This window comes from Anomaloglossus baeobatrachus, chromosome 3, assembly GCF_048569485.1.
Source record: "Anomaloglossus baeobatrachus isolate aAnoBae1 chromosome 3, aAnoBae1.hap1, whole genome shotgun sequence".
Lineage (NCBI taxonomy): Eukaryota > Metazoa > Chordata > Amphibia > Anura > Aromobatidae > Anomaloglossus > Anomaloglossus baeobatrachus.
In genome coordinates this window covers 432,887,663-432,959,751 of record NC_134355.1, presented here as the reverse complement: position 1 = coordinate 432,959,751, position 72,089 = coordinate 432,887,663, and the positions used below count along the sequence as shown (strand labels likewise).

General features: G+C 45.0%; 2 long non-coding RNA genes across 3 annotated transcripts; one reads left to right on the top strand and one right to left on the bottom strand.

Annotated features, from left to right (window-relative positions):
• The first annotated feature begins 17,493 nt into the window (after positions 1-17,493).
• On the top strand, positions 17,494-41,689 carry LOC142296600 (uncharacterized). 2 transcript variants are annotated; one of them, XR_012751656.1, is made up of 3 exons: positions 17,494-17,829; positions 17,980-19,305; positions 41,409-41,689. It is a non-coding gene; the product is annotated as an uncharacterized LOC142296600 (long non-coding RNA). The 2 variants fall into 2 exon arrangements; XR_012751657.1 differs by lacking the exon at positions 17,980-19,305.
• Positions 17,668-46,577, bottom strand: LOC142296601 (uncharacterized). Its single transcript, XR_012751658.1, has 3 exons — positions 46,315-46,577; positions 20,105-20,153; positions 17,668-19,395 (listed from the first exon to the last, which is right to left on the bottom strand). It is a non-coding gene; the product is annotated as an uncharacterized LOC142296601 (long non-coding RNA).
• Between the last annotated feature and the right edge of the window lie 25,512 nt (positions 46,578-72,089).

Genomic DNA, 72,089 nt, shown 5'->3' with positions numbered 1-72,089 from the left:
ACCAGGTGTGACAGCTGTCCCCACAGTCCTAGAAGATGAAGAGCGCGCGGATGCACTAGAAGGGGCAGGCGGTGGATGGTTCGCTCCGCTAGGCCGCATTGCAGCACGGTGAGCTTCCCACCGGGACATATGATATTTATTCATGTGACGATACATGGAAGAAGTTGTCAAACTGCTGAGGTTTTGCCCTCTACTAACAGAATCATGACAAATTTTACAGATCACATAATTTGGGCGATCTTTTGCTATGTCAAAAAAGGACCAGGCTAGGCAAGGCTTAGAGGGCATGCGACCTGCTGATCCACCCCGACTAGTGCTCAGAGGCACAGTGGTGGCTGAGGATGCAGTTGTAGACGTGCTACCAGTACTCCTACTCTGTCCAGGAAGGCGCAAGGTAACGTCGTCGTCAGTTGCATCCTCCTCCACCGTCTCTGTTGACCTCCTCGAGGGACTGACTGTGGGTTGACAGTAGGTGGGATCTAGAACTTCCTCATCAATTGTTGATTTGCACTCCCCTCACCGTCAGACCGAGCCTCTTCTTGCCCTGACCGAATATTTAAGTTGTCATCACAATCTGGTATCTGCGTCTCATCGTCATCAGTATGTTCCTCATTGTCTATAACAACAGGTGTTACAGTTTGTGAAAAAGGGTCAACATTATGCTCAGAAACTTGGTCCTCACGGCCTGAATCAGAGTCACAAAGGTTCTGGGCATCACTGCAGACCATTTCCTGGTCTGTACTCACTGTAGCTTGGGAGCAGACCTCTGATTCCCAGGCTATAGTGTGACTGAACAGCTCTGCAGACTCAGCCATCTCTGTTCCACCATACTGTGCAGGGCGGATGGAGACTTCAGAGCTGGAAGAAAGCAAGTTTGATTGGGATGACAACTCAGAGGACTGGTGTTTTTTGGATGCGGTAGTTGAGGTGGCGGAGAGGGCACTTGTTGGACCACTTGAGATCCATTCAAGCATTTTCCTTTTTTGGCCATCTACCTTTGTTCCAGTTGTTCGTGTCCGTAAAAAAGGGAGCACATCGGATTGTCCACGGTAAGTAGTAGACATCTTACTTTTGCTGGAAGATGGTCTATCTTCAGCAGATGTTAATGGAGCTTTGCCACCTTCCCCACGGACAAACCCTTTTTTTCCTTTTCCAACACGCCTCTTCCCCTTTCCACCAGCATCTGTCATTTTGCCACTCATTTTGATTGCGACAAGATTGTGCACTTAAAATGTGGTAGTAAAAATTGAGAGGTGGTGTAGATTTCAGCGGTGGTCTAGCTTTATTAACAGCAGAATAAACAACAATAATTATCCCTGACAATGCAACTACTGCCCTTAAACTGGCAGCAGTGTTTGCTAGTATAATGGCTTAGTAAAAATAAGTTTGAGTGTGCAATGCAGGCAGACGTGCTGCAAATATCTTTGCACTAGTGGGACAATACAGAAGTCCAACAGCCACTTTTATGATGCCACTAAGTTCACTCAGTGTTTGCTAGTATAATGGCTTAGTAAGGGCAGGAGGGTACAGTGGCAGGGTTGTGGGTCTCTGGGTAGAGGAAAGGAAGCCTGCCTTTCTATCCCTCCTAATGGGGAAATGCAGCGAGGAAATCCCTGACCTTAGCTACACAGACGCTGTCATCTTGTGTAGCTGTTAAACTCTGTTTTCACGGACCTGTCACCTATGGCTCTGACCCTGCCGGTATTAGCCCTTAAAAGGACTGATAGAAAGTGCTATCCCTATTCTGTACAGTGCTGTGTATAGAGCGTACATAGCAGTATCGGAGATAGGCTCTGCGCCAGCGGTGACTGACACCAAGGACGCAGAAGAGATAATGGCGTCCGGACGGGCAGATACTCGTTTTTATAATGCAGGGACATGTGACATGGACATCCTATCACACATGCCGTTGCTTCTCTGGCTAAAAGTACACTTAGCTGTGTGTGTGTCTGGGATTGGCTGACATGCTGGAATTAGCTGGGTTTTTTGCTGCTAGAACCGTTCTCCAACGTATCTAGAACTATCGAGCTTTAGCAAAAAGCTCGAGTTCTAGTTCTATCTAGAACAGCCCCCAAAATCACTCGAGACACGAACTGGAGAACCTCGAACCGCGAACCGCGCTCAACTCTAATAGAGATGGATAGATAGATATAGAGATAGAGAGATAGAGGGATGAATGAATGAATGAATGAATGAATGGGGGGCTGGATAGATAGATAGATGAGAAAGACATATATAATGTCCCACCCCCATGCATATTCTAAGCTGGCACCCTTTTGTGACTTTCATGTGGCACTAAAGTGCTTAGTCTTGTATTTAGCCAAAAAATAAATAAATAATAAAAAAGACATGCGGTCCCCCTATCTTTTGTAGCCAGCTAGGGTAAAGCAAACGGCTGCAGCCTGCAAACCACAGCTGGCAGCTTCACCTTGGCTGGTAATCCAAAACAGAGGTCACCCCACGCTGTTATTTTAAATAAATAATTTAAAACAAAAAACACGGGGTCCCCCGAAATTGGATCACCAGACAAGGTAAAGCGGACAGCTGTGGTCTGGTATTCTCAGACTAGGGAGGTTCACCGTTATTGGACTCTCCCCAGCCTAAAAATAGCAGGCTGCAGCCGCCCCAGAAGTAGCGCATTCATTAGATGTGCCAGTCCTGGTGCTTTTCCTAGCTCATCCCGTTGCCCTGGTGTGGTGGCAAACGGGGTAATATATGGGGTTAATACCAGATGTGTAATATCACCTGGCATCAAGCCCTGGGGTTAGTAATGTCAGGTGTGTATCAGATACCCGAAATCACCAACCCAGGCAGTAATAAAAAAAAAAAAAACAACAAACACATTTTTATTTGGAAAAACACTCCCCAACACATTCCCTCTTTCACCAATTTATTAGAAAGAAAAAGAAATCCAGGTCTGGTGTAATACAAAGGGGTCCCACGACGATCCATACCATAGTCAATGTCCCAGTCAATGAAGAACAGAATGTTCCCTATTTGCTGGGAGAGCCGTGCAGTGACCTGAGCTAACATCAATAGGTCAGCCCAGGTCACTGCAGGGCGTGACGAGTGCTGCTATCAGGAGGTTAGCGAGGTATATTACCTGCGATGATCGCTGAACTCCTGACAGCAGCGCTGTCACAGAGTTCAATGACCGCCGCCTTCACAAACAAAGTATCGCGAGCGGCCCGTGACGTCACCACTAGTCACAGTCTCGGGTCGACAGCGAGAGGTGATGTGACAAGCGGCGGGCATAGAAGGCAGTGACGACCGCTGACGTCAGGAGGGCAGGACTTCATCACCATAGGTAATGAACTTACTAACCTCCTGATGGTAGCGCTTGTCATCCCCGCGGCTGCTGACACTGCAGTGCGGGCCGCTGCTGACACTGCTGAGCGGGCAGCCGCGGGGCTGGGGCTGCAGCGGGACACTGACTGCACGGGCACCCGACGGAAGTCACACGGAAGTGCTTCCATGTTGCTTACGGGAATTTTGCGGACCCATTGACTTGTATTGAGTCACGGTTCGTTATTACGGAACAGAATAGGACATGTTCCATAATAACGGAGCGGACATACGGCATCCGATGTGTTTTATTTTTTTGTAGGATCGGATGCACATGGAAGTGCTACCGTGTGCCATCTGATCCTACACAAAAGACATTGAAAAGATGGTCCTGTCTGTGGGGCCGCAAAAAAACAGGAACTGACCAGGACAAACGGAACGGTCATGTGAATGAGCCCACCTGCAGCCATTGCAGCGTGTGCGGGCTGTGAGATCAGGAGTCAGCTGACTCCAGCGCCGGCCGATAAATTCTGTGTCCCGCTGCAGAAGGATCCGGTAAAATAACGGTTGTATGCGCTGCACATTTAATCCACAGGATCCGGTCATATGCGGTTTGCGGATGATACGGACGACACACAGACTAGGCAAGAGGGAAAAAAGCAATCTCCTCACCCCGTCACTTTGTTTTCCCCAATTATTTTTTTCACATGTTGCGCCGGCTAATAATCATAATTTCTGTACACACACACACTCACATTATACATACACACACTCACACACACACATTATATACTGTAACGTTGCGCCCTGCAACGTGGGGGTTTCACTCGCTTGCAGCGGTGTGAGGTAGCTTCAGCAACACACGTACACAGTCTCTTCATAGAAATTCCGGCAGTTTATTAAAAACACTCAGCATAAACTGCCCTCAAACATAAACAATAAGTCCATAATGGAAGTTTAGCAACTTCCCCACTCTCTGGCTCCTGCCAGCATACAACTCTAGCCAAGGTTCCTTCCAGCACCCAGGGCCCTCTGCAGACCCCTGTCTGTCTCTCCTCCTGGAGAGATTCGGCCCTACAGCCCTGGCCTGGCCGCACTCACCTCAGACTCAATATCAGAGCCTTGTGATCAGCCTCCATGCAGGCTGATACACCCAAAGCTCCCGGCTCTGCTCTCACTTGTTTCCAGTCCACACACTGGACATCTAGAGCCAGTCTCTCTCTAGACTGCCCTAGACACACTTCTCCCAGGTTCAGAGACAGGATTGCTTTAACCCCTGGAGCCACACCCACAGGTGGTAAGGAGTGTGTAATCAGCATCACACACCCTTCCATGGCTCTACATGTAATGCAATCCTGTGGAACCACAGGTCCCAGCCAGCTTCACATTGCAGAGCACCCACGCTTCTGCAAAACATGCCGGCCCTTTGTAATACAGCCGGTTGATACCTCACAATACACACACACACACACACTCACACACACTTTCTTCCCCTGGTTGTGCAGAGCTGGCAGCTTCGGATGTCTCTGTGTGATTTCTCTCAGTGCATCCACACAGGGAAGAGGCAGGGAGGAGGCTTTGGGTGAAGAGAGTGGGGGTGTTACACACAGTGGGTGTGTTAGATAAGCTAGACACCGCCCTAGAGCCACAAAGAATTCTGGGACTTGTAGGAACTAAACCCAGGAAGTCAGAAGAGGGATTAACCCCATCAGAGCTGGAGCCAGCAATGAAGATGTGCTGCTAGAGCACAATAAAAGGTAATTTTGCTGAAAAAACATAATAGATGTGTTGAAGGGCACATATTAGCAAGATTTATCATACAAAAAAAAATAAATCAGTTTTGGTAACTAGACAACTTCTTTAAATGTGACAGGGGCTTTAGGGCAAAGTGGTGGAGGTGACAAATACAATTAGGACAGTTCCTGAGCTGAAGCAGGCTCCCTGCTGAGTGAATTGTCCTGCTTTACAAGTTTATGACTGAGCCTCAAAGAAGTAGGTCCAGGCTCTGTGCAGCCGTTGAAAGAGTTACAATATTGGGTAGTGTGTCGCTCCCACAAACAAGATAGGCATATTTTCAGATTCCTGAGAGCCAGATGTGCGTGACAGATATTTCCATACTTTGTAGCACCACCTTTTGCTGCGATTACAGCTGCAAGTCGCTTGGGGTATGTCTCTATTGTCAGATTTTGTGTTATACCATGCCTGATGAAGAGACCTGAGTAGTCTCGAAAGCTTGCTATTATTACCAGCTTTTCAGTTAGCCATTAAAAGGTATCAACCACTGAGGACTTCAGTTCTTTTAAACAATTTTTTATCTTTATATTTGAAGCCTGAAAAGTGGGAAAAGGTTGAAAAATTCAAGGGGGCCGAATACTTTCGCAAGGCACTGTATAATGCAGCCCCATAGACCTCCATATATAATGCAGCCCATGAGACCTCCATGTATAATGCAGCCTCATAGACCTCTGTCGTGATCCGGTAAATATGGAAGATTACAAAAAACTCCCATTGGTGAAAAACACCAAGAAAACAGGAGTAGCTGGAACCTGGGCTGACCGCAATCCCCTAACTATCAGACCACTCTAAAAGTAGATGTGGAGCGTTCCTAAAAACCTAGACGCCTCGTCACAGCCTGAGAAACTAGCTACGCCTCTGTTCCATCACCGCCGGAGTCTGCTCCAGCGACTTCTGCTCCGATCGCCAGGCGACTCCGTGTTCCTGCCGTGGATGGTGCTGGTGATGGGAGAGGAGTCGATGACAGCGGCACAGGTGGGCGCAGGCTCCGATCATCCACTGGGCTGGGTTATCTTGGGATCTGCAGTACCGCTGGCTGACTGTGGGTGGCATGTGTCTTCCAGCTGAAGTTGCCAGCGTTCAGCTACAGCCAATGGGAAGACACCACACCCTTCTTATTACCCTCCTGTCACATGACCACTGCCAGAGATAGTTCTGATTTCCTGGCTCCTGATCCGCCCTATTCTGTTTTGTGATTCCTGTGTTCTGACTTCTGCGTGTTTTTTGACTACCCTTCTGCCTGCTGTTTTTGTACCTCGCTGCCCGATCCGGATTTGACCTCTGCTCCGTTTTCTGATTACGTCCTTGTCTGCCGATTCTGTCCCTGTTCTGCTATTCCTGGTTTGACCCTGCCTGACGACTACTCTCATCGGACTGCAGCCTTCCACAGGTAGTGATCTCCAGGGCCCTGTGTAATTCCAAATCCCTGTATAGGGGTTAAAGGATTTCAGGGTTCTGGGGGTCCTGCTTGGTGAGTGGCTTCCCTCTAGTCCGTCCATTACATCCCCCCTGAGTCTGTTGATCTAGGCAGGCGTTACAGCCTCACAGAGAGAAATTAGGAAATCTACCTTGCCTCAGAGAAGTCCCCAAAGAAGTAGATAGCTCCCCAAATATAAAGATTTTGGTGATGTAGGAAGACACAATACACAGATAGGAAAAATATATTTAGCAATGGCGAGGCCCAACTAACTTGATCCAAAGAAAAGGAAAGGAAACTGATTGTGGTCAGTACAAAATCCCTGTAGAAAAATACCAAACTCCTGATAGTAAAAATGGCCCTGGAGGTTGAATTACCTCACCCAGGTACTCCTGTAAATAATGGGAGAACAAAATACCAAAAAGAACACCAAAATACAGAAGAGCAAATAATCAAATAAGACAGGGAGAAAATCTTTTTTCCTGCAGGAAAGCTACCAAAGGGGGAACCTCCATGCTCACAACACAAGAGTAACCAAACTTCACCTGCAAGAAAATAGATACGAAGCAAAACAAGGAAAAACAACCACCCTAAGGTGTAAACCAGGAAGCAAGGAGAAAACTGAGAACTTATCTGCAGAAGCCTTGCTCAGGGAAACAGGGACGGACAGAACTACAAGCCAGGAACAGAGACTGAGGAATATAGAATTATAACCGGCGCCATCAAGGCAAAAAGTGCTCTCCTATATAGACCAGACTTGTCTGCAATAGGACTTCCCTAATTCCCAATTAACGCCGACACCTGTCTGAGTCACAGGCTCAGATTCAACTCCACTAACATTCCTGGCCACCAGAGGGAGCTTCAAAACAGCACCCACAGAGACGACATTCACAACAGACTTCCATATATAATGCAGCCCCATAAGCTTCTGGCCACCATGTACTCACTGATTAAAAAAAAACCAAAAACAAACAACAACTACTCACCTTTCCTCGTTCCCTCGCTGCTCCATCCTCACTGCTCCTTGTTTCCTTGCAGCTTTGGTCAGAGTGTCCCCCATCCAGCGCTCTGTGCTCTGCAGTCTCAGCAACAGCACCACAGTGGTGATGTCACCATGCTAGCCTGCACTATGACATCAATACAGGCACAGGGGGAGAATAATGAAGCATAGAGTGGAGCGCGCCGCTCGATGCTTCATCATTGCGGTGTGCGATAACGGGGGAGGGGGGACTGGTGCCGCCGCTGCTGACACCGGGCCACCCTGACTCAAGGGCCATACAGTGGCCACATGGTCTGCTAGAGAACAGCACAGGTACTCTCTCACAGAGAGGAGCCAGCTGCTGAACTGCAGGGCGGATGCCGGGCTCCTAACCCTGCAGGCCCGGTCACGATGGCGACCTTTGCGACCGTAGTCGTTACGCTACTGTAAAGGTGATAACCTTGATCCAGCAGTGGGTGCACAAATCCCACACAATTTTCCCACTCAGTCCTAGGACAGGGGGGCATTCAAGGGGTTGAATCCGGCTGTCCTTCCCTTCATAAACTCTAAATCTGTGGGTGTACCCTGAGGTACTCTCACACAGCTTGTAAAATTCAATTTCGAACTAGGCCTTCTTACTGGGCAGGTATTGCCAGAATTTCAGCCTCCCCCTGAAATGTATTAAGGACTCATCCAAACAGATGTCCCTATGGGTATTGAACACTTCAGCAAATTTGACCGGTTGAATTTTGAAAAGTTGGGAAAACTGGAGTCATCTTGGGGAGGACGTGGTGCATTATTGTTGAAATGCAAACAATTGTGGATGGCCTCAAAACGTTTACGAGTCATAGCCGTACAGAACAATTTAGTGTTATATAAAACATCAACATTCCAATATTACTGGCTTCTTCACTATCCCTATGTAAAGAACAATGCCCCAAAACTTCATAATTTCTACTGAGTCTACAGGAGTCTAGTTACAAAATGATGAAGCAGGGTTCTGGGTCAAAAATTGTTGGGCATATAAATTTGTTTCAGCCATAATGAGATTTATCAGAGAAAAAAAAAAGACTGAAAAAGTCTACTTGTTTGAAGCCAGCAGTGACAAATTGGATTCCTAACCAGGCCACAAAATCAGCAATCTTTAGCTTATAATCTTTGTGGGGTGAGGTTCATAGTGAATCCCCCTATCGGTGAGTGCTGGCTCATTTGGTGTCCTGGGGCATCTGCGTGGGGATTCTGTATCACTGGAGAAAGAGGAGGAGGAAGAGGAAAAATAATGGAAGTTGGGATCCTCTTACTATCAGTGTCAGAGGCAAGGACAGCGTATGCCTCCTTGTCTGAATAACATCTTTTGGATGAAGTGGGACATTTTATTTTTTGTGTTATGTGTGTTGAAAATAATCAATTTTATTTACGTATGTGTGTGTGTGTGTGTGTATGTGTTTGGTGTAAGAGGGAAAAAAAAAAAAAGAAAAGAATCTAGAAAGAAAATTAAATCTAGATAAGAAATTTAAAAATGAATAAAAAAACCTAACTAACCGGACAACAGTGAAAACAATTACTGAGCGACAGCAACTAATTTAGGCTAACGCCTTGTGCCCTAAGGGCGTTTTTTCTAGCGTTTTTCTTTGATTTTTTTTATCAATAAAAGGAAAAATCATCCCAGCAAAGTCTATGAGAATCGTTACTTGCTATGCCCACTTTGCTTCTTTTTCCCTTGCTTTTTTTGTTGCTGAAAAAAGAAGCAACATGTCAATTGTTTTAGCATTTCTTCCTGCATTTTCCCCCAATGGACTTCAATGGAGTCAGTGAAAAATACAGGAAAAAAGAGCATGTATAATGCCCCCGTTGCTTTTTTTTTGTGCCTTTTTTATGTGCTTTTTGATGTCACTGGGGTTCCCTGCAATAGAGATGAGTGATCCTGATCGGCAAAAATCAGAAAAAATTGTTTGATGTTTGGCCATATTGGGAACGGACATCCGATCATTTACCGCAAACGATCTTCAAAGAATCGGTAAATGATCGGATGGCAGAAAAAATCCTCTCCCTGCCCCTCACAGCCATGTCAAGTATTGGCATGGCTGTGATTTGCCACTGTAAAAAAAAAAAAAAAAAAAAGGAAGCAAATGGGTTAAAGCAGTACATACTTGCAGAGTCCCCGTGGCTGCAGCATTACGTCCGAGTCCGACAATTATCTCTAATGAATATGCACTGCTTTTCCCGCCCAACGGCGTATCTGATTGGCTGCAGTCAGACACCGCCCCCCGACAGCGTCTGTTGATTGGATGGAATCACAGGCGCTGTCTCAGGGGTTATATTGCAGTATAAAAAATAATTAAAACAATTGCTGTAGGGCCCCCCCCGTATTGATACCAGCACAAATAAAGGCGGCTACAGGCTGCCGCCACCAGCCATGCGCTTATCTTGGCATTGTATCAAAATAAAACCATATACGGCTTTTTTTAAAATTATTTAAATAAATAATTTTAAAAAACAGTGTGCGGTCTCTCTTAATTTTGATACCCAGCCATGAAAAAGTCCCACAGCTGGGGGCTGGTATTCTCAGCCTGGGGAATCCCATGGCTATTGGGACCCCACCAGGAGAAGAATAGCAACCTGCAGTCACCCAGGATTGTCGCATCCATTAGATGTGACAATCCCAGCGCTTTACCTGGCTCTTCCCAATTGCACTGGTGCAGTGGCAATCGTGGTAATATCAGGGGTTAATCGCAGCTCACTATGCGTCTATGACACCCCATATCACTAATCTGTAAGTGAAAGGAAATAAAACACAAACAAAAATCCTCAACTTGAAATAAAGGAAAATGAAACACCCTCTTTCACCACTTTATTAACCCCAAAACACCCCTGAAGATCCGACGTAATCCACACGAGGTCCCACGACGATTCCAGCACTGCTACATCTGAAATTACAGCGTGCGATCATGAATGTGACCGAACGCTGTAACTGCAGGCAGCAAGTGAGCCGCGATCAGCGGTGATGTCACTCAAGTAAGTGACGGTTACAGCTGGATATTCACATGTGACTGCAGGTAACCTGAGTGAAGTCACAAGGTCAATCACGTTCATGCCGGTGGATCACCGGGGTTTCCTGCAGATCCACCGGCATTTATGTGATTCACCTTGTGACGTCCCCGGGTTTCCCTGCACCTAGGCCTCGGGAGGGAAGTCTGGTGATGTAGGTTCCCTGGTCTGTGAGGCGATCCATAGTTCAGTAAGCCTGGGTCGTCATGGTGATGACCCAGGGTTACTATGGCAGTGATCGGGCCCCAGTGAGCACTTCCCAGGGATCCAATCGCCAGGGAGAGGTAAGAGATCCCTCTCCCTGACTTCTGACTGCTGCGATCGCACTGATCGCAGCATTCAGGGGGTTAAATTGCCGGAAGCGGCGTGGGCACCGCTCAGAGCAAAGAGTCGGGTCCTGGCTGTAACATCAGGCGGAGGCTCGGCGGCAAGCGCAGGGGTACAGCGCCTGAACCCCCGCGGTCGACATCACAAAAAAAGCATGAAATAAAGTATGTAAAAAAGCATGAAAAAAAGCATGAAAAACACAAAAACGCAAGGGAAAAAAAGCACATTTTTTTAGCAGCTTTTTTCCTGCCATAACATGCTTTTTTTTGTGCTGAAAAAAGCACAGTGGGCACATAGATTAATTGTAATTCTATGCAGTAAAAAAAACCCTGTAGTATAAGCACTAAAAGAATTTTCAACTACAATTCTGAAACTACAATTACTAAACGGATGTCAGTATAACAAAATAAAATGACTAGTCTAGTTTAGCATCAGATACACAACTATCCGGCGCTAAACTAGATTAGCCGTATCAACTAATCTAAATTATTTTCTTATACTATCCCTGATGACTTTATTCAGTAAAAAAATATGTAGTAGATGTATTACTACAGTTTATTTTTACTGTTCCTAATCTAACCCTATCAACTAATCAAATTATTATTTTTATTTCATTCTTATTTTTGCACAAACAAAAACAGTCGGATGCCGATCAGTGATGAGTGTCACTGATCAGGGCTCGGCGACTGCAGGACACATGCACGTATGTGGTGCAAAAGGGGGTAAAAAAAAGAAGAAAAAAAAAAGTCCTCGCAAAAAGCAAGTACGGGTACTGATCAGTGTATGTCACTGGCTCAGTAGCTGCAGGACTCACACACATAGGTGGTTCAAAATAAAAATAAAAATGAAAATAAAAAAATTCCTGGCCAAAAGCGAGAATGAACGCCGATATGCATCACTGATCAGAGCTCAGTCGCTGCAGTATGGACACACGGAGGTTGTGCAAAAAACACCCCCCAAAACCCTACCAAAATATGAGCTATCAAGTATTAATCAGCAATCAAGTACTGATCAGAGAAGGGAGGGGAGGGATTAGGGAGAAGGGGAGAGAGAAGGATCAGAGTAGATTAGATAAAAGAGGGGGACAGGAACAGGTCAGGAAAGGAAGATGTTTTCTTCAATCAGCAGCAGCAACAGCACAAGAAGTGGTGGCACAAGCTAAAATTGCTTGTGGTACCACAAGGCTCAGCATATTCGGCAGCAGAACAGTACAATGACCACTCATCTTACGTCTCCAAGCTGGAATGAGGCACAGCACAGTGGACACTGTGAGGTCAGATGGCATCTCTGCTCACTGATTGGGGCACCATCGTCCGATCACTCCAATCAACGCTGGGGCTGATGACGTTGCTGTTGCCTAGCTCCAGCCTATGATCGGTGCTGTTCTAGCTCCAATCAAAGCTGGACTTTGATGTTTCAGGCAAATTGTTTAGCTGAAACATTGAAATAGCTGTGACTGGCTGTTCAGAACAGCTATTGTAGTTGTGGGTGAACCACCCCATGGCGACAAATTCCAGTGCCTTTTGTCAGAAACAGAATGCACCTTTATGCAATTATTGTGACTTCAGTCACGGGGGCGCATGATCGCCAGGACGTACCAATAAGTCCAAAGTCAGGAAGGCACTGAAAATAGGACATTCCGGTACATCCAAGGTCTTGAAGGAGTTAAGGACACAGTATGGGGAGTGAGGGAGGGTATGGGTGAAGACTGTATGGGGAGCGAGGGTGAAATCAGTGCGGACACCCTATGGGGAGCGAGGATGGATGGGTGCAGATACAGTATGGGGAGCAAGAGGAGATTTGCGTGGAGGACAGTATGGGGAGCGAGAGGGATAGGTCCCGATATAGTATGGTGAGCAAAGGTGATGTATGATGAAACAATATGAGAGTATGAGAGGGAGAAATTGGTGTGGACACAGTATGGGAAGCAATGGGGTGGCCTGTATGAGGAAACAGTATGAGGGGGGTGATGGATGCACACAGTTTGGGGATAGAGTGAAATGGTGCAGACTCAATGTGTGGGGAAAAAGAATGGGGAGTGTGAAATTTGAGGACACAGTGTGGGGAGCAGGGTGTGTGAGAAAATATACACCTACAAGTCATAGTTAGGTTGATGGTGGGATGAAACTGATTAAATTGTTCATGGAAGGTCTTCAGCTGCTGCTCAGACTCTGTCCAGATAATTAAAATATCATCAATGTAACGGTAGTAGGCCAGAGGCCTGATAGGACAAGAGGATAAAAAGTCACTCTCAAGCTTGGCCATGAAAAGATTTGCATATTGTGGTGCCATTTTGCTTCCCATTGCAGTCCCAGTCTCCTGTAGATATATGTCATTGTCAAATGCAAAGTAATTATGGGTGAGGATGAATTTTGTAAGCTTCACCACAGAATTGGCATCAGTTCCTGTATTTTCCAGGAAAATTTTGCAAGCATTTAATCCATCCTGGTGTGGAATATTCGAGTACAAGGATTCCACATCCATGGTGGCAAGAGGACCTATTGCTGATAGTTTTTTCAATAGGTCAGTAGTGTCCTGGATGTAGCTGGTTGTATCCCTTACCAAGGGTTTAAGGATACCCTCTACCCATCCAGAGACTTGTTCAGTGAGGGTGCCCACACATGAAATGATGGGTCTTCCTGGGTTTCCAGATTTGTGAATTTTGGGAAGCATGTAGAATGTGCCTATTCTTGGACTCACCGGTATCAGTTCATCAGTTCTTATGGATATGTCAGGCAGACAAGAGGCCAACTTGTTAAGTTCCTTGTAATAGTCCTGTGTAGGGTCAGACTCCAATGTCTTATAGTAGCGTGTGTCCATCAGTTGTCTGTGTGCTTCCTTCATGTAGTCTGATTTGTTCATCATGACTATTACACCCCCCTTGTCTGCAGGTTTAATGATGATTTCTTTGTTGGTTTTCAAAGATTTTATGGCCCTTCTCTCCTGGGCACTGATGTTGGATGGTTCCCTCCTGTGTGTGTCTAGGAAAGTGGATTTTACCAAATGTCTGAAAGTGTCTATATAGTTATCCAGATGAGGGTTGCGTCCTGGTGGAGGTGTCCAATCTGATCTTTTCCTGGTTGTCAAGATCCGTCTTCCTTCAGTCTGGGTGGATTCTGAAACATCTGCATCGCTAAAATATTCCCTCAGACGTAGTCTCCTGAAGTAATCTTCCATGTCGCTGCAGAGTTCAATTTTGTCTAGAGCTTTAGTAGGACAAAATGAGAGTCCTCTAGAAAGCACAGCAACTTCCACTTTGTTAGGTTTGTAATCCGAGAGATTGATAACACAGTTAGATGCTTTTGTGCCTTGAATGGAGTGGTTGTCCAAGTTGTCAGGAAGTACTATATCCAATAAAGTGCTTTATTATTGTACTCCCTTATATTAGTTTGTATTGTACTGTTATATTGCACATGTTATGAGCACAGCAACAAGTCACAATTTAGTTATACCACAAGGTGGCTGTTACGAACCGGCGCCGCCATAGCCGCAAGCAGCCTGCTGTGGTTCCTGTTGCACCCAGGTGCCGGCTGCCATTCTTGGCCGTGCCTCGGGTAGTCCAGTTGGCTGCTCCTTCCACCACGTCTAAGTGTGGAGAGGCGGCTAGTGTGCATGGGTGCGCCGATTTACCCCAGCCAGAGTCTAAGCCCGGTATTTTGCCTAGTGAGCATGCTCAGCCTGATTGTGTTATGTCTGAGACTAAGTCCTCAGTTCAGGCTACTGAGCATGCTCCCACAATTAACCCTAACAGCCTCTTTGCACAGGTACTTGGACTTCGTGCTGTGTCTAAGTTCTGGGATGTGCCTACTGAGCATGCTCAAACTGATAGTCTGCTTTCTGAGCCTGTTGCTCAGGCTACTGAGCATGCCCAGGCACTTAGTGCATCAGAGGCTAGGTCCGGTAAGGATCTCACTGAGCATGTCTGTGAGGTGGCAGGCCCTGATAGGGCAGAGGGTGTCAGGTGTCCTGATGACGTGGCAACTCCGGACTGGCTCGCAGAGGCTATGATTTGGCACCTCACCATTGGTCGTCAGACGATGACTGGTGAAGTGTTTGGGGCGTGGCTGCCATGAGGTCATCAATGACGTGGCGGTTCCGGATAGGTCGCATGTGACGTCACTGATGACATGGCACTCTGCTATTGGACCTTGGTGGTTCCACCCTGGGTTTGGGGCGGACCCAGGTTATAAAAAGGGCTGGAGACAACATGGAGGTGCGCAGTCTTCACTTTTGCTCAGTCAGAGCACACCTCCATGTTAGAGCCTCATTGCGGCATAAGCCTATGTTGGGAAGCGGTAGGTAGGGTTAGGCGAACGGTGCCTGTCACGCCAAGATTCGTGGCTCGGCACATCAGGGTCAGGCGCCGTGCTTCCCTCCTGCCGTTCCAGTCTTGCTATAGCAGCCCAGTAGCGTTAACTGGGCTGCGGCTGCTGTGCTTCCTGTCCGATTGTGCCCCCTACGCACACGGACAACGCACCTGCTGCGCCACCTGCCTGATTGTGCTCCCTACGCACACGGACAACGCACATGCTGTGCCACCTGTCCAATTGTGCCCCCTACGCACACGGACAACGCACCTGCTGCTCCACCTGTCCGGTTATGCCCCCTACGCGCACGGACAGTGTACTCCAGGACCCCTGTGGAGTTAACAGGGTGTTCCTTATTTTCCTCGGCTTCCCGGTCAACGCTACTGGTGTACCCATCTGGCCTGACGTGTCCTACACACACGTGGCCAGTCGAGAGGTGGCCAGAAACGCTAATCGGAGGACCGCTCGGCTTGACATGTCCTACACACGTGGCCGACAGGGCGCTTTCGTGGCGGTCTTCCGGTCAACGCTACCTGGTTACCACCCGGACTGACGTGTTTCCTGCACACGTGGTTGGTGTAGCGCTAGGTGCACCAAAACGCTAATCAGGTTGTCGTCCGGTCTGACGTGTCCCAACACACGTGACCGGTTCCCAGAGTTCCTGGGTTATCTCAGAGCCATCCAGCTCTATAGTCTCCGCCTAACCCTCAGGTGCCAGCAGCTCCTTTGTCATCTGGAGCACGGTGGGCCCCGACTGGCGATTAGGATATATACCCCCTGGTCCTAATCTGCCGGTCCCCCCCGTAACAGTGGCCATAAAATAATCTAAGGTGTTTGGAGTCGTGTGCAGACTGATCCAGTGGACAGAATTGGCTGAAAATTGGTATGTATGCTATTCAAAACATAGGGAACCGAAAGGCATCTTAAAAAAAATATTTATACCAAAACTCCCCACCAGGTGAAAAAGTGGTGCTGTACTAGTGAGCGTGCCTTGCAACTCAGTCTGAAAGATAGAAACAAAAAAACAAAAAAGTGAGCCGCAGTATGAGATGGTATACATGGAGCTTGTGAGCTCATGTTCACACTGGCCATAAGTCAAAGAGAAACCAAGGGACAAATTGTGAAAACATACCCTGCTGTAACTAAATAAAAGCATAGTGCATATAAACATAGGGTACTTAGTAAACACCGTTTTTGATCAAAAAAAGCATAACGCTATCCCACCAACGCCAAGGTGTACCTAGTTGGGATAGTATCTACACTCTCTAATATTAAAACCTTACCATGGGTCTAAAATAGGCCTCAATGTGGCTAAGGGCTGAGAGTGACCGGGTCCTAACAGGACACACAGTCAGGGGATGCACAGAATGAAATGCCCAGCTCACTAAGAGGGAGGGCCACACCCTATTTGTACTGAATACAACAAAACTACATAAAAACAAAAAAGTGAGCCGGAGTATGAAATTGTACACATAAGCTTGTGAGCTCATGTTCACACTGGCCATAAGACAAAGAGAAACCAAGGGAAAAATTGTGAAAATATACCCTGCTGTAACTAAATAAAAACATAGTGCACTTAGTAAACACTGTTTTTGATCAAAAACAGCATAAAGCTTTCCCACCAACACCAAGGTGTACCCACTTGGGATAGTACCTATGCACTGTGCTTTTATTTAGTTACAGCAGGGTATGTTTTCACAATTTTTCCCTTGGTTTCTCTTTGTCTTGGCCCCTGAGTTTGAAGGGTCTCAAAACCCCCTCTGAAAAATAAGAAAACACCATTAGTATAAGTGATAGTTGAGGGAACCTGGTGCAGATTTTACATTAGGGTCCGAAGCTTTGGGTGATGACTCAAAGACAGCATTTGTTCTTCTATATTGTATACAGTAATGCAGAGAACAAAGCTGCAGTAATACTGTGTCAAAATCATTATTACAATGTGCTGTTGTCTGTGTCGCTACCCCTCCCCCACACTGATGTCAGTAGGTAGACTGCAGATGGCAGCAAGGAGGGGGGAGTATTCCTAGATCCCACCCCATTCACTGTTGCCCTATTTCATCCTAGCAGAGATGCTTCTCCGGAAAGTAGGTTTTAGAGCACAAGCGGATTTCTCTGAGGGCTTAGCTACTGTTAACCCATTCTTTGCAAGTGCAATGATTAGAAAAGCATTGTAATAGCTTTACTGATACTGTGTTACAATGATTTATACCAAGTTTTAACATTAGAATGAACCATTATAATATATTTCCATACATAATAATTAGAAAGACATTCAAACATCTTAATAAGAGATACATAGACATATCAGTCACTTAATGCTTAACTGCAGGGCACTGTTTATTGCTTCTGCTATATGACTGACTGTCCCTCCTATTCCTAACTACCTTGAACTGCAACTTTTATACTGTGTTCCTCATACAGATAGATTCATTTTTTTTCTTTCTTAATGCATTTTTTTCTCAGACCTTTCAACTGTACACCCTCCCCCCCCCCAAAAAAAAATAGGGGGGAGCAGGGCTACATAACCAGAGAGAAGAGAGAACTCACACCACAATTAGGGAAGGTGCTAAAATGATTTTGGTTATAAGAGAAAGCAATGCAGAGTCTGAAGACAGAGAGACAGATGAACAGAACATTGCTGGCAGGAACAATGAATGAGAGGAGGAAGAGAGGTAAGGAATGCAGGAAAATAAAAATCACAAAGCTGCAGAATGAAAAAATACATAAGGGGGAGGGGGATTGCTAGTGTAGGGACCACTGCAAAGGAAACTGTATACAGTATATGTGAATTGTTTCTGAAAGACTGGCTATGTAATATTCAGGATGTGTACAGAATGACTGATGTATCCAGCCCTGTGCACCCCCATACATTGCTGAATGTAAAGATACTTGACAGACTGGCTTTCAGGACTACATATCCAGGTATTTGTTCTACACGGTACCACAAGGTATGCATGTTTTTTCCTCTTGATTTGGACAGTGGCTCCATATGTATATACAGTATTTTATTATTATTATTTTTTTCAAAGAAATGCCTGCAATGATAACAAAGGGATCCTAGCCATTTCACATCTATACTGCAGAAATGCACAAAAGAGTCTACAGAGAAAATAAAGAGCGTTATTCAGACAAGATCAGGATCTGCACCATAAAATTACAACCTAAATACATTTCTACATGAAACATCACTATATAAAATATAAATAAAGTGGCTATTCAATCAGGTCGTGTACAGTCCATAGCTGTTTTCAGAAGCCGCAGTACTACTCAGGATGCATGCTGTGTATGGTATTGTGTATTATGTGCAGACTGTATTTCACATAGCTCCCTCTACTTCAATAAAGCTCTATTTACACAGACAATGAAGTCTTACACTGTGGTTCAATTGGGACGATGCGTTTTGTGTGGTGCTACGCTGTGACGCACTATGGCATCTAAAAAATGAAAAAGAGTTAAAGTTCCTGTATAATGTAGGCGAGCTTATCATTTTACATGGTGCATGTTGTGTGTGTTTAGCATGTCACACATTTTCAGTGTAAAGCTTTAGAATTCATTAACATAATGCCTGCCTAAAATCTGCTTGTGTAACCCTTAAAAACTAGCCTAAGTGAAGAGGGCGGTGATGTAATGGAGGATCGCCATCAAGTGTGACATCTGTAAGCTATAATATGGCTATACAGTCCATCTGTGCAGAGATTTGCAAGGGGGAGTTTTACTGTGGGAGTGCACTGGCCATAATTGGCAGGGTGACATTTCTAGATTCTTATTTCTTTACCAATAAATACTTAAATAGTCCAGATTCAATGCACGCCAAAGTTGCGGAAATAAATGTATAGTGTATAAACAAATACAATAATGGCAGTGTGAACATTTATTAACATTCTCATGATGTCTCCAATAAGCTGGTTCCTTTTAGGATGCTTAATAAATTTGATAGTGACACATTAATCTTTCAGCTAAGGGAAGAGCTAGTAGCCTGGCTTTCAGTTATGCATGGGTTGTTATTCCCATGAGAAGCAAACCTCTACAAGACCATTTGTGCACTGAACTGTAAGTGGCCATGTTAACGTGCATGGGAATAAGCAGCTGGCATGGAGTGAAGCCCCTCTCCCACAAGGTGGCTTCCAATATATTGATGTAGCTTCCAGGTAAGTTAGATCTAAAACCTTCATGCGCAGTCTTGGGGGAAAAACACAAGCTTGAAAACCCAGTTCTACACACACAGGAATTTTCGGTTGCTGTGATATTGTTAAGGAACACAACATATGCTTCACATTGACATTCAACATAACAGCCTATTCTTCATGTAATATGAAAATGAAAGGTGGACAAATAACGTGAACTGCTCTCCTGCATTTATTTTTAACGGACTTGTATTAGTTATTAATAAATTACATTTCCCCAGAATAAAGAAATCTAGAGCTGTCAGGAACTATGCTGTGTGGATATTATATAATTTTTCTATGGATGAGCAGAGAACATTCTTGTTTGTGTCAGTGAACTTTGAAGATCTGCAACATGAGCTGTTATTTTAGGGTAAAAGCACCACCAGAATTCTCCTGCTAATTTTCCGCCGCATATTATAACGTTAGCTCAGTAGAAGAGATTTTAGAAATGTCGTCTACACGGTATGGAAATTTTTCATGCGGAAATTAACCTGTAGCCCTGATTTTAAATCACCAACGTCAATGCACAGGGATGAAATTCAAGGCAGAATCTGTTTTCTAGACATACAAATTTTGAAGCAGTCTTGCTGCAGAATTTGAAGTAGAAATTTCACCCCATTTGCATTTAGAATGACCGTATGGTTGTCAAAATGATTGCAGACTGCACAGAGGTGTGCGCCATTGAGACAGGGAACAGAATACTTTACCTGCCCCTACAACAAGCTTCTATGATAGAAGAACAATTTATCGGGGTTACCTCCATGGTAATAAGGTTGGATACAGGTTTATAAATCATCAAACTTGTCCAGAGAATCCGTGCAGGAACGTTTCTGCAATAAAAGACACAAGATTTCAGCTCCGGGATTGCACTGACAACTGCTCTTATTTCACAAATATATGTATGACAGACTCTTCTTATGCAAGAATGATTTCACATACATAGCGAATGAGAGGAATCAATGCTGAATAAGCAACACGGCACCAACCAAAAGCCTTCATTGTGCTATGTCATCATTTTTATGTGTTGCTTCGTGCAGACTGTCATGCTTGAGCAAGTAATGTTTTATTAAGGATATAGCTGAATGAGTTTACAGTGGATTTGTAGCACCAAGCAATGTATACAAGATGATTTTCATCTCTAAAAATGCAGAAGGAAGAAAAAAAAACAGGAAGTGCAGATCAGCACCAGCAGGAGGCGACATACTTTTATCTATCTTGTCGTTTATCAGCCATCGTTTATATAACACAGATGCATATCACACATTGTAGAACACAATATAGCTGATTCATTAACAATGGTGCATGGGAAAATCCTGCACTAACATGGACTTTAGCAGACAATCTGCCCATAACAAGCGGTGATCGATGACATTGCAAATCAATTGCAGTATGTGCACCATATGAATGGTTATATGGTTTCATTGTTGGCAACACAACAACTATTTACAAAAGCGATGATTTTATTGTCTGCATAAAATATGTTATTAAACGAGAATTTACTTATCATGATCTGCAGAGTCAATGTTTACACAGTACAATTAGGCCAAGGTCACGTCACAGACTTTTTCCACTGTAAAGGTGGTGTCACACATAGCGACGTCGCTGCTAAGTCACCATTTTCTGTGAGGTAGCAGTGATGTCCCATCGCTGTCGCTGTGTGTGACATCCAGCAACAATATGGCCCCTGCTGTGAGGTCGCCGGTTGTTGCTGAATGTCCTGCTTCATTTTTTGGACATTGCTCTCCCGCTGTGAAGCACACATCGCTGTGTGTGACAGCGAGAGAGCGACGAACTGAAGCGAGCAGGGAGCCGGCATCTGGCAGCCTGCGGTAAGCTGTAACCACAGTAAACATCGGGTAACCAAGAAGCCTTTTCCTTGGTTACCCGATATTTACCTTAGTTACTAGCGTTTGCCGCTCTCACGCTGCCAGTGCCGGCTCCCTGCTCCCTGCATACGTAGCTGGAGTACACATCGGGTAATTAACCCGATGTGTACTCTGGCTAGGAGTGCAGGGAACAGGGAGCCGGCACTGGCAGCATGAGAGCGGCGGATGCTAGTAACTAAGGTAAATATCGGGTAACCAAGAGAAGTGCTTTCCATGGTTACCCGATATTTACCTTAGTTACGCTTCCACGCGTCGCTGCTGGCTGGGGGCTGGTAACTGGTGAGATCTGCCTGTTTGACAGCTCACCAGCGACCATGTAACGACGCAGCAGCGATCCTGTTAAGGTCAGATCGCTGGTCGTGATCGCTGCAGTCTCGCCATGTGTGACACCACCTTTAGGCTATGTTCACACAGGACAATTTTGCAGCGTTTTTTTCCTGACCAAGACCTGATCTTGTCGCAGGATGTCTCCTGTAAGTCATCTGCGATTTTTGTGGCGTTTTTAGAGCGTTTTTTCTGTGATGTTAATTGTCAAGACAATCAGGGGTTCAAAACTACCCGAGTGCCGGGCCGCGCCGGGATTGACCTCGATCCTCCGGCACTTGGGTTAAAAAAAAAAAAAAAAAAAAGGTAGAAAAAATAAAAAAGTAAAGCAAGCACGCTATACTTACCAGTCTCCGGCACAACTGTACCTGCTCGGTATATGCTAGAGTGTATGGGCTCCTTCCAGGTATGACGTAATTTCAACACACCCCTATCACATGGTGGGCAGGGGGGGGTCGAAGAATGATATAGTGAAAGCGAGAAAACATCCCCAAGCTCACTAACTAAGCTAGTCACGCCCACTAACCCAGCTGGTCATGCCCACTAACCTGGATGGAGCCCATACATTCTAGGCTCAACCATACCTGCTCCCGCGGCCCCTCCTACTTCCAGAGCTGCTCATTAGCCTTATGCATATTCAGTGCTTTCCCAGTGCATCGGTGTCTGTGATTGGTTGCAGTCAGACGCGCCCCCAGCCTGTGTGGCAGCGTCTGACTGCAACCAATCACAGACCTGATCTGCGGGTCTAATGTACAGTTTAAAAATAAATAAATGAAAAAAAATAATGTAGGTTCCCCCCATATTAAGATACCCAGCACAGATAAAACCCAAGGCTACAGGCTGCAGCACCAGCTGTCTGCTTATCTTGGCTGTGTATTAAAATAAAAGGGACCCCATGCTGTTTATTAATTATGTAAATAAATAATTAAAAAACAACAGCATGCGGTGTCCCCCAGTTTTGATACCCAGCCAAGATAAAGCCCACAGCTGGGAGCTGGTATTCTCAGGCTGGAGAGACCCAGTCTAAAAATATCAGCCTGCAGCCACCCAGGATTGTCACAACCAGTAGATTAGTAAATCCACAATAAAGCCTGTTTCAAACATGCAAGAAACACAGTCCATGGTCCATGTACAGATTATAAATTTTTCTACCCAAACTCGACAGCCTTATAGACATATATGATACTGTTAAGCTCGGCTCAGGGGACCTGAGGCCAATGTACATGGACCCCGGTTTACAGACATCTGAGTGAGGCTTGAATCAGTGACAAATCTTCTGTATTAGAGGGCATTCAGATGACTGTATAAATTGGTCCGAGATCAGACCACAAGGCTCGGATTGGCCGCACCTCTCCCCATCCGGAGAGCTGCATATTTTTCTATGCAGATGTCATGATCGGGACAGGAGAGCCACAGCAAATAAGGTATTGCGGGCTGATTTATACTGTCATCTGAATACACCTTTACGAAGAGTGAATTCCACATGAACTCATGCCAAAGCAAGTTTTGACCTTCTTGACAGAGCATCATTTTTCAAATCTGACATGTCACTTTGTGTAATAACTTTGTAATGCGTCTTCTGATCCCAGTGATTCTCAGTTTTTTTGTGACATTGTACTTTAGGTTAGAGGTAAAGTTAGGTCTATAAAATTTGGATTTGTGAAAATATTTGAAATTCATCAAAAATTTGGAAAATTAGCAATTTTGCAAGTTTGAATTTGTATGCCCTTAAAAGGGGTTATCCTCTACTTGGCCAACACTTTCTCATTCCCCATGTGCACCCCTCATAAAAATGAAAAAGCCTATACTCGAATCCAGTGGAGGCTTGGTTCCAGCACGTTCCTGGGGCCCATAATAATAATAATAATAATAATCTTTATTTATATAGCGCCAACATATTCCGCAGTGCTTTACAATCCAGGAGGATCATATACAAGCAAGTAACAGTTATAGAAGATACAATATTTAGATGGGAAAAAAGACAACCCTGCTCATGAGAGCTTACAATCTACAATGAGATGGAGGGGGGGAGGCAAGGTACAAGTGCTTATTTACAATGGCAATCCAGCCATCTCAAGGAAATGGGGGATAGATAATGGTTTCCTGGACCAGTTACCCAGAACCTTGAGATGCATTTGGGTGCCATAGAGTTTGACGTGGAGTTATGTTGTGAGAAGTTGTAGAGGGACTATGTGAATTTAGTTTGGCTAGGGAGTGTGATAGGCCGCCCTAAAAAGATGCGTTTTTAGGGTGCGTCTGAAGCTGAGTAAGTTGTGATTTGTCCTAACTTCTTTGGGTAGAGCGTTCCAGAGGGTTGGTGCAGCTCGGGAGAAGTCTTGGATCCGGGAGTGGGACGTTCGAATTAGTGTGGATGTTTGTTGAAAGTCATTTGCAGAGCGTAGAGAATGGGTGGGGTGATAGACAGAGAGAAGGGTGGAGATGTAGGGGGGTGCCACACTGTGGAGAGCTTTGTGGGTGAGAACAAGCAATTTGAATTGGATCCTATGATATATGGGCAGCCAGCGCAATGACTGGCACAAAGCAGAGGCATCAGAGTAGCGGTTAGCCAGATAGGTGACCCTGGCTGCTGCATTAAGGATGGACTGTAGAGGAGAGAGTCTAGTTAGGGGGAGACCAATTAATAGTGAGTTACAGTAGTCAAGGCGAGAGTGGATCAGGGCCACGGTGAGTGTTTTTGTCGTTTCCATTGTGAGAAAGGGTCGGATTCTAGAGATGTTCTTGAGGTGCAAGCGGCAGGAGCGGGCAAGAGATTGTATGTGGGAGGTGAAGGAGAGATCAGTGTCAAGAATAACACCCAGACAGCGGGCTTGCTGCCTAGGACTTATCGTTATGCCACACACAGAGAGGGAGATGTCAGGTTTAGGGAGGTTAGCAGATGGAGGGACATAGTTATGACACGCGAGTCCAGTCAGCGCCAGCTTCCTTCGCCCTGCCTTCGGATGGTTAAAGGGGTATTCCCATCTCCAATATCCTATCCCAATATATAGTGGGTATAATAATATTAGCAAATACCTCCAATTAAAAATGTTTTATAGCTCCTCTGATTCACTATGTCGCTTATCTCATGTTCAGGGTAATGCAGGACTTTAGGTGGTTACGACCAAACATATAGTCACAGTTAGTTAGTTACTCGTGGTCGTAACCATGGATACTTAAGGTCCTGCAATGATTTGAACATGAGGTAAGGAATATACTGAATCAGAAGAACTATACTACATAAATACATTTCTTATTGGAGATATTTGCTAATTTCATTATTACACCTACTACATATTGGGGTAGGATCTTGGAGATGGGAATACCCCTTTAAGTAATTAACAGCAAGTGAACACAGCCACTGCTTCTCACTTCCTGTTAATCCTGTGTCCGAAGGTGGGGAGAAGGAAGCCGGCACTGATTGGATGCATGTCTTACATGTCATAACAATGCCACATAGGCCCAGGGAACACAAGTTTCGACGTAGCTGAAACCGTGCCAGCACTTTTTTATTTTTATTGTGGCACACATAGGAAATGAGAAGGGGTTGTCCAAGTAGTAGATAACCTCTTTAAACTGGTTTTCTACTTTTAAAAAAGTGATCCCCAAATTAGAACTTATGTAAAATGACATCAAATACTATTCACCCTCCCCAGGTCCAGGGTTCTCTCCCAGGCCTGAAACACAATTAATAACACGCACGTGCCACGAGACCCGTATTTACCCTGCGTGTTGCATGTGGTAAGTACGTGCGGTCCACGTGTGTTCTACGTGTGCTATCAACAAGTTACTGATTATACAGTATATTCAGGTTTTTGAACATCTTTTTTCCACTTCAGGTTTTGCAAAACTGTCAAGTGGTTAAACGTAGTGACCTGACCATTCTTTATAAAGGATAATAGCAGAAAATGGGCAACACAACTTGTAATCCAATTTCTCCTGCATATAGCAATACCCCGTATATGGTAGGAAAGTACTGTTTTGCTCAAAAAAGAAAGGAGCGCCATTTGGCTTTTAGGCTATGTGCGCACTATAAAAGTGATTTTTCTCAAGAAAATTTCTTGAGAAACTTCTGGGAGTTGAAGATTACCGCACCTGCGGTAAAAGAACGCACCAAAACCGCGGGAAAAACGCATGCGTGGTTTTTCCGCAGGTTGGTCCCTGCGTTTTTTTTATGCTGAACTGCAATAAATAATATAGATAATAGATAGATAATCGATAGATAGACAGATAATGGATAGAGGGACAGATGGATAGATGAATAGATAGATAGATAGATGAGAAAGACCTATATAATGTCCCACCCCCCTGCATATTCTTAGCTGGCACCCTTTAGTGACTTTCATGTGGCACTAAAGGGTGCCTAGCCTTGTATTTAGCCAAAAACTAAATAAATAATTAAAAAAAAAATGACGTGAGGTCCCCTCATCTTTTGTAGCCAGCTAGGGTAAAGCAGACGGCTGCAGCCTGCAGACCACAGCTGGCAGCTTCACCTTGGCTGGTAATCCAAAATAGAGGGCACCCCACTCTGTTATTTTACATTAAATAAATAATTTAAAACAAAAACCGTGGGGGTCCCCCCCAAATTGGATCACCAGCCAAGGTAAAGCGGACAGCTGGGGTCTGATATTCTCAGACTAGGGAGGTCCACTGTTATTGGACACTCCCCAGCCTAAAAATAGCAGGCTACAGCCGCCCCAGAAGTGGCGCATCCATTAGACGTGTCAATCCTGGCGCTTCGCCCTAACTCATCCCGTTGCCCTGGTGCGGTGGCAAATGGGGTAATATATGGGGTTGATGCCAGATGTCTAATGTCACCTGGCATCAAGCCCTGGGGTTAGTGATGTCACGCGTCTATCAGATACCCAACATCACCAACCCAGTCAGTAAGAAATAAAAAATAGACAACAAAATAAGTTTTATTTGAAAAAACACTCCCCACATTCCCTCTTTCACCAATTTATTGACTAAAACAATCAAATCCTGGTCCGGCGTAATCCAATAAGGGGGTCCCAAGGCGATCCATACCATAGTCACTGTCCCAGTCAATGAAGAACAGAATGTTGCCCATTGGCTGGGAGAGCAATGCAGTGACCTGAGCTAACATCAATAGGTCAGCCCAGGTCACTGCAGAAGATGACAAGCGCTGCCATCAGGAGGTTACCAGAGATCATTAGCTGCTGTAATGATCTCCTGCAGTCCTGCCATCAGCGCTGTCACTGCCTTCTATGCCCGCCACGTTCTCAGCAGTATCGCGAGAGCCCGTGACGTCACCGCTACTGACAGTCTCGGGCCGCGGGCTTAGACGGCAGTGACAGCGGTGACGTCAAAAGGCAGGAGATTGCCACAGCAGGTAATGATCTCATCGCACCTCCTGACAGCAGCGCTCGGCATCCCCGCGGCTGCACGCACTGCAGGGTGACAAGCTGCTGATACTGCGGGCAGACACTGATACTGCTGTGCGTGCAGTTGCGGGGCTGGAGCGGGACACAGACTGCACGGCACCTGGAGGTCACACGGAAGCGCTTCTGTGCGGCGTGCAGGGAGTGTGACATGTGTGTTTACTCTGCTCCGCTTCCTCTTCTGTCATAATGACTCTACTTCCTGCAAAACCGCAGGCAGTGATGAGCATTACCGCAGGTAAATCGCGGCTATACCGAGGGTATACCGCACATCATTTGCTACCTGCGGTATACCCCCGGTATTTCGCGATTACAGCCATATGAAAAAGTTTGGGCACCCCTATTAATGTTAACCTTTTTTCTTTATAACAATTTGGGTTTTTGCAACAGCTATTTCAGTTTCATATATCTAATAACTGATGGAGTCAGTAATATTTCTGGATTGAAATGAGGTTTATTGTACTAACAGAAAATGTGCAATCCGCATTTAAACAAAATTTCACCGATGCAAAAGTATGGGCACCTCAACATAAAAGTGACATTGATATTTTGTAGATCCTCCTTTTGCAAAAATAACAGCCTCTAGTTGCTTCCTGTAGCTTTTAATGAGTTCCTGGATCATGGATGAAGGTATATTTCTATAGGACCATTCCTGTTTACAAAACAATTCCAGTTCAGTTAAGTTTGATGGTCGCCGAGCATGGACAGCACGCTTCAAATCATCCCACAGATTTTCAATGATATTCAGGTCTGGGGACTGGGATGGCCATTCCAGAACATTGTAATTGTTCCTCTGCATGAATGCCTGAGTAGATTTGGAGCGGTGTTTTGGATCATGGTCTTGCTGAAATATCCATCCCCTGCGTAACTTCAACTTCATCACTGAATCTTGAACATTATTGTCAAGAATCTGCTGATACTTAGTTGAATCCATGCGACCCTCAACTTTAACAAGATTCCCGGTGCCGGCATTGGCCACACAGCACCAAAGCATGATGGAACCTCAACCAAATTTTACTGTGGGTAGCAAGGGCTTTTCTTGTAATTCCGTGTTTTTTTGCCTCCATGCATAACGCCTTTTTGTATGACCAAACAACTCAATCTTTGTTTCATCAGTCCACAGGACCTTCTTCCAAAATGTAACTGGCTTGTCCAAATGTGCTTTTGCATACCTCAGGCGACTCTGTTTGTGGCGTGCTTGCAGAAACGGCTTCTTTCGCATCACTCTCCCATACAACTTCTCCTTATGCAATGTGCGCTGCATTGTTGACCGATGCACAGTGACACCATCTGCAGCAAGATGATGCTGCAGGTCTTTGGAGGTGGTCTGTGGATTGTCCTTGACTGTTCTCACCATTCTTCTCCTTCTCTGCCTTTCTGATATTTTTCTTGGCCTGCCACTTCTGGGCTTAACAAGAACTGTACCTGTGTTCTTCCATTTCCTTACTATGTTTCTCATAGTGGAAACTGACAGTTTAAATCTCTGAGACAACTTTTTGTATCCTTCCCCTGAACAACTACGTTGAATAATCTTTGTTTTCAGATCATTTGAGAGTTGTTTTTAGGAGCCTATGATGCCACTCTTCATAGGAGATTCAAATAGGAGAACAACTTGCAAGTGGCCACCTTAAATACCTTTTCTCATGATTGGATACACCTGCCTATGAAGTTCAAAGCTCAATGAGGTTACAAAACCAATTTAGTGCTTTAGTAAGTCAGTAAAAAGTAGTTAGGAGTGTTCAAATCAAGAAATTGAAAAGGGTGCCCATACATTTGCACCGGTCAAATTTTATTTAAATGCATATTGCACATTTTCTGTTAGTACAATAAACCTCATTTCAATCCAGAAATATTACTCAGTCCATCAGTTATTAGATATATGAAACTGAAATAGCTGTTGCAAAAACCCAGATTGTTATAAAGAAAAAAAGTTAACATTAATAGGGGTGCCCAAACTTTTTCATATGGCTGTACATTACAGTGAATGGAGTGAAATACCGGAGGTATACCGCAGCTAACTGCGGAAAAGAAGTGACATGCACATTTTCTCAAGAAATTTTCTCAAGAAAATCTTCAGAAAGAATTTTCTTGAGAAAAAAAATGCAGTGTGCACACAGCTATTTTTTGTCCCATAGGTTTTGCTGGAAAATGTCTGCAGAAAGATCACAAGCATTTTTCAAGAAATTTCCGCAGCAAAACCGCGGGTAAAAACGCCTAGTGCGCACAGGGCCTTAGCGTGCAAGAGTGGTTAGAATAGATTGTCGCATTTGCAGAGCTCCTGAATTGCCGAAGACCCTAAAAGGTGACCTCATTTTTGAAACTACACCCCTCAAGAACATCATTTCTCCCAGGTACTGCAATACACTGTGTGGTCATACAATACTGTTTTTGCGTATGTCAGCAATAATGCTGTCTCCTTCAGATGAGAAGAAGCTTTTGGCAGGGTCTAACAAGCCATTCTAGCTGGCAGAACCGTAGTCCATTGGTTGGCCTCAGGTTGCCAATGCGACCCATGAGCCGAACACGAGGGGGGAGCCCCGTTCCTCTCACCTCACTAAAATCTAAATAATGTGATCATTAGTGATAATGGCATCTAGTGTGTTCCAAGGCCCCAATCAGTGTTTGTGATGATTGTTGCAGCTGCAGCAGGATGTCAGCTCCAATATACAGCCGACACCCACTGCTGATTACGCCAGGTCAGCTCCATCACCATGCTCTACATGTACAGCGTTTTGGGGAGATGTTGGGAAGGGTTTAAAAATCTGTGAGAAAACTGAAACAGAGTTTACATTTTTAGTTTTGAAAGTCTGCAGTAAAGCTGGGTTCACACATAGCGACAGCGACATCGCTGTTATGTCACCATTTTCTGTGACGTAACAGCGACCTTGTAAGTCGCTGTTATGATCGCTGCTTAGCTGTCAAACACAGCGACGCAGCAGCGATCATAACGTCGCTACATGTGCAGAGAGCAGGGAGCCGCGCACACTGCTTAGCGCTGGCTCCTTGCTCTCCTAGCTACAGTACACATCGGGTTAATTAACCCGATGTGTACTGCAGCTACATGTCACAGTGCAGAGAGCAGGGAGCCGCGCACACTGCTTAGAGCTGGCTCCTTGCTCTCCTAGCTACAGTACACATAGGGTTAATTACCCGATGCGTACTGCAGCTACATGTGCACAGAGCAGGAGCCGGCACTAGCAGCAAGAGCGGCGGAGGCTGGTAACGAAGGTAAATATCGGGTAACCAGGGAAAGGTCTTCCCTTGGTTACCCGATGTTTACAGTGGTTACAGCTTTCCGCAGCTGCCAGACGCCGGCTCCTGCTCCCTGCTCGCTTCATTTCGTCGCTCTCTCGCTGTCACACACAGCGATGTGTGCATCCCAGCGGGAGAGCGACGACGAAAAAATGAAGCAGGACATTCAGCAACGAGCAACGACCTCACAGCAGGGGCCAGCTCGTTGCTGGATGTCACAAACAGCGACAGCGACGGGACGTCGCTGCAACGTCACAGAAAATGGTGACGTAGCAGCGACGTCGTTGTCGTCGTCGCTGTGTGTGACACCACCTTAAGTCATCAATTCCACACAGCTTTTCTCCACTACCTGTGGGTGGAGTTATCATTTATACATTGTATTCTACGTGGCTGCAGATATTCAATGCAGAATCTGCACTGAAAATCCCAATTCAATAGGTTGTAAAATCACCCTGTGGCTCTTTGTTTTATTATGCCTCTGTGTTAAGCTGGGTTCACACATAGCGACAGCGACAACGACGTCGCTGTTACGTCACCATTTTCTGTGACGTAACAGCGACCTTGTAAGTTGCTGTTATGATCGCTGCTTAGCTGTCAAACACAGCAGAAGCAGCAGCGAACATAACGACGCTGTGCTACAGTATACATCGGGTTAATTACCCGATGTGTACTGCAGCTACATGTGCAGAGAGCAGGGAGCCGCGCACACTGCTTAGCGCTGGCTCCCTGCTCTCCTAGCTACAGTACACATCGGGTTAATTACCCGATGTGTACTGCAGCTACATGTGCAGAGAGCAGGAGCCGGCACTGGCAGCGAGAGCGGCGGACGCTGGTAACGAAGGTAAATATCGGGTAACCAGGGAAAGGTCTTCCCTTGGTTACCCGATGTTTATCCTGGTTACAGCTTACCGCAGCTGCCAGACGCCGGCTCCTGCTCCCTGCTCGCTTCATTTCGTCGCTCTCTCGCTGTCACACACAGCGATGTGTGCATCCCAGCGGGAGAGCGACGACCAAAAAATGAAGCTGGACATTCAGCAACGACCGGTGACCTCACAGCCGGGGCCAGGTCGTTGCTGGATGTCACACACAGCGACAGCTACGGGACGTCGCTGCAACGTCACAGAAAATGGTGACGTAGCAGCGACGTCGTTGTCGTTGTCGCTGTGTATGACACCACCTTAAAACAGACCAGTGTCAGCTTTGTACAAATGGTCAGGTGTCAGATAGTACTGTATATGTTTTTGAACACGACAAGACGTCGACAACAGAATCTTCACATGATAGCTTATACATACCATGTAATGAGTAAAAAAATAGATGTCCGCTCACCTATAGCCGAAGGGGGAACCACCGCATCCAGGACTTGTGCACGGAATGGGAAACCGGCAATCCAAGTAAGTAAAGGAAGGAACTCCAGCAGCAAAGTCCAAGGATAATAAAACCAAATTCTTTATTGATTCATATTAAAAATTACATAAAAATATCCAGACAGGGTCCTATGCAAACAGAGGACGCGTTTCGAACCGGATGGTTCTTAGTCAGTCTCTGAGACTGCCCAGAGACTGACTAAGAACCATCCGGTTCGAAACGCGTCCTCTGTTTGCATAGGACCCTGTCTGGATATTTTTATGTAATTTTTAATATGAATCAATAAAGAATTTGGTTTTATTATCCTTGGACTTTGCTGCTGGAGTTCCTTCCTTTACATACCATGTAATGAGTCCCTGATTATCCTAAAACACTAAGCAGAGAGCTATGGCTACATTATACATAAATTAATACTTAAAATGTGTATAAACTTGTGTTTATTTAGGATATTTGGATAAACCTGATGTGAACAGATCCTTCGTGTTAACCTACTTTAGTATAAGGTCCTTGTATTTCATTTTATTTTCAAGTACCACATCTACAGTTAGGCCCGTTTCACACGTCAGTGAAAAACAGTGACGTTTTTCACTGGCGTGTAAAACACGCACATGTCCCTGCGTGTGCCGTGATTCACGGCACACAGGCGTTGTCTAAGTGCAATCCAGGCTCCGTTCTCCGTGGCCCGTGATTGCACTTAGAAAACTACTCACCTGTGCGCGCTCCCGCTGTCCATGGTGCTGATCGCTCCCGCGGTGCAGCATCCGGCCGGCGCTGACCCCCGCAGCAGCTGCTTCCGGGTCGGCTGTGTCGCGCATAATGAATATGCGCGACAGTAATGAGCCGGCTTAGAAGCAGCAGGGAGAACGGGCTGCAGCGGACATCGCTGGACGCCGGGTGAGTTAGGCTCTGTGCGCACTAGTGCAATTTACCCGCGGATTTACCCATATACATATAGACCAGTCAGGGGCCTAGAAATTTCTTGAGAAATGTCTGCAATCTTTGTGCAGACATTTCCCAGCAAATTCTATGAGAAAAAAAAATAGCTGTGCGCACTGTGCGGATTTTTCTCAAGAAATTTCCTTGAGAAGAATTTCTCGAGAAAATTTCTTGAGAAAATGAGCATGTCAATTCTTTTCTGCAGGTACCCTGTGGATTTCGGCAGTACAGCCTGCAAAATCCGCAAGGAACCACCCGCGGGAAAATCGCGGCAGATTCGCGGCTATTCCGCGGCAAATCCGCATGCGGATTTGGTGCAGATTTTTTCCGGAGGTCCGGAAATCTTTCACTCCCAGAAGTTTCTCAAGAAATTTTCTTGAGAAACTTCACATTTCTAGTGCGCACATAGCCTTAAAATGATTTTTATTTTAAAAGCACGTTTTTTTCTGGCACGTGTTTCACGGACCACACCACTGCGTGGTCCGTGGAACATCAGTGATGCCAGAAAAAAATGGACATGTCTCCGTGCGGCAAACACGCACACGCGGGTACGCCGCACGGAGACACGTGCAGTGAAAAATCACTGACGTGTGAGCAGACCCATTCATTATAATGGGTCTGCGTATGTCAGTGATTCTGGTACGTTTAAAAAAAAGCACAAACGTACCAGAATCACTGACGTGTGAAAGGGGCCTTAAAAGGAGGCTAAACATGTAGCCTAAAGGGTGCTTTACATGCTGCGACATCGCTAGCGATTGCTAGCGATGTCGAGCGCGATAGCACCCGCCCCGTCGTATGTGCGACATTTGGTGATCGCTGCCATAGCGAACATTATCGCTACAGCAGCGTCACACGCATATACCTGTGCAGTGACGTCGCTGTGACCGCCGAACAATCCCTTTCAATGGGGAGGTGCGTTCGGAGTCACAGCGACGTCACTAAGCGGCCGCCTAATAGAAGCGGAGGGGCGGAGATGAGCGGGACGTAACATCCCACCCACCTTCTATCTTCCTCATTGCCGGTGGACGCAGGTAAGGAGATGTTCGTCGCTCCTGCGGTGTCACACATAGCGATGTGTGATGCCGCAGGAACGACGAACAACATCGTACCTGCAGCAGCAACGATATTAGGGAAAGGAGCGACTTGTTAACGATCACCGTTTTTGAACGATTTTGCGATCGTTGATCGTCGCTCCTTAGTGTCACACGGTGCGATGTCGCTACCGGCGCCGGATGTGCGTCACTAACGACGTGACCCCGACGATATATCGGTAGCGATGTTGCAGCATGTAAAGTACCATTAACTCCCTATTTCCTATGTACACTGGTGCTTCACCAGACTGGATCTTGCAGCAATTCATGTGCTTCCTATGCAGTTATATTAAACTAAATTTCAGCCATAATTTCTGAAACAAATCTGATACATGTGAATATAGTCAGTGGTAGACTGAATGTGTGTGGCCACCTTTATGCCACAAACATAGACCTCTCTCCTCAAAATTGGTGGGGGAATCAGCAATTTTACTTTTAGCAGTAAAGTATAATCACAGATTCTGTAACCAGGGTTTGGCTACCCCCATCTGAAAGCAGCATAATGTAGAGACAGAGTCCCTCATTCCAGCGATGTGTCACTTAGTGAGCTGTTTGCTGTCATTTTGATAAAATCACTGTTTTATCTTGCTACAGATCTAGCAGTAATTTGAAAGTACAGCAGGGTTATAACAAGCTCATGCATCAGCTGGACTACCTGGCAGCAAGCTGTCCTCTAATGGTGATCTTCTGCTAATTAAACAGTGATTGAATAAAAACCTACAAATAAGCAGCCCAGTGATACATCACTGGAATCAGGATCTCTTTTCCTTCATCAAACTGCTCTCAGATTAGGTGCCAAAAACCTGGCGACAAAGGCCCTTTATTAAAGGTGTTTTCCTGTCATTTTTTTTTTATTTACTTTTTTGTTGATGAAGAATAAGGCTATGTGCCCACGGGACAACGTACCCGCGGATTTTGCTGCAGGTTTGTCCGCAGGTTTACCGCAGCTGCTCCCCAGAATCTGTAGCTATCCATTACTGCGGTATATCTGCAGAGTTGTTGCGGTAAACCTGCGGAAACAGTCCTGATTTCGTGCAGAATTCCTGCCCTGTATCTCCATAGTGGAGGAGCGGGAATTCGGCAGATATTTCTGCATGAATAATGGACATGCAGTTACGTGCGGCTGCGGGACATCCGCAGAATATTCCGCAGCCGCACATACCGCACCATTGATACAGCATTCCCCAAATCCCATAGGATAACATGGGGTGTTTCTGCACTTGTGCAAACCTGTAGATTTATCTGGAAAAAACATAAATCTGGCAAAATCCGCGGGTACGTTGTCCCGTGGACACATAGCCTAAGAAAGCCTTTTAAATCCCCTTTTCTTATTTTTACATCCCCTCCCACTGAACTGCACGCATCACAGAATACAAACATTGCAGCCGCGCTTTAATCTGCACATGACCTCTACCCTCCCTACCAGTTTGCATGATATGTCTCTGGAGCTGTATAACTTTTTGATGTTCGGGACAGTAGGGTCTATATTTTATTACACAGACAGTACACAGCTACATACAATGGAGTGAAATTAATGATAGTACTCTTAGCAGTAACCATAGAAGTTAATCAGATTTTAGCTTAAATTTCTCAAAGGCACTTTAAAAAATGAACACAGTACTAAAACCCGATAGGTAGCTGTCGGACCTAATTCAATTCTACAGCGTAAGGTAACCATGCTATTGTTGCTTTTTTAAAAAAAAAATAAATAAAAATACAAAACAGCAGCAGAACAAGGGAAAATTTTCCAATATACCTTTTTAAAGAAAAATACCATATACACATATGTACCGACCATTCACTCAAACACTTCTCAGATCTGTCTTAATCCAGGGGTCGAATTACGGTACAACCCCTGCCTCTAGAGAGAGGGAAAAAGAACAGGAAGGGAGGAAGGAGGAGGGAGTGCCGGGAGGCCACAAAGCAATAAGAAACAATGTGAAAATGCTGCCACTTCTAGTGTCAATAGCCTGCAGAGAGAAAAACTGTGAAAAATGCAGCCATATCAACAATAGTTTTCCTGGTGCACACAAGATCACTTATCCTGAAAGTTACCTGAAAGTATATAAGCAGCTTTAACAGATCATGTTTAACTCTTCTGTGGAAGAAGCAACGAGTGGGATGAAGACGTGGCGAGGAATAGATAGGGGAGTATATATTATTTATTTTTTCACAGTGCAGCCATATGTAAATTTAATGGCAGTCTCTCAGAATAAATTGACTGTTCAAACAAAACACAGACGCTCGGTGCAACCTTCGCATACTGAAACAGTTCAGTGCACCTTCCCACCTACTTGTTTTGCGCCTATCAGCATCCCCTCTTCCTTGCTTGACAGCTCTAAATTTACAGGTTGGGGATAGAAAACAAGTGTGTGGGGTGGAGCATCAAATTTCCAAGCCACGGCAAGGGTGCCCAGAACATATGCTTGGTTTGAACAGTCTTTTTGTGCTGACAGACTCAGTGAAAAGAAAAAAAAATGGATATTCTCAGATCATAAATGATTTAGTTCCTTGAGGACTGGAGTTGTTAAAAACATAATTAGTTGCCACCCAGAACAAAGCAAACAAACCTTTCCTAAAGATTTCTCTGATTTGTTCTGATGAGATGAGATCTTGTTCTTAGCAAATTAAACAGCTTCCGTATGGTGCTTCATTGAGGCTGTCTGAATATGGCCTAAGCTTCTTACAAGCTTATAGCTGGCATTTTTGGCTTCTGGGTGGTTAATAGAACTGATTTTTTTTTCTTTATTGGTGCATTAAAACTATGCAGGTAACATGATCATTACTTTTACGAAACTGAAAGTCTACATTTCCAGTACAAATGAATGCAATCTATATTTTGTAAACAGCCTTTTTAGATTAGCAGAAACTGAATACAATGTTTTCAATGGAATGGCCAATAAAATGCCCTTTTCTTAAGAAATAGAGGTAATTTAAAAAACATAACCTCAATATTCACCTCTGACTCACTTAAAAATGAAAAGAGGAAACACTGGAAACAAGAAAACAATGGGAAATACCCAAAACCTTACTGTAGTTGTTAAGAGCATAACAGTTCCTGTGTCGTAGACAAGCACTAATGCTAAAAAGGAAGCAGGCACTTCAAAAATCTCACATGCTTCTGCTTGGGATCATTTTCTCTCCAACCCTGGTCATGACATCACACACTGCCAGGATACAGTAAACGCAATGGGTAAACATCCAGACTCCTTCAGAGACAAGGAAATAAAATGTATACATTAACTGTAATTTCATATAGTTATGAAAAGCTTAGTAGACTACTCTCTTCAGTAGTGTATAACAATGTCAAGCAGCCATATGTACGTCAAAAGTATAAATGTCCGTTCCATGGAAGCTTATGGTTACTGTACAAATGTCTAGATATTTTATTTTCACATGTGAACGATCAACTGTAGGGCCATATGACATTTTAACCTAGCCTAAGAGGCAATGTGTAATGGAATACTCCTTGGAGAATATATTGTAATATAACTCCGAAAACTGTGACAGATGCTCCATAGAGAAAATGTGTCAGTGACATACATCTCTGTCTATTAAAGAAGGTAGACTGGAACAATAGATAGCCTACATGAATACTGTGCTGCTGCTATACATAGCTTCAAAGTACATCTGTAGAATAGGGAGCGGTATATATAATTCACAGCTTACTCATGAAAAACGAGTGGTGCTGAACAGCAACCTTGTAATACAGGAAAAACAGGAAAACCTAAACACTGGTATGGAGAAAAGGAGGAAAAGGAAATGGTGACTGATGTTACCATTTTTCTCATTAGCAATTCCTTTGGTAATGTTAGAAAGTTGATTTTGCCAGCCTTGTTGTACAACAGGAATTCCTTAGATTACCAAAACTAAAACGTGTAATTGATTGATTAAAAAATAGTGAAGGGGCGAGCACTACAGTGCTCAGTACTCATAATGATGAGTGCTCTTTGCTCTACTCGAGCAGGTCGGACACTCTAAACGTGCTCAACTGGAGTAATGAGTATAATGGAAGTCAATGATTGAGCAGTCTGGCTCACCACCCACATACAGCCAGCCATAAACAGAAAACTTCCAAGGGAGGGAGGGCATATTTTATTTTTTTACAGAGCTGCTACCATGAGCGATTTTTTTCCTCAGCCCTAATTGGACCGAGAAAAAAAATCACAGCATGCTTCGGGTGCAATCCGATTTGTTTTCACTCGCACCCATACAAGTCTATGGGTGCGAGAGAAACATCGCACTGCACTCGCATTACACCAAAGTGCAGTGCGATAATCGCATCAGCTGATAATGGAGGAGATAGGGAGACTAGTCCCTCCCTCTCCTTTGCAGCTGTCCTTCGATCGCAGGAGCACATTACAGTATAATGACACTTGGCTTACACTCGCAGCAGAGCAAAGCTGAGGGTCATTAGCATCTCGCATCGGATGCGAAATGCCCGTGTGTTCTTAGCCTTATACTTACTATTGAGCCTATACACCGCTCTGTGAGAGCAAATGTACCGACCCAAGGCTTATTATTGAGCCCGTACACTGCTCTGTGCGAGCCGCCCACACAGGAGCTGCACACAACAGTGTACTCGGTGTTTTGAAAAAATAGATGGCAGTTTCGGGACTCGAATCCTCACCAATCGCAACACTATACAGCACCTCGAATATAGAAAAACATCTATGAAAATGAGTTAAAGGGAACCTGTCAGGTCCAATATGCACCCAGAACCATGAGCAGTTCTGGGTGAATATTGGTAACCCCTGCCTAACTGTCCCTGCATCTGGGAGCATGGATAAAGAGATCTTTAGAAAAAGCATTTTTAAAGATCTTTTATCGTATGCTAATGAGCATGGGGACTAGTCCCAAGGGCGTTGCTTCCCTTGCTAGTCAGCCCCATTAGCACATTAGTACGTCCATGTGGGCGTGCTAACATGCTAATTTATGCACAGCATCAGAGGATGATCTCACTCACCTCTCCGCTACTATGGCTGGTCAATACAGAGAAAAAAAGGGAACCAGCACGATCTGAAATTGGCATGCATCAAATAAAAAGTGAAAATTCACAAATTTATTCCAACTGTACTATGATAAAAAAATGAGATTTTTAGCAAATAATTGATCAATTTTTTGAGCCACCCCTGCCAACGTCACGGCAAATCTCAATAGGGGGGTCCTACTCTACATTCTGTATTTCATGTGCCATGCGGCCTCCTAGATAAAGTTAAAAGCAGAACCATAATAGAGCACACATACCTGTAACCTGTATATATAACCGCTTCTATGTTGCAAAAAGGCACTTGTGGATAGAGACCAGCCCAGGTCCCAGCATGTGGAGCAAGCCCTACACATACCAGGACTATATCAGAACTGATCCTCCCAGTGTCAAACAGCAACCATTGATAAAGGCGGACCAGATCCAAGAAAAAATAGATGGCAGTTTCGGGACTCGAATCCTCACCAATCGCAACACTATACAGCACCTCGAATATAGAAAAACATCTATGAAAATGAGTTAAAGGGAACCTGTCAGGTCCAATATGCACCCAGAACCATGAGCAGTTCTGGGTGAATATTGGTAACCCCTGCCTAACTGTCCCTGCATCTGGGAGCATGGATAAAGAGATCTTTAGAAAAAGCATTTTTAAAGATCTTTTATCGTATGCTAATGAGCATGGGGACTAGTCCCAAGGGCGTTGCTTCCCTTGCTAGTCAGCCCCATTAGCACATTAGTACGTCCATGTGGGCGTGCTAACATGCTAATTTATGCACAGCATCAGAGGATGATCTCACTCACCTCTCCGCTACTATGGCTGGTCAATGCTGGTTTTCGGCTCAGTGCGCATGGATCAGAAGTCACCGGACTTCTGGTCATGCGCACTACTTTAGTTTTAGTTTAGTTTAGCCGTGATGCGTACAGCCGGCTTCATAGTGTGCATGACCCAAACTCCGGGGTCATGCACACTGAGTTGAAATCCAGCGTCGGGCAGCGATGGCAGCGGAGAGGTGAGTGAGATCATCCTCTAACATGCTAATGGGGCCAACTATCAAAGGAAGCAACGCCCTTGGGACTAGTCCCCGTGCTCATTAGCATACGATAAAAGATCTTTAGAAATATTTTTTCTAAAGATCTCTTTATCTATGCTAGTAGATATAGGGACAGTTAGGCAGGGATTAGCAATATGCACCCAGAACTGCTCGTGGTTCTGGGTGTATATTGCATCTGACAGGTTCCCTTTAAGCTTTAAAATTCATCTTTAAAAAAAAGAAAAGAAAATTATTTTGCTTTATCAGCTCTTCAAGCTTAGATGTTTTAGGTGCACAGTAACACTGCATGACATGGACTGTGAACTCTGTTAGGTATTAATCTACTAACATGATTTCTAATGCCCAACTGTTTTCAACAGCAGTTCCTCCACCTCCCCAAAATGTATATTAACCCTTTAGTTGACTGCATCCTCTAAGGGGTCTTGAGCTATAGTGCTGCCTTTTTGAGGGCTCTTATTTGTATTATCTCCTGCAGTCAACTGCAACCATGACTATGTTTACAGACAGGTATAATATATCTTTGTACAGTGTTAGCCAGTACAGATAAAAAAAATTGTTTAAAAGATCTGAAAGTCCTCAGTGGTTGATACCTTTTAATGGCTAACTGAAAAGATGGTAATAATAGCAAGCTTTCGAGAATACGCAGGTCTCTTCATCAGGCTCAGGAAATAATATTTTGTGTTATACTGATCCTGATAAAGAGACCTGAGTAGTCTCGAAAGCTTGCAATTATTACCATCTTTTCAGTTAGCCATTAAAAGGTATCAACCACTGAGGACTCTGTTCTTTTAAACAATTTTTTTATGTTTACAGATGGACCGGACTTCAAAGCCATGTCTTTTGTGGCAGCCGGGTTCCTAACAAAAATCTCATACACAGCACTGCTACTGTATACAACATGCCTATACAACATCACATATCCTGTAAAAAAAAAAAAAAAAAAAAGTTTCATCATTAAGGCTCATTGCAGACTGGTTATTAGGGAATTATACCTATATATTTATATAGTATGTTTCGTAGCCTTAGGCTGTGTGCCCACAATTAGTTTTCGATGCTGCGTATTTTTCCTGCATCAAAAAAGCAGCATCTTACAGCTCCAGCAAAGTGGATAGGATTTCTTGAAATCTCAGACTCACAGTGTTTACTCATTGTAAACTGACCTGCGGTGTGTGTTTCAAACCTGCAACATGTCAACTTCTCTTGGGGATACATGAGTTTTATGTTTGGATTTTCCCCATACATTTGCATTAAATGGAGAAAATCTGCAAATTAAAACTGCACTTGATTTTTTAATGCATTTCCATTGCGGAAACGCATCAAAAACACATGTTATATCTACACAAGTATATCAATAAAGTTTGGTCAGTGCCAAATACCTGGAAGTATCACACACAAATCAGCTTTATTGAAAACATGACATATCAACAAGAGACAAAAAAGTAACTTCAAATATGTGATAAAAAAACACGATAAAAAAGCAAACTAAAAATTATATTAAAAAAAACCCCACAAATGACCTAATTTAGATAATAGATGCAGAAATGATGAGGAAAATCAGCAACATCAAAAGCTCATTGTGGCCACGTAACCTAAAAATACAAGTCCATTAAAGTTGAACCTAACATGTTGATCCAAAGGAAGGCAAAAACCCATGAGGCAGATGACAATTGTCCCTTTCTTATGAGAATAATTGCTCTGCGACTCACTGGATTGGTGTAGAGAGTGATCAATGCTTAAAGGTAAACACAAATAACTATGCTGATTATATGTTTTTTGTTGTTTTTTTACAGTGATTGTCACCTTTGCATTTCCTGAGGGTGAAGACAAAACTACTGGAGTGCAATTATGTCCTAGCCATTCTCTATTCTAATGAAAACTGTATTTATTACGTAGAGTAGTTTTCCATATTTCAATAAAAAGCTAAATTTGGATAACAAATCACAAAATGAAACCACAATTATCAAACAACAGACAAATCTAATGCTACAACATGCGGGAGATTTATTAATATTGGCACATTTCATCTAGAACAATGTTTTGTGGCCTGTAATCCGTATTAATTTATGATACATTTCCTTGCACATTCAGTTTAAGTTATTCTATCAATTGGTAAGTAATTTTCATTTTAACCCTTTGCCCCTGCATGTATGCTGGAACTTAAAGTGAATCTGTCAAGATGTTTTTTCCTACCTCATCTGAGAACAGCATGATGTAGGAATAGAGACCCTGAATCCAACAATGTATCATTTGGATTACTGGATACAGCGATTCTGACACAATCATAGATTTTTAATTTAGCCATGCTGCAGAGCCGAGCAAGCTGCCCCCGCCCACACCAGGCTCTCTATGTACAATGTCTAAACACAGTGAAGTGCTATTTATAAGGGGGTGGAGTATAATGTCCTAGTGATATAACACTCAGTTTATGAAAACAACAGCACAAGAGCTTGATGTGACACATCCTTGAATTCTGTGTTTTAACCCCTACCTCATTCTGTCCTCAGATTACATAGCAAAAATCTGCTGACAGATTTCCCTTAAGGGAACGGTCTACTACTTTTATATATTAACAACTCATCCTTAGAATAGGTCACCAGAATAACATCAGTGGGCCTTCGACACCCGGGCGATCAGCGTTATCAGCTCTGGCAGTGGCTGAATATAAGCCGTGAACAAAGCCAGGAAAACACAGCTCCACAAACTGTTTAGTGGCTGCTGTTCGGTACTGATGATCATCTTCTATTTTCCTTCTGTACAAGTCAATGGAGCTATTCACTTATCCATTTGTTTAACAAACCCATCTTCCAGATCCAAGAAAAACCTAGTGCACGTACTATTTCTGATCTTTTTTTTTGTAGATCAGACTCAGTCATTAATCTCTATAACAGTTCGTTAGAAAAAAAATTGCACACCAAATTATATTCGTTCTCTCATTTTTTGCTGATGGCTAATTGGACACAGCATGAAGAAGGCTTCGTTAAGAATTCCATTTCTTTCTTTAACTTTAAAAAAAAAAAATGGACTAATTTGTATCAGTGTGCGTGATCATTTTCATGGTTTGGTCAGTATAGGGTGTATGCTTCATAAGTCTTCCTAGTCTGCAAAAATAAAAATAAAAAATTGCTAGAAGTTTTTCAAGCTTTCCCTGGGAAACAAACATGAAAAAAGACAGCACTAGGATGCAACTAGCATGTTATCAGTGAGCTGACTGAATTTTTGAATGCGACATAGACTTTTAAAGTGTGATTTTGATCCATGACTTGAAAAAAAATATAACATATCTACGGTGTTCTATCCATGAAAAATAGAATAGAACATAAGTGAGTGGTTGTATTATGGAATTCTTAAGGCCGCTTTACCCGCTGCGACATCGCGCTCAAGCGATCCTGTTGGGGTCACGGAATTTGTGACATACATCCGGCCGTTTTAGCGATGTCGTTACGTGTGACACCTATGAGCGTTTTTGAATCGTCACAAAAACGTTCAAAATCGCTCATTGGTGACATGCCCCCCTATTCTCGATTATCGCTGCTGCTCGGTGTACGATGTAGTTCGTCGCTTCTGCGGTAGCATACATCGCTATGTGTTACACCGCAGGAACGAGGAACCTCACCTTACCTGCGGCCACCCACAATGAGGAAGGAAGGAGGTGGGCGGGATGTTACGTCCCACTCATCTCCGATTCTATTGGGCGGCAGTTCAGTGACGCTGCTGTGACATTGCTGTGACGCTGAACGAACCGCCCCCTTAGAAAGGAGGTGGTTCGCCGGTCACAGCGACGTCGGTAGGCAGGTAAGTAGTGTGACGGGTCCGTGCGATGTTGTGCGCCACGGGCAGCGATTTGCCCGTGTCGTACAACCGATGGGGGCGGGTACGCACGCTAGCGATATCGTTTACGATATCGCAGCGTGTAAAGCGGCCTTTAGTCCTTAAAAATCACCATCCTTCTGAGGGTTACTGAATGAGATATGCAATGCCACTTTACAAGTTAACTTTTGTATTTTTCTATCAATATAGCCATATGAGGGATTTTTTTTTTGCAGGAAGAGTTGTAATTTTGAATGACGCCATTCATTCTGACCCATATTGTTCTGGAAAATGAGAATATAAAATTCCAACTGCAGTGAAATTTAAAAAAAAAGTGCAATTGCACAATTGGTTTTTTGGGGGGTTTATTTACCATATTCACTATATGGTAAAACTGACTAGGCGTTATGATTCCCCAGGTCACTGCGAGTTTGTAGATACTAAACATGTGTAGTTTTACTTTTATCTAAGTGGTGAAAAAAAATTCACAAGTTTGTCCCCACAAAATTGAGATTTTTTTTGGCCATATTCCAAGACCCGTACAGTTCTCATTTTTCAGGATCGGGAGCTCTGTGATGCCTTATTTTTTATTTTTCAGAAGCTTTTGGCAAATAAAAACAATTAGTTGATTAGTGGCTTTGGACAATACTTATACTTTTTCTTTGCATTAGGCAGATTTCACACATCCTTTCTTTTCCTCATATGTGTTTTTTTCAGTGTGCTGGGACAATTTTTGATCCTTATGTCCGTTTTTGCAATTTTTATTGTATCCATTTTTCACAAGTGAAAAAAAAAAATATTTACTTCTCCTACACATCAAACTGTAAAATAAGGTCTGTCTGTTAGGGTACGCTCACACGAGCGTGAAAATCGGACGAGTGCAATGCGAGAAATTCTCGCATTGCACTCTGACCAATGTTAGGCAATGAGGGCGAGCTGTTGGTCAGCTTTTCTCGCATCTAGATTCTGGATGCGAGAAAAGCGGCAGCATGCTGCGATTGTCTGCGAGAGCCGTATCCCTCGCACCCATTCAAGTGAATGGATAAGAGAGATACATCGGACTGCACTCGGATGTTATCCCAGTGCAGTGCGATCTACGCACAGGCTGACAGTGGAGGAGATGGGAGGATTAACCCCTCCCTCTCCTCCGCAGCGCCTGCACTCAGCCTCACAGCTGTGACCCGATCGCAAGATCGGGTTACAGTCGCATGACACCCGGCTCACGCTCGCAGCAGAGCCTGAGCCGGGGGACATTAGCATATCGCATCCGATGCTCTCGCATCGGATGCCATACGCTCGTGTGAGTCCAGCCTCATTCAGACTATTATTTAGTCTGCAGAAAACAAGGAAAGGTGAAATGGCACATTCAATGTAATGGGCTCATTTTCTAGCCACAGAAACAGAGGTTCCCTGCTTGCATAAGGGAAACTATGGCTCTTTTCAGACTACATCCCTTTGTACAGACCATACCTACACTGGAAATCAAGGTTAGAGAACAATGTATGATCACTTGCTTTTTTTCAGAAACAAAGTAATCTACATTGCTCAACATTTGAAGGGGTTTTTTTTGTAAGGGTTACACCATGCCACTAAAACAGTGTTTTACAAAAAAGCCAAAATGTATCAACATTAAAACTTTGTTTTGACCAAAACGTGATGATCATAATTAGAGAACAACAATGACTGTAGCACAGAGAAAGAGTATAACTAAATTTTCTGACGGTAACAACAGTCACCAATCAGTATGAAGTGTACAGGCCTTTCCTTTGAATGACTTCAGCACATCTGCGTGCACAGGACATCACTAGTCTCGCACACTGTTCTGGTATGATTTTTGGTCCATTCTTATTCCAGTCTCTTCCACAGTTCTTTGACTGTTGTGGGTTTCTTGGTCATAACATAGCTGGCCATTTCATTGTTTCAATGTGTTGTTGAAGACATTTCTGATACACACTTGCATTCATTCTGCTATGTAGCTGTATGAGAGGTCCAACTTCTGGTACAGAAACATTTCCCAAACCATTACACTCCCTCCACCACTTTCACTGAAGGGTGCTTTATAAGCTGTGACATCGCTAGCGATAGCTAGCGATGTCGTGCGTGATAGCACCCGCCCACATCGCTGTTTCATCATGGGGGTGATCGCTGCCGTAGCGAACAATATCGCTATGGCAGCGTCACACGCACATACCTGCTTAGCGACGTCGCTGGAGACACCGAACAATCTCTCCTTTAAGGGGGATGTTCGTTCAGCATCACAGCGGCGTCACTAAGCAGCCGCCCAAAAGCAGAGGGGCGGAGATGAGCGACTGGAACATGCCGCCCACCTTCTTCCTTCCTCATTGCCGGTGGACGCAGGTAAGGAGATGTTCGTCGTTCCTGTGGTGTCACACATAGCGATGTGTGATGCTGCAGGAACGAGGAACAACCAGCGGCATGCACCACCAACGATATTAATGAAAAGAGCGACGTGTCAACGATCAACGATTTTTGATGTTTTTGCGATCGTTGATCATCGCTCCTAGCTGTCACACGCTGCGATGTCGCTAACGACGCTGGATGTGCGTCACAAACACCGTGACCCCGACGATATATCGTTAGCGATGTCGCAGCGTGTAAAGCACCCTTGACTTCTTAACAGACTTTGGGTTCAGTCTTTCCCCAGTTTGTTGAGGAACATAATGTTACCCATTAGACCCAAATAAATTCAACTTGCTTTCATCACTAAAATGAACTGTGGACCACTTATCTGTCCACACAACATGCTCCTCTCCAAAAGTAAGTCTAGCCTTTTGATTCTGCTAATGAGAGGTTTGGTCACTGCAGAGTGGGCTTTCAGTCCAAATGCTCTTATGCGTCGTGACAATGTTTGACGAGACAGATCCTTACCCTGTTCAGTGCTGAACTGCTGAGCAATTCCAGCTGCAGTGTTGAAATGATTACCCATGGAGAGTCTCCACATTATCCTGTCCTCTCTTGCATTTGTCTTTCGTGGACGACCAGCCTTCTTGGAGGATTAGAAAGAGTTTGTGATGTTGTATAGATGCAATATTCTCGTAATTACAGACTTGCAAAGACCAATTTCTCTTGCTATGGCTGACAGGTTGACCCCTTTGGCCGTCATCTGGACAACCTGCTGCCGGTGGGTTTCAAACACTTTGGAACAAAAATTAAGAAAATTAGCATCAGGTGCCAGATTAACACGGCTAACTTGCAGGTATCTGAAAGTGTTCTCTAATTTTGATCTAAGTTCTTTAACATTTATCTCATTAAAATTTTCATTATGTGCTTTTGAATAAATTCAATTTATGATATAGGCTTAAAATACTGCGAGTTTACTCATGTTAAGATATAATCATATAGCACTACACAATGACCTTAACATTTAGGAAACTGTGTTAATTTTGATCTCCAGTGTACATACATGCCGCTCCCTCACTCATAAATAAAAATAATGATACTCAAATTGAGAGGGGTTGTCCACTACTGGAAAACCCTTGATTAAGCAATTCAGGGCACCATAGAAAATAAAAAAGGTATACTTACCTTTCACAATAGCACCATTCCAGCGATGTTTGCGCATGTGTTCCCAGTGGTTGACATGACATTATCGTGTCCTGTGGCCACTACTTGGCTACAACTCATCATTATTCCATCAAATTGGAAGTCCGCTGAAATGACCGACCTTAAAAGCTGCAAGTGGTCTGTGGCTGCTAATTGACTGTAAAGGTTACGTGATACAACGTCACATCCCGACACAATGCCATTAAAAATAAAATAAATGACCATGCAGTTGTCCTGAGTAAATATTGTCCCACACTGTGTTCTGTGCACAAAATATGACCCCCACACTTTCCCTCTTATGGTACATTGCCATCACACTGCCCTCCAGTAAAATGCCTCCAAACCTTGCACCCTTATGATCTACAACTGTTACACTGTCCCCCCTATAAACTATACTGCCATACTGTCCACGCTTATGAACTATAATTGTCACCTTGTCTGCTCTTATGAACTATAGCTTTAACAATATTGATTGCATCCACACCATATCCCCTGATGAACTATAACTGGCACACCATTCTACCTTATGAACTGTCCTGCCACTGTCCCCTATTGTTTCCCCTCAAGCTGTTATAATCTCCATGCTGCCCATCTTGAGATCCCATCTTTGTGCATCAAGAGAAAAAAAACATTAGCTCGGCACTATAACAAATGGAATGACTCACCGCACTGGGGCAATCCAGCAGGAACAGAAGATGACAGGTGGTGCTTAGGTGACGATTCCAGTCCAGGAGAGGAAAGCAATCTTCAAATGAAAAGAATATTGCAGCACTCACCTTCTCATAAAAAGAGTTTTTTTTGCATTACTCTAAAAACATGTCTCTGAATATAAGCTGTGGTAGTGGGGGAGACTGCTCCCTCTCCCCCACTACTGCAGTCTCTATTCAGAGACATGTTTTTAGAGTAATGCATTAAAAGCTCTTTTTGCCAGAAGGTGAGAGCCGCAGATTTTCTTTTCATTTGAAGGTTGTACAATCTTTAGTTTCCACCCCATGATCACTTCATCTTCAGTGTGTCATCATACGGTCCCTCTCCATACTGTGCCCCCCTGTTCATACTGCCCCCCATGATACCACTATTCACACTGTAATTTCACATCTTCTCCTCCTCATGCTGCCCCTTCTCCATACTGTGCCCCTTCTTTCCATCCTATGTCTTCTCTTCCCACTTTCCTTATTTGCATACTTATACTGTACTCCCCATACTGTACTCTCTCACTATCCCCCGCTCTCTTCTCATTTCCCTACCCACCTCCCTGGCTACATTAAAATCCTTTGAATCTTCAGCTCTATTATGGTGCACTTATCTGCCACTTCTTACCCACTACTGCACCGCTGCAGTGATGTCAGCAGATTTATGAGGTGACCTCATCATGATGTTGCACATTACGATAAAGAGAAGACTAGTAAAGTGCCAGGCTTATATCTTCCATTGTATTAAATGCCAAAATCATTGAATTGCACTAGGCAACTTTTTTTTTTAACTAATCCCTACTAGTATCTACAGTATACAGTATGGTTTCTGCTCTCATCATTACCCTCAGACAACCCTGACTAAAGTTGCTAATGGCTTACTCATTGTTAAATCCAAAGGTCATACTCATTTTCAGATTTTTTTTTATCCTTTGCTAATGAAAATACTGTTCCCTCCCACTTTCCCTGATTTTTTTGTGGATAGTATTAGGAAATATATTTTAGATTTTTAAAATCTACACATTGATATAATAGCAGCAGCACAATTAGTGTGTGGTGAGAAATGTTCACCCTAAACCTTTTGTAGCTAGTAAGTGAGGGAGACAGGATTGTATAGCTATAAAACAGCTACCCAGTACTATGTATCTGTGATAGTGCAGAAACCTTCCTCACCGATCTGCTCAATCACTAAAGAGGATCGGTCAGAAATGTAATGTACCATAGACCGTATAAAACCGTGACAGGCTTCCTCATTACAAACGCAGCTGAATTTCAGTACAAACATAGTTTAATGAGTAAGGCTAAGTTCACACATCCTGTGTTTTGCATCAGTCACAATCCGTAGCCTTGAGGAATTACGGAATCCTGCAAAATATTTTGCAGGAATCCTGTATTTCCCCATAGACTTCTATTAGTGACGGATTGCGACTGATGACCCTGCGTTGCATCCGCTGCGTCGCGGTCCGTCGTTTTTGACTGACCGCCGAGCGGGGAGCAACGCAGAATGTAACGTTTTTCGGGCCGTCAAAATTAACGCGCCGCGCAGGAATCCGTCGCCATCCGTCCAGCTTGTAATGCATGTCTATGGTGCTGGATTCCGTCGTAATCCGTCTTACAACGGAATCCAGCGCAGGATTCCGTCATGCTCTACTGAGCATGCCCAGCATGCTTGGCACGCCCACTGGGCTGTCCCAAACACAGACGGATCATGACTGATCCGTCAAAAAACGGACGCACAGCGGATGTAACGGACGCAACTGATCCGTTTTTTCACAGGATTCCTGTGAAAGGAATCCTGTGAAAAACACATCAGTTGCATCAGTTGACATCTAAAAAACAACTGATCCGTTGCTGACGGATCTGACGGATTGAAAACAACTGAAGTGTGAACTTAGCCTAACCGTCATTTTAATTTCAGAAATCAATCGTACACATGAAAATAAGCAACTTTGTAAGATATCTGATCAGATCATCTTCTTTCACCTTTTGGACTGATGTTTCACTCTCAATTCATAGGTAAAATCTCTATTCAATGAAGACATATTTTTCATTTCTCCATCTTCTCCATTGTCTGTGAAGGTATAAATTGGAATGCACTCAGAGTGCAGTTCAATGTTTTCCACGTGGTCATAGACTTGAATGGGTGCGCGCAGTCTGATATACACAGTATGCTGCAATTTTTTTTTCTCATTACGAATTGGTTGGTGCTACCCCATAGTGTAACATTGGATCGAGAACTATGCAATAAAACATTGGATATAACTCAGTCATGTTATACGCATGTGTGAGCAAGCCCTTATCTGAATATGGAGTTCTGTATAACCCCTCCTACACCACTGATTGACAGCTTATATAAAATAAAGTCATCTGATCAGTAAAGGGCGTAACTGAGAAAAAAAACAAAACGCCAGTTAGGTTTTTTTTGTAGTAGCAACATTGTAATAAAATGCAATAACAGACAATCAAAACATCGCATCTACTGCCCAAAAATAGTATAGTTAAAAATATCAGCTCAAGATGCAAAATAATAAGCCCTCATCCAGCCCTAGATCAAGAAAAATGAGAACACTACGGGTCTCACAAAATGGCGACAAAAGCCCAATTCTTTTTTTTAACAGATTTCAGAATCTTTCTCCACCTCTTAAACAAAAGTAAAACAATACAGGTTTGGTATCTATGAACTTGCACTGGCCTGTGGAATCAAAATGCCAGGTCAGTTGTACCATGTAGCGAACCTGGTAAATTATTGTGACGCCTGCCTGGAATCACAGACTCAGGAGCGGACTCCGGTGGGGTCGTAACAATTTATATATATTATACACATACACACACATGCAGTACAGACCAAACGTTTGGACACACCTTCTCAATCAAAGAGTTTTCTTTATTTTCATGACTGAAAATTGTAGATTCACATTGAAGGCATCAGAACTATGAATTAACACTTGTGGAATGAAATACTTAACAAAAAAGTATGAAACAACTGAAAATATATCTTATATTCTAGGTTTTTCAAAGTAGCCACCTTTTGCTTTGATTACTGCTTTGCACACTCTTGGCGAGCTTCAAGAGGTAGTCAAACCACGGTAAGCCAAACCTTTGACTCCGACTCCTCAATTTCCCTTGCACCGACTCCGACTCAACGACTCCGACATATATTGCTTATACTTAAGTGAGAAATTAATTGTAGTATGATGTGAACATCAGACATTTAATCATTTTTATGATACAATAATTAAGATATTTAGATAGAACATAAAATATATTTATTGGAATACAACTTTAGAACACAAAAAACTGTAATAAATTGTAAATATGTTATACAATACAGTCATATGAAAAAGTTTGGGCACCCCTATTAATGTTTACCTTTTTTCTTTATAACAATTTGGGTTTTTGCAACAGCTATTTCAGTTGCATATATCTAATAACTGATGGACTGAGTAATATTTCTGGATTGAAATGAGGTTTATTGTACTAACAGAAAATGTGCAATCCGCATTTAAACAAAATTTGACCAGTGCAAAAGTATGGGCACCCTTATCAATTTTTTGATTTGAACACTCCTAACTACTTTTTACTGACTTACTAAAGCACTAAATTGGTTTTGTAACCTCATTGAGCTTTGAACTTCATAGACAGGTGTATCCAATCATGAGAAAAGGTATTTAAGGTGGCCACTTGCAAGTTGTTCTCCTATTTGAATCTTCTATGAAGAGTGGCATCATGGGCTCCTTAAAACAACTCTCAAATGATCTGAAAACAAAGATTATTCAACATAGTTGTTCAGGGGAAGGATACAAAAAATTGTCTCAGAGATTTAAACTGTCAGTTTCCACTGTGAGGAACATAGTAAGGAAATGGAAGAACACAGGTACAGTTCTTGTTAAGTCCAGAAGTGGCAGGCCAAGAAAAATAACAGAAAGGCAGAGAAGAAGAATGGTGAGAGCAGTCAAGGACAATCCACAGACCACCTCCAAAGACCTGCAGCATCATCTTGCTACAGATGGTGTCAATGTGCATCGGTCAACAATACAGCACACGTTGCACAAGGAGAAGCTGTATGGGAGAGTGATGCGAAAGAAGCAGTTTCTGCAAGTACGCCACAAACAGTCGCCTGAGGTATGCAAAAGCACATTTGGACAAGCCAGTTACATTTTGGAAGAACGTCCTATGGACTGATGAAACAAAGATTGAGTTGTTTGGTCATACAAAAAGTCGCAGATGGCCTCAAATCTGACCTAATAATTTTAAGGCTAGAGAACAACCTCTCTACACTAACTTGGGTTGGAGGCAAAGCCGTAACCACATGGGCAACATCTCTAACAATGTCCGGGTATAAAGGAATTGCCTCATGCACAGTCAGTTTTGATGAATGGTTGATTTTTTCTATTTCTTTGAGACCAAGTGAAAAATTTTACTGAAATCTGGTCAATCTGCTGCTATAGGAGACGGAGTGAAAATTTTTTCCTTGCGGCAATGCTTTGCCTGCTCCATATCATCAAAATACTTGTCAAAGTTAAACTCCTCATCTGATGAGGATAATATGGCAGCAGTAGCACTGTCAGGCCCCAAGTCCTCTTGCGCCTGGCAGTCCTGTAGCTGCCCATCCTAACTGCTACCTCACTCAAAGCTTCTTTTCCTTTAGTAAGCTGTTAATCGTCAAGCAGTATACGATGACTTGGGTCCACATAAACAGCTGCCAGAAGAATTTTATTTTTCAATAGCTGTGTCTTTCTCCGTTTCATTGAAGCAGAAATGCCATCTGCGATTAAACCTCCTCTTGGGGCAGGCAAAATAGCAAGTTCTTCCACTCCCTTATGAAAATGCCAGGAGTTAAATCCTCAGCTTGTAATTTTTTAGTCACGGTAAATGGGTGATTAAGCAATTCCTTCAATTCAGCCACCTGTGTCCATTGACCTTCATTTAAGGTTACTTGAGGGTTCACCATATCTATAAGAAATGATTTTAGTTAAAGCAATCGCTATCATTAAATAAGTGCTGCCTCACCGAGTGGCCTGATCGACAATTGCCCCTTTCCCAGCACGTCTCTTCAAGATGGAATCAATTTTAGGGGTTCTGCCGGCAATAACCAACTTCCTCACTTTTCCAATCAGATTTCCAGCATGTCCGCCCAGTTTCACACATCCGGCTTTTCGCCGGTTTGGCGGATGTGGCGCACGCCAGTACAGTGCGATACATTACAGTGGCAGTGCCACAACTTCCGGGTCACATGCTCCGGTCACATGAAAACATGTGACCGTCGTTTGTCGCGCTGCCACTGTACTGTATACACTGTACTGGAGTGCGCCGCATCCGCCAAACTGGCAAAAAGACGGATGTGTGAAACCAGGGTCCCTCTTGCAGACTAACCCTTATTGCCAGCTGCAGCCTGTGCACAACACAGCGCATGTGATGAATATGAAAGTGTTTTGAAGCAGCTTCAACAAAATCATCTAATCCTAAAGTATCATTTTGCTGTTCTTCTGCTGTAATATCTGTTTGTTCCTCAGTTACATGAACAGCACTGTGGCTCCATCTCACACATACTAAATCCTACATTTTCACCTAGCGGTTGTTCATTACTGTGATTCATCAGCTTAATTGTACTTATGTTTGAAGCATTGTTCGTTACAATGGCAAGAACCTGTTCTTTTTTGCGTTCCTAATCTTGCAGAACTTTTTCCACTAAGGCCTGGAGAAACTGGCCGGTGTGATGAGCTTTACTATCTTTTACTGCCAGTGTCTTGGTAACAATTTCTTTCTTGTCACAAACATATCGAACATTGATGGAAAATAATTCAGTGAAATGCAGTAACTCTGGGCATCCCAGCAAAGGCAATGGGTTTCAAGATAAGACATTCAGACACAGCGTTTTGTGAGGATCCTCACAATGAATGAGCATGTCAGTTTGTGTGGTGTTTTTATAATCTGCTTTTGCTATTGAAAGCATTATTTATGAGCTCAAAAACCTTTCAGGTGATGTGGTTTTTTAAAAAGCTGATCTGCTTTTGCAGCTGAAAAACTTATACTCAAAAAACGCAGCAAAAACGCTGTGTGTGAATGCAGCCTTAGATCAGGAATAGAACAGACATTTATAGGACATTTCATAAGTTTCTCAAATTCCTATGAAAAAAATTTCAACACACTGCATTGCACTGCTGTCCCCAATTTATTATATATTTTAGGAGTCGGAGTCAGTACATTTTATACCAACTCCACCAAAATGAACTCCGACTCTGACTCCACAGCCCTGCTTTACACTCAACAGAAACTGCCCTTGTCAAAGTGATCAATGACCTGTTGACAGCAAAACGTAATGGTGACCACTCTCTGCTTATCCTTCTTGACCTCTCTGCTGCCTTCGGCACTGTTGACCACCAACTCCTTCTCTCTATGCTCCATTCTGTTGGCCTAAAGGACACTGTGCTTTCCTGGTTCTCTTCCTATCTTTCTGGCCGTTCATTCAGTGTATCATTTGCTGGCTCCACATCTTCTCCTCTTCCTCTCACTGTTGGGGTCCCTCAAGGTTCAGTCCTTGGCCCTCTTCTTTTCTCCCTCTATACTGCCCCAATTGAAATGACCATCAGCAGATTTGGCTTTCAGTACCATCTTTATGCTGATGACACACAGCTATACACCTCATCCCCTGAGCTCACCCCCGCTGTACTACAGAACACAAGTGATTGCCTGACTGCAGTTTGCAATATCATGTCTGCTATCTGAAACTTAACCTTTCCAAAACTGAACTTCTTCTTTTCCCTCGTCTTCCAACCTTCCTAAACCTGTAAACCTGACATCTACCTCTCTGTGTGTGGCACAACGATAAGCCCTAGGCAGTAAGCCCGCTGTCTGGGTGTTATACTTGACACTGATCTCTCCTTCAACTCCCACATACAATCTCTTGCCCTCTGCTGCCGCTTGCACCTCAAGAACATCTCTAGAATCTGCCCCTTTCTCGCAATGGAAACAATAAAAGCCCTCACCGTGGCCCTGATCCACTCTCACCTTGACTACTGTAACTCACTATTAATTGGCCTCCCCCTAACTAAACTCTCTCCTCTACAGTCCATCCTTAATGCAGCAGCCAGGGTCACCTATGTGGCTAACCGCTACTCTGTGCCAGTCATTGCACTGGCTGCCCATATATAACAGGATCCAATTCAAACTGCTTGTTCTCACCCACAAACCTCTCTACAGTGTGGCGCCCCCTACATCTCTACCCTCCTCTCTATAACCCCACCTGTTCTCTACGCTCTGCAAATGACTTTCGACTAACATCCACACTAATTAGAACCTCCGACTCTCGGATCCAAGACTGCTTCCGAGCTGCACCAATCCTCTGGAACGCTCTACTCAAAGAAGTTAGGACAAATCACAACTTACTCAGCTTCAGACGCACCCTAAAACGCATCTTTTTAGGGCGGCCTATCACACTCCCTAATCAAATCCAATTCACATACTCCCTCTACAACTTCTCACAACATAACCCCACGTCAAACTCCATGGCACCCAAATGCATCTCTAGGTTCTGGACAATTGGTCCAGGAAGCCATTATATATCCCCCATTTCCTTGAGATGGCTGGATTGTCATTTTAAATAAGCACTTGTACCTTGCCCCCCACCCCCCATCTCATTGTAGATTGTAAGCTCTCATGAGCAGGGTTGTCTTTTTGTCCCTCTAAATATTGTATTTCCTATAACTGTTACTTGTTTGTATATGGTCCACTTGAATTGTAAAGCGCTGCCGAATATATTGGCGCTATAAAAATAAAGACTAATTATATATATATATTGTGAGACTGTGACCGGGGTTATCTATGACGGCCGGTATGTCTCGCCCCGGTTGTGCTCACTCCATGATAGGAAGTGAATCCACTATAGGGTTAATGCTGTTTCCCTACAGGCTGAGGGAAGGGTTAAATAGAATCAGGAACAAGGGCAGGTGTGCCGGGTGTGAGGGAGTGAACACAACTCCCTGAGTTTTTCTGCTGGAGAGGCACATGTATTGTGTTATGGACTTTTGTTTTGGACATTAAACCGTGTGCTGTGAACCTTAATGCCTGGATCCCGTGTCTTCTGCTGCGCAGCCGACCTCGCTACCTCACAATATATATATACACATACACACACACACACACACCACAATTGTGGAATTGCACATTTTCATCGCACTTGGATTTTTTCCCACCGCTTTCCAGTACAAATATAGAGCAGAATGAATAGTGTCGTTTCAACGCTCAACTCGCCCCGAGAAAAACAAGCCCTCATGGCTATATTGACGGAAAAAGTAAAAAGTTATGGCTTTTGGGAGAAATGACATGCCAGAAAAACAGACTCCCCCAAAAGTCACCCATTTTACAAACTACACCCCTCAATGAATTCATCTAGGTGTGCAGTGAGCATATTGACACCACAGGTGTGTCACAAAATGTTATAGCATTGGGTGGAGAAGAAAAAAGTTACTTTTTTTCCACTAAAATGTTTTAGCCCCAGGTTTTTTAATTTTTACAAGGGCTAAAAAGAAAAAAAAATGGACCACACAGTTTGTTGTGCAATTTTTCCTGAGTGCACCAATACCCTCCTTGTAATCAGGAACTACTTCTGAGGTACAGTACAAAGCTGAGAAGGGAGGGAGAGCTATATTGGACTTCAGAATATGATGGAATGTTTTGCGGGAGCCATGTCCTATTGACAGAGCCCTTGACGTGCCAGAAAAGCAGAAATTCCCCACAAGTGACTCCAGTTTACAAACTGCACCTCTTCATGAATTTTCTTAATGGGTGCAGTGAGCATATTGACACCTCAGTTGTGTCACAAAATTTTATATTATTGGGCGTAAAGAAATGTTTTATCCCCAGATTTTTAAAAGGGGAATAAGATTATATATATATATATATATATATATATATATATATATATATATATATATATATATATATATATATATATATATATACATATATAAAAAAGGCCTCATATTGCATTACACAAATTGTCCAAATTATCCTGAATGTGGCAATACCCCACATAGAATCATAGAATGGTAGAGTTGGAAGGGACCTCAAGTGCCATCAGGTCCAACCCCCTGCGAGTGTAGGCTTTCCTAAATCATGCCAGCTATATGTTTATCCAGTTTCTGCTTGAAGATTTCTATTGATGGAGAGCTCACGACCTCCCATGGTAGCCTGTTCCACTCCCTGACTGCCCTCACTGTCAAAGTTTTTCCTAATGGCTAATCTGAATCTCCGTTAAGTTTCATCCCATTGCTTCTTGTACATCCTTGTGCTAATGAGAATAGGGTAGTTCCCGCTGCACTGTGACTACATTTCAGATATTTGTAGACCGCTATTAAGTCTTCTCTCAGACTTCTCTTTTTCAAACTAAACATCCTTATTCTTTTAGCCGTTCTTCGTATGACATGGTTTGCAGACCTTCTACCATCTTGGTTGCTCTTCTCTGGACTTGCTCTAATATATCGATTTCTTTCATGTCACTGCGCAGTACTGTTTGGGAGGGAAGAAGGGCTTTGGAGCACAGATTTTCTTAGAATAGTTTGTGGACTCCATTTGCAGAGCCATTAAGTGCCAGAACAGCAGAAACCCGCTCAAGCGACAACATTTGGGAAATTACACCCCTTTGGGATTCATCTACAGGTATAGTGATGATTTGGTCTCTGAAAATCACCAATGGAGTTAAACGCAGTCAATCTTGCAAAATTAAAAATTACAAATAGGTGCCTGTAGTGCCAAGTACATTGTAGTGCCCAGACTGTACATTGTGCCCAGCTCGTGCTTCTGGAGACACATCTCATAAATTAAAAGGGACTTCTCACTACAATGCCAAACATGTTGACGTGAACTGTGGTTTAGGCACATTGTGGTGCTCAGAAGGGAGGGGCATTTGGATTTCAGAGCACAGATTTTGCTGGATTTCTTTTTTGGAGGGGAGCCATAGCAATTTTCCAGAACCTTTGTGCTACCAGTATCTAACGTGGAAGTCCCCCATATGTCCGTTAACAGATGACGGACCTGAGTGGGGACTTGTTATTCTGTTTGTTGAGTTGAATTCTATTGATGTATTGGTGGCAATTTGGGGTACAGAACATTTTGGATCACTTCACATTGATCCAGTGTTCTATGCTGAGCACCAACTGTACATTAAGATTTTATCTAGATCTTCAAAGTACGTGATTCAGCTGAAACTCCTGACAAATACATTCACTAATGAGGTACCATTAACTAATGAGGCAGCAGAGTAACTCCAGGCTCTGTTTGGCCTCTGTTCAGCAATGTCATTTTCAAAAGGTGCACAAAACTGTTGTTGACCACACTTTTGTGCACGCTTAAAAGACAAGTAAAAAGATGGACACCACTGGACCACAGTCTAGACGGGAGTTCAACGTGACTTCATCTGCCTCATTACAGTGAATATTCCTTTAGGAATTTTGTCTTAATCACGTTTTCAGAGATCTACATGTAAACCCTGATGTAAGCGCTCAGCATAGAGAGTAGGATAAATGTAAGCTGAGCCTTCCTGCGATCTTTGGGAGGCAGAATGAACAAATGAACAGCAGTTGAAGAATTGGCTTTATTTATTTATTTTTTTTATGCTGTTCATCGTCCAGTATAAGTGATTTGGCAGCTTTATTCTTCAGGTCAGTACGATTAAAGCAATACCAGATTTTTACAGTTTTTTTAGGTTTGGCTACTATCAGACTTAGGCCCGTTTCACACGTCAGTGAAAAACAGTGACGTTTTTCACTGGCGTGTAAAACACGCACATGTCCCTGCGTGTGCCGTGAATCTCGGCACACGTGGGTTGTCTAAGTGCAATCCAGGCTCCGTTCTCCGTGGCCCGTGATTGCACTTAGAAATCAACTCACCTGCGCCCGTTCCTGCTCTCCGTGGTGCTGAATCCTCCCGCAGTGCAGCATCCGGCCGGCGCTGACCCCCGCAGCAGCTGCTTCCGGGTTGGCTGTGTCGCGCATAATGAATATGCGCGACAGTAATCAGCCGGCTTAGAAGCAGCAGGGAGAACGGGCTGCAGAGGACATCGCTGGACGCCGGGTGAGTTAAAATGTTTTTTATTTTAAAAGCACGTTTTTTTCTGGCACGTGTTTCACGGACCACACAACTGCGTGGTCCGTGGGACATCAGTGATGCCAGAAAAAAATGGACATGTCTCCGTGCGGCAAACACGCACACGCGGGTACGCCGCACGGAGACACGTGCAGTGAAAAATCACTGACGTGTGAGCAGACCCATTCATTAGAATGGGTGTGCGTATGTCAGTGATTCTGGTACGTTTAAAAAAAAGCACAAACGTACCAGAATCACTGATGTGTGAAAGGAAAAAAATAAAAAAAAAATAGGAATAACGTTTGGAACACCATTCTAAGTCCGAACTGGGTGCAAAAACCTAAAAAAACATCACTATGGGGAGATAAGGTATGCACACCAGTGACTATGTAAGGGGAATACATGAAATAGTAGAAACTGCTGTGTGAATACTGACTTGAAAAATCCAATAGCTATATGCAAGAGTGAAATTGTGAAAAATGGAATCTGCATTACTGCCATGAACATATGAATCAAGAGAAATTTAGCTACTGAATTGATCAATGCAATAGAGCCCCAACACTACGCCAAAGTATTTCTCTACGTTGGGGTCCCTAGCTTGTGTGTGTCCTCTCATGCAGTTAAAAAAAACTTACCGTGTATGGGAAGCTGAGACCCAGGCTATTTATGCGTATGATATGGATTGGCAATAGGTGTGAAAGGGGCCTAAAAACGTTTTTTTTTTTTTTTTTACAAAAAGGGGTTTTGCATAATTGAATTTTGAACGCTAGTTTTTCATTTTTCTGCTGACAGTCATGTGAGAGCTTGTTTTTTTGCAGGATGAGGTGGAGCGCTTATTGGTACCATTTTAGGCCATATAATTTTTGATTGCTTTCTATTCTAGTTTTTGTGAGGCAACAATCAAGAAGAAACAAAAGTTCAGAAATTGTTGGATTTTTTTTCCGCCATTCCCTGTGTCATGAAAGTGAGAAGACAGCTTTATTCATTGGGTTGGTACAATTACAGTGATACCATATTTATATTTTTTTTTAAGTTTTACCGCTTTTACACAATAAAAACAATGAATTTGCATTGCATTGCTGTATTCTGAGACCTATAACTTTATTTTTTATATGACGGAGCTGTATGTGACTTGGTTTTTGCAGCACAAGATAACGTTTTCACAGTGATACCATTTTTAATTTGCATATATCTTTATGATTGCGTTTTTTTCTTCTTTTTTGCCAGGTGTGTGATAAAGACAGTTTTTGCTAGGTTTTTGTGCTTTTTTTCAACAATATTCACTGAACAGATTAACTAGTGACAGTTTTATAAATTGGTATTGCTATGTCCAGAACAACTCAAATATGTATACTTTTTTTTATTTTTACATAAATATACATAATTATTGGTATAATTTTTTCTATTTAATTTGCTCTTTATTTTCCAATTTTTTTTTTTACAAATATTTTTACAATTTTTTTTTCAGTTTTTTATTTAGTCCCTATGTGGGACAATAACTTTTAGTATTATGATCGCTGGTATAATCCATTACAATGCACCCGTATTGCAATGGATTATACCTGTCATAACAGTTGTTAGACCATGCTGCTGGCATGTTCTAAAAGGGTTACTTTAAACAGGGAACCCAGAGGTCGTCATTTGACCTTGGATTACAAAGGCAATGATTCAGACCCTGGGATCACATTGCGGGAGTCTCAATCGGGTGGGGAAGGGAACGCACTCCCTCTTCCAGCCCACTAAATTCGGTGATAGCTATTGATTGCGGCACTTAGGGAGTTAAACAGGAGCGAGTGGGAATCGTCCCTGGCTGTTCCAGCCGTAACTTGGCTATAACTTATGCCGAGCTCTTGTCAGTGATCGTGCGTGCACAGCTCCTGTGCACCCTGTGATTGCCATGATTTAGGTTTACATTACAGGCTATGAACCCCTATCAGACCATAACGTAAACTTACAAAGGTCATGAAGGCGTAATGTATTTAGGTGAAATCTCTTGTGAATCCACTATTAAATAAGAATGCATATGGATTTTTCTGCAGAATAGTTACAGACTTAGGCAATGTTCACACATTCAGTATTTGGTTAGTATTTTACAAGCCAAAACCAACAGTGGAAAAATTAGAGAAAATGTATAATAGAAACACGAGCACCACTTCTGCATTTATTACCCACTCCTGGTTTTGGCTTATAACGAGTAAAAAAGCTTACCAAATACTCAACATGTACACATGACCTTAGTCGCAATATTGAGATTGTCAAGTTATGCGGGCGTCACACGAGACGATCTATCATGCGATGCATCATCGGGGGTCACGGTTTTCATGACGCACAATCTGGCATCGTTTGCGACGTCGTTTCGTGTGACACCTCCGAGCGACGCTGAATCGGTCACAAATCGTGAGTCGTGTACACATCGCTTAATTTTAAAAAATCGTTTATTTTTCATGGCGCCGGTTGTTAATCGTACCCAGGGCAGCACACATAGCTCCGTGTGACATCCCAGGAACGATGAACACAGCTTACCTGCATCCCGCGGCTATGCGGAAGGAAGGAGGTGGGCGGGATGTTTACGTCCCACTCATCTCAGCCCCTCCGCTTCTATTGGCCGGCGGCTGTGTGACGTCGCTGTGACGCCGAACGTCCCTCCCCCCTTCAGGAAGAGGATGTTCGCCGCCCACAGCGAGGTCGCTCAGCAGGTAAGTACGTGTGATGGCGGTTTAACGACTTTGTGCGACACGGGCAGTGATTTGCCAGTGACGCACAAACAACGGGGGCGGGTACGATCGCTCATGGGATCGCACAATAGATCATACCGTGTGCCGCCCGCATTAGACTAAAGGATGCTTTACACGCTGCGTCATCGCTAGTGATGTCGCTAGCGATCGCACCCACCCCCGTCGTTTTTGCGTCACGGGCAAATCCCTGCCCGTGGCGAACAATATCGCTAGGACGCGTCACACATACCTTCCTAACGACGTCGCTGTGGGCGGCGAACCTCTTTAAGGGGGAGGTTTGTGCGCCGTCACAGCGACGTCATACAGTGGCCCACCAACAGAAGCGGAGGGGCAGAGACCAGCCGCATTAACGACACGCCCACCTCGTTGCCAGAGGACGCAGGAACGCTGTTGTTCGTTGTTCCCGGGGTGTCACACGTAGCGATGTGTGCTGCCTCAAGAATGACGTACGAACTGCGTCCAGCACCAGCAACGATATTTTGAAAATGAACGACGTGTCAACGATCAACGATTAGGTATTTTTGCTCGTTAGCGGTCGCTCGTAGGTATCACACGCAACAACATCGCTAACGAGGCCGGATGTGCGTGACGCATTCAGTGACCCCAACGATATCTCGCTAGCGATGTCTTTGCTTGTATAGCGGCCTTAAGCCTAAGTTCACATCCAATAATCATCCGTTAGAACTGATCCAGCAGCAATCCATTGGCACACAAATTGTGCAAACACAACTTTCTTATCAATTTTGAAGAAAAGTATTTTTGCAGGATCCATTTTTTTGTTTATCATGGGAGTCTATGGAAAATAAATCTGTTAACTGATTGCTATTTAGCCATCTGTTTCTCTTGCATTCGTAAAGGATTTGTTATTTGCTTACTTGATCAGTTTCAATGGCAGATAGGTAGAGAAACCTCATCCAAACAGTACTGCAGAGACTTGGGCACTACTGGGTCCCAAATCTGAGTGTCTGGATTGCTAATTGCCAATATCTTATTAAATAACTGCTTACAATTCTTTTAGATGTTGTATGGCACAATGGTGATCATAGTTCTGAGGAAATAACAGAAAAAAGCCTTACAGAATAATTAAACCTTTATATATTTATTTCAGATTTTATTGCCCTTATAAGTCCCATGAGATCAGTAGAGTCTGGTCCTGAGACCCCCGCCGCCGAGGTGAGCCGCTCAGGAGACAGGAGTGTATAGCTGTTTGATGTACATAAAGTGGAGTACAAATTCAATAAAAAAGCCTTGACTACTAAGGTGGACCCCTGTGTGCCAAGCTTCTCCCATGGGGGCTGGGTGAGGAGTTGAGCGATCGGTAGGGTTTAGGAAATGGTGGTGTACGAATTCAACAAAAAGCTTTGACTACTAAGGGTGGACTCCTGTGTGCTAAGCTTATTATGGTGGGTAGGTGGGAAGTTGAGCGATCTGTGGAGGTCTAGGGACACGGTGGGGTACGCATTCAATAAAAAGCCTCGTCCACTAGGGTGGCCTCCTGTGTGCCAAGTTTCACTCATGGGGGCTGGGTGGGGAGGTAAGCGACTGGTGGAGGTCTAGGGACCTAGTGGGGTACGAATTCAACAAAAAGCCTTGACTACTAAGGTGGACTCCTGTGTCCCAAGCTTTTTTCGTGTTGGCCGGGTGGGGAGTTGAGCGATCGGTGGAGGTCTCAGGATTTCATAAGATATGAATTCAATAAAAAGCCTAGGCTAGTAAGGTGGACTCCTCTGTGTTGATGTCTCAGGACCCAGACCCCCACAAATCTGATTGTAATTAAAAGCGCAATTAAAGGAACCTGAAGACCCAACTCTTCCGACAAGCCTACAACCTACAATAGCCCTCAGTCCAGTACACCACTGCGCAACCAGCTCTGTCCTCACCTATTGTACCATCACCCATTCCCTGTAGACTGTGAGCCCTCGCGGGCAGGGTCCTCTCTCCTCCTGTACCAGTATGTTTTTGTAATGTTCATGATTGTTGTACTTGTTTTTATATATACCCTTTTCCCTTGTAAAGTGCCATGGAATAAGTGGTGCTATAATAATAATAAAAAATATCAACCTTAGAAAGGGCATGATGGGGTTAAGCCAAAGGCATATCGGCATTGAATACATTGTCACATCCACAGGATGAGCCACAGATCGTCTGCCACCAGTGGTTCTGTGATGCCCAACGCTGTCAGTGAAGTGGTCGGAGATCTTATTGATGTGTATGGGATTCTGACACCCCGGGTCTTACTGTTGTGATGAATACAGCTTCCACTGGTGAGACTCGCATCTACTGTAAATTATCCTGCGGACATATGATAAAGGTGATAAATATATGCGAAGGGAACATGGGTGGAGAAAACATGATGTTAACATGGTAAAAATAAAACAGGAACAATATATAAGGTTTGAAAACAAAAGGGTGTCTCCCTGACAGACGGGCTGAGGAGGACGCGCCCTCCCGCCTGCGGGACAAAGAGCACTGGCTTCTCCCGCCACTAAACAATTCCGAATCGTGCTCCACTTCCAGGATTTACCATGTGCCGAATCCACTGACACCCCCATCCGCACACATTACAGTGGTACAGTCTGCGTGTCTTTACCATATTGGGAGAATTTCTTCACAGTCGCCCTTCTGGGATTGCTCCATTTCTCATACGCGGGGGGGTTTGCATACAATAAAGCACAGCTTACTTCGGGTGAGAAAAAAAGCGTTCTATGTGCGCTATGTTGTAGAACGTTATATAAATGCGCCTTGTGGAATGGAAGTCCCGCGTGTGACTGCACAACAAGCCACAACCAGCGGCTACAGGAGAGCAGGCGGCCATTGTGTGTGTGTGCGCGTGCTACAGGAAGCGTGCCGGGTTCACAAGTCTTTCCAGTTTCCACACGCTGCACTGAATTCGCTGGGAGAATTACCGCAGCGGTTCTGTGGCAGCACGAGCACAGCGGGAATATACCGTATGTATTCGGTGTATGACTTTATGTGCGGTGCGGTCACCTCATGCAGGGCAGGGAGGCGGGGCTTGTGTCAGGGGCGGGGCTTCTCGGTCGTGATGAATGGCGCCTGGTGCTGCCTATGGCTGCCTGACAGATGTGAGGAACTGGAGAACGCTGCCCATTGTTTGTGTTTGCGGAGGAAAAAACCCGCTACCGGTGTTGTCCATAACCACATTGTATTTGGCAGAATATAACTAGGACTTACATTGCAAGTTTATTAAAAGAATTAAAGGGATTGTCTAGAACTTCTACACTGCTGACCAACCAGCTCTTGATTGGTTGAGGTACCCCATCAATCAGCCGAGGTACACACCGTACACTGCTCGTACACATTAGTGGCTTGTTCTTGGGTATTGCTGCTCAGCTCTCATCTTCAATAGGAGCTGAGCAGCCCCTGAGATCGGCCACTACAGTCCGTGTATGGAGCGCTATACTGCAGCTCAGCTCTCATCATCTTCAATAGGAGCTGAGCAGCCCCTGAGATCGGCCACTACAGTGTACAGAGTGCTATACTGCGCCTCAGCTCTCATCATCTTCAATAGGAGCTGAGCAGCCCCTGAGATCGGCCACTACAGTCCGTGTATGGAGCGCTATACTGCAGCTCAGCTCTCATCATCTTCAATAGGAGCTGAGCAGCCCCTGAGATCGGCCACTACAGTGTACAGAGTGCTATACTGCGGCTCAGCTCTCATCTTCAATAGGAGCTGAGCAGCCCCTGAGATCGGCCACTACAGTGTACGGAGCGCTATACTGCGACTCAGCTCTCATCTTCAATAGGAGCTGAGCAGCCCCTGAGATCGGCCACTACAGTGTACGGAGCGCTATACTGCGGCTCAGCTCTCATCATATTCAATAGGAGCTGAGCAGCCCCTGAGATCGGCCACTACAGTGTACGGAGCGCTATACTGCGGCTCAGCTCTCATCATCTTCAATAGGAGCTGAGCAGCCCCTGAGATCGGCCACTACAGTGTACAGAGTGCTATACTGCGGCTCAGCTCTCATCATCTTCAATAGGAGCTGAGCAGCCCCTGAGATCGGCCACTACAGTGTACAGAGTGCTATACTGCGGCTCAGCTCTCATCATCTTCAATAGGAGCTGAGCAGCCCCTGAGATCGGCCACTACAGTGTACGGAGCGCTATACTGCGGCTCAGCTCTCATCATCTTCAATAGGAGCTGAGCAGCCCCTGAGATCGGCCACTACAGTGTACAGAGTGCTATACTGCGGCTCAGCTCTCATCATCTTCAATAGGAGCTGAGCAGCCCCTGAGATCGGGCACTACAGTGTACGGAGCGCTATACTGCGGCTCAGCTCTCATCATCTTCAATAGGAGCTGAGCAGCCCCTGAGATCGGCCACTACAGTGTACGGAGCGCTATACTGCGGCTCAGCTCTCATCTTCAATAGGAGCTGAGCAGCCCCTGAGATCGGCCACTACAGTGTACAGAGTGCTATACTGCGGCTCAGCTCTCATCATCTTCAATAGGAGCTGAGCAGCCCCTGAGATCGGCCACTACAGTGTACGGAGCGCTATACTGCGGCTCAGCTCTCATCATCTTCAATAGGAGCTGAGCAGCCCCTGAGATAGGCCACTACAGTGTACAGAGTGCTATACTGCGGCTCAGCTCTCATCATCTTCAATAGGAGCTGAGCAGCCCCTGAGATCGGCCACTACAGTGTACGGAGCGCTATACTGCGGCTCAGCTCTCATCATCTTCAATAGGAGCTGAGCAGCCCCTGAGATCGGCCACTACAGTGTACAGAGTGCTATACTGCGGCTCAGCTCTCATCATCTTCAATAGGAGCTGAGCAGCCCCTGAGATCGGCCACTACAGTGTACAGAGTGCTATACTGCTGCTCAGCTCTCATCTTCAATAGGAGCTGAGCAGCCCCTGAGATCGGCCACTACAGTGTACGGAGCGCTATACTGCGGCTCAGCTCTCATCATCTTCAATAGGAGCTGAGCAGCCCCTGAGATCGGCCACTACAGTGTACAGAGTGCTATACTGCGGCTCAGCTCTCATCTTCAATAGGAGCTGAGTAGCCCCTGAGATCGGCCACTACAGTGTACGGAGCGCTATACTGCGGCTCAGCTCTCATCATCTTCAATAGGAGCTGAGCAGCCCCTGAGATCGGCCACTACAGTGTGCAGAGTGCTATACTGCTGCTCAGCTCTCATCTTCAATAGGAGCTGAGCAGCCCCTGAGATTGGCCACTACAGTGTACGGAGCGCTATACTGCGGCTCAGCTCTCATCTTCAATAGGAGCTGAGCAGCCCCTGAGATCCGCCACTACAGTGTACGGAGCGCTGTACTGCTGCTCAGCTCTCATCATCTTCAATAGGAGCTGAGCAGCCCCTGAGATCGGCCACTACAGTGTACAGAGTGCTATACTGCGGCTCAGCTCTCATCTTCAATAGGAGCTGAGCAGCCCCTGAGATTGGCCACTACAGTGTACGGAGCGCTATACTGCGGCTCAGCTCTCATCATCTTCAATAGGAGCTGAGCAGCCCCTGAGATCGGCCACTACAGTGTACGGAGCGCTATACTGCGGCTCAGCTCTCATCATCTTCAATAGGAGATGAGCAGCCCCTGAGATCGGCCACTACAGTGTACAGAGTGCTTTACTGCGGCTCAGCTCTCATCTTCAATAGGAGCTGAGCAGCCCCTGAGATCCGCCACTACAGTGTACGGAGCGCTGTACTGCTGCTCAGCTCTCATCATCTTCAATAGGAGCTGAGCAGCCCCTGAGATCGGCCACTACAGTCCGTGTATGGAGCGCTATACTGCAGCTCAGCTCTCATCATCTTCAATAGGAGCTGAGCAGCCCCTGAGATCGGCCACTACAGTCCGTGTACGGAGCGCTATACTGCGGCTCAGCTCTCATCATCTTCAATAGGAGCTGAGCAGCCCCTGAGATCGGCCACTACAGTGTACGGAGCGCTATACTGCGGCTCAGCTCTCATCTTCAATAGGAGCTGAGCAGCCCCTGAGATCGGCCACTACAGTGTACGGAGCGCTATACTGCGGCTCAGCTCTCATCATATTCAATAGGAGCTGAGCAGCCCCTGAGATCGGCCACTACAGTGTACGGAGCGCTATACTGCGGCTCAGCTCTCATCATCTTCAATAGGAGCTGAGCAGCCCCTGAGATCGGCCACTACAGTGTACAGAGTGCTTTACTGCGGCTCAGCTCTCATCTTCAATAGGAGCTGAGCAGCCCCTGAGATCCGCCACTACAGTGTACGGAGCGCTGTACTGCTGCTCAGCTCTCATCATCTTCAATAGGAGCTGAGCAGCCCCTGAGATCGGCCACTACAGTCCGTGTATGGAGCGCTATACTGCAGCTCAGCTCTCATCATCTTCAATAGGAGCTGAGCAGCCCCTGAGATCGGCCACTACAGTCCGTGTACGGAGCGCTATACTGCGGCTCAGCTCTCATCATCTTCAATAGGAGCTGAGCAGCCCCTGAGATCGGCCACTACAGTGTACGGAGCGCTATACTGCGGCTCAGCTCTCATCTTCAATAGGAGCTGAGCAGCCCCTGAGATCGGCCACTACAGTGTACGGAGCGCTATACTGCGGCTCAGCTCTCATCATATTCAATAGGAGCTGAGCAGCCCCTGAGATCGGCCACTACAGTGTACGGAGCGCTATACTGCGGCTCAGCTCTCATCATCTTCAATAGGAGCTGAGCAGCCCCTGAGATCGGCCACTACAGTGTACAGAGTGCTATACTGCGGCTCAGCTCTCATCATCTTCAATAGGAGCTGAGCAGCCCCTGAGATCGGCCACTACAGTGTACAGAGTGCTATACTGCGCCTCAGCTCTCATCATCTTCAATAGGAGCTGAGCAGCCCCTGAGATCGGCCACTACAGTCCGTGTATGGAGCGCTATACTGCAGCTCAGCTCTCATCATCTTCAATAGGAGCTGAGCAGCCCCTGAGATCGGCCACTACAGTCCGTGTACGGAGCGCTATACTGCGGCTCAGCTCTCATCATCTTCAATAGGAGCTGAGCAGCCCCTGAGATCGGCCACTACAGTGTACGGAGCGCTATACTGCGGCTCAGCTCTCATCTTCAATAGGAGCTGAGCAGCCCCTGAGATCGGCCACTACAGTGTACGGAGCGCTATACTGCGGCTCAGCTCTCATCATATTCAATAGGAGCTGAGCAGCCCCTGAGATCGGCCACTACAGTGTACGGAGCGCTATACTGCGGCTCAGCTCTCATCATCTTCAATAGGAGCTGAGCAGCCCCTGAGATCGGCCACTACAGTGTACAGAGTGCTATACTGCGGCTCAGCTCTCATCATCTTCAATAGGAGCTGAGCAGCCCCTGAGATCGGCCACTACAGTGTACAGAGTGCTATACTGCGGCTCAGCTCTCATCATCTTCAATAGGAGCTGAGCAGCCCCTGAGATCGGCCACTACAGTGTACGGAGCGCTATACTGCGGCTCAGCTCTCATCATCTTCAATAGGAGCTGAGCAGCCCCTGAGATCGGCCACTACAGTGTACAGAGTGCTATACTGCGGCTCAGCTCTCATCATCTTCAATAGGAGCTGAGCAGCCCCTGAGATCGGCCACTACAGTGTACGGAGCGCTATACTGCGGCTCAGCTCTCATCATCTTCAATAGGAGCTGAGCAGCCCCTGAGATCGGCCACTACAGTGTACGGAGCGCTATACTGCGGCTCAGCTCTCATCTTCAATAGGAGCTGAGCAGCCCCTGAGATCGGCCACTACAGTGTACAGAGTGCTATACTGCGGCTCAGCTCTCATCATCTTCAATAGGAGCTGAGCAGCCCCTGAGATCGGGCACTACAGTGTACGGAGCGCTATACTGCGGCTCAGCTCTCATCATCTTCAATAGGAGCTGAGCAGCCCCTGAGATCGGCCACTACAGTGTACGGAGCGCTATACTGCGGCTCAGCTCTCATCTTCAATAGGAGCTGAGCAGCCCCTGAGATCGGCCACTACAGTGTACAGAGTGCTATACTGCGGCTCAGCTCTCATCATCTTCAATAGGAGCTGAGCAGCCCCTGAGATCGGCCACTACAGTGTACGGAGCGCTATACTGCGGCTCAGCTCTCATCATCTTCAATAGGAGCTGAGCAGCCCCTGAGATAGGCCACTACAGTGTACAGAGTGCTATACTGCGGCTCAGCTCTCATCATCTTCAATAGGAGCTGAGCAGCCCCTGAGATCGGCCACTACAGTGTACGGAGCGCTATACTGCGGCTCAGCTCTCATCATCTTCAATAGGAGCTGAGCAGCCCCTGAGATCGGCCACTACAGTGTACAGAGTGCTATACTGCGGCTCAGCTCTCATCATCTTCAATAGGAGCTGAGCAGCCCCTGAGATCGGCCACTACAGTGTACAGAGTGCTATACTGCTGCTCAGCTCTCATCTTCAATAGGAGCTGAGCAGCCCCTGAGATCGGCCACTACAGTGTACGGAGCGCTATACTGCGGCTCAGCTCTCATCATCTTCAATAGGAGCTGAGCAGCCCCTGAGATCGGCCACTACAGTGTGCAGAGTGCTATACTGCTGCTCAGCTCTCATCTTCAATAGGAGCTGAGCAGCCCCTGAGATTGGCCACTACAGTGTACGGAGCGCTATACTGCGGCTCAGCTCTCATCTTCAATAGGAGCTGAGCAGCCCCTGAGATCCGCCACTACAGTGTACGGAGCGCTGTACTGCTGCTCAGCTCTCATCATCTTCAATAGGAGCTGAGCAGCCCCTGAGATCGGCCACTACAGTGTACAGAGTGCTATACTGCGGCTCAGCTCTCATCTTCAATAGGAGCTGAGCAGCCCCTGAGATTGGCCACTACAGTGTACGGAGCGCTATACTGCGGCTCAGCTCTCATCATCTTCAATAGGAGCTGAGCAGCCCCTGAGATCGGCCACTACAGTGTACGGAGCGCTATACTGCGGCTCAGCTCTCATCATCTTCAATAGGAGATGAGCAGCCCCTGAGATCGGCCACTACAGTGTACAGAGTGCTTTACTGCGGCTCAGCTCTCATCTTCAATAGGAGCTGAGCAGCCCCTGAGATCCGCCACTACAGTGTACGGAGCGCTGTACTGCTGCTCAGCTCTCATCATCTTCAATAGGAGCTGAGCAGCCCCTGAGATCCGCCACTACAGTGTACAGAGTGCTATACTGCGGCTCAGCTCTCATCTTCAATAGGAGCTGAGCAGCCCCTGAGATTGGCCACTACAGTGTACGGAGCGCTATACTGCGGCTCAGCTCTCATCATCTTCAATAGGAGCTGAGCAGCCCCTGAGATCGGCCACTACAGTGTACGGAGCGCTATACTGCGGCTCAGCTCTCATCATCTTCAATAGGAGCTGAGCAGCCCCTGAGATCGGCCACTACAGTGTACGGAGCGCTATACTGCGGCTCAGCTCTCATCATCTTCAATAGGAGCTGAGCAGCCCCTGAGATCGGCCACTACAGTGTACAGAGTGCTATACTGCGGCTCAGCTCTCATCATCTTCAATAGGAGCTGAGCAGCCCCTGAGATCGGCCACTACAGTGTACAGAGTGCTATACTGCGGCTCAGCTCTCATCATCTTCAATAGGAGCTGAGCAGCCCCTGAGATCGGCCACTACAGTGTACGGAGCGCTATACTGCGGCTCAGCTCTCATCATCTTCAATAGGAGCTGAGCAGCCCCTGAGATCGGCCACTACAGTGTACAGAGTGCTATACTGCGGCTCAGCTCTCATCATCTTCAATAGGAGCTGAGCAGCCCCTGAGATCGGCCACTACAGTGTACGGAGCGCTATACTGCGGCTCAGCTCTCATCATCTTCAATAGGAGCTGAGCAGCCCCTGAGATCGGCCACTACAGTGTACGGAGCGCTATACTGCGGCTCAGCTCTCATCTTCAATAGGAGCTGAGCAGCCCCTGAGATCGGCCACTACAGTGTACAGAATGCTATACTGCGGCTCAGCTCTCATCATCTTCAATAGGAGCTGAGCAGCCCCTGAGATCGGGCACTACAGTGTACGGAGCGCTATACTGCGGCTCAGCTCTCATCATCTTCAATAGGAGCTGAGCAGCCCCTGAGATCGGCCACTACAGTGTACGGAGCGCTATACTGCGGCTCAGCTCTCATCTTCAATAGGAGCTGAGCAGCCCCTGAGATCGGCCACTACAGTGTACAGAGTGCTATACTGCGGCTCAGCTCTCATCATCTTCAATAGGAGCTGAGCAGCCCCTGAGATCGGCCACTACAGTGTACGGAGCGCTATACTGCGGCTCAGCTCTCATCATCTTCAATAGGAGCTGAGCAGCCCCTGAGATAGGCCACTACAGTGTACAGAGTGCTATACTGCGGCTCAGCTCTCATCATCTTCAATAGGAGCTGAGCAGCCCCTGAGATCGGCCACTACAGTGTACAGAGCGCTGTACTGCGTCTCAGCTCTCATCATCTTCAATAGGAGCTGAGCAGCCCCTGAGATCGGCCACTGCAGTGTACGGAGTGCTATACTGCGTCTCAGCTCTCATCATCTTCAATAGGAGCTGAGCAGCCCCTGAGATCGGCCACTACAGTGTACAGAGTGCTATACTGCGGCTCAGCTCTCATCTTCA